Source organism: Ostrea edulis, chromosome 5 (genome assembly GCF_947568905.1).
Source record: "Ostrea edulis chromosome 5, xbOstEdul1.1, whole genome shotgun sequence".
Classification (NCBI taxonomy): Eukaryota; Metazoa; Mollusca; class Bivalvia; order Ostreida; family Ostreidae; genus Ostrea; species Ostrea edulis.
In genome coordinates this window covers 2,524,775-2,587,275 of record NC_079168.1, presented here as the reverse complement: position 1 = coordinate 2,587,275, position 62,501 = coordinate 2,524,775, and the positions used below count along the sequence as shown (strand labels likewise).

General features: G+C 36.5%; 2 protein-coding genes across 14 annotated transcripts in view; one reads left to right on the top strand and one right to left on the bottom strand.

The window, feature by feature from the left end:
* The first annotated feature begins 2,537 nt into the window (after window positions 1–2,537).
* Window positions 2,538–43,463, top strand: LOC125651001 (cartilage oligomeric matrix protein-like). 2 transcript variants are annotated; one of them, XM_048879601.2, is made up of 24 exons: window positions 2,538–2,796; window positions 3,080–3,247; window positions 11,039–11,253; window positions 11,756–12,038; window positions 12,443–12,528; window positions 13,550–13,631; window positions 13,853–14,020; window positions 17,950–18,428; window positions 18,593–18,733; window positions 18,850–18,927; window positions 22,823–22,972; window positions 24,537–24,641; window positions 25,135–25,242; window positions 25,320–25,488; window positions 26,548–26,666; window positions 27,942–27,994; window positions 31,952–32,037; window positions 32,399–32,494; window positions 36,790–36,968; window positions 37,077–37,125; window positions 37,231–37,502; window positions 40,017–40,114; window positions 40,206–40,345; window positions 42,396–43,463. In XM_048879601.2, exons 1-24 carry the CDS (start codon window positions 2,724–2,726, stop codon window positions 42,497–42,499), a joined length of 3,501 nt encoding a protein of 1,166 aa, XP_048735558.2. In that variant the 5' UTR covers window positions 2,538–2,723; the 3' UTR covers window positions 42,500–43,463. The 2 variants fall into 2 exon arrangements, with proteins under 2 accessions (XP_048735558.2, XP_056022997.1); XM_056167022.1 differs by lacking the exons at window positions 2,538–2,796; window positions 3,080–3,247; window positions 11,039–11,253 and having other exon boundaries at window positions 11,935–12,058.
* A 7,120-nt stretch (window positions 43,464–50,583) lies between these two features.
* Window positions 50,584–62,501, bottom strand: part of LOC125649641 (casein kinase I-like) — a 25,041-nt gene continuing 13,123 nt past the window's right edge. The window contains exons 4-12 of one of the 12 annotated variants that reach the window (XM_056167009.1): window positions 61,203–61,437; window positions 60,662–60,832; window positions 59,987–60,132; window positions 59,541–59,633; window positions 58,380–58,400; window positions 54,909–55,013; window positions 54,495–54,530; window positions 53,506–53,618; window positions 50,584–52,538 (exon numbers count right to left, since the gene is read on the bottom strand). In XM_056167009.1, coding sequence (XP_056022984.1) covers window positions 52,484–52,538; window positions 53,506–53,618; window positions 54,495–54,530; window positions 54,909–55,013; window positions 58,380–58,400; window positions 59,541–59,633; window positions 59,987–60,132; window positions 60,662–60,832; window positions 61,203–61,437 — 975 coding nt within the window. In that variant the 3' untranslated portion in view covers window positions 50,584–52,483. Of the gene's footprint in view, window positions 52,994–53,505; window positions 53,619–54,494; window positions 54,531–54,908; window positions 55,014–58,379; window positions 58,401–59,540; window positions 59,634–59,977; window positions 60,133–60,661; window positions 60,833–61,202; window positions 61,438–62,501 lie in introns of all 12 variants that reach the window. The other 11 variants (XM_056167010.1, XM_056167015.1, XM_056167014.1 and 8 more) reach the window with 11 other exon arrangements.

Here is a 62,501-nt window from a genome sequence, read left to right as displayed (position 1 = left end):
CCCTCCTCCTCTTTTCTTGACATTTGACATACTCATCGTGTTATTATCATATATAATGTTTGTTGTTTAGTACATGCAAAGATCGATTTTTTAGCTGGTCACTTATCATGATTGGGGAATACACCCACCCCCCTTGAGTTTACGATTTTGGGGTTTGGGCAGAATATTGCTTTTCTGCTAAAAAATTTCTACATATGTAATGGCACCTTTTTTTGTCCGTTTGCTCCCCACCCCTCAACTTTCAAAATCGACGCTTAACTGAGCCTGAACTCACTATATCTGATAATAATCATTAGTAACTAAGTGCTTGTCTACTGAAAGTTGCCCAGGTTAACGCAGAAAACGTGATCTCGTTGGGCATACTAAATATTAAAGCCACGACGGAATCGGAGACGAAATAATGGTTCCGATATTCCGTATTCAATTAATGCGATTATTAATTCAATTGATGCGCGCATCACGATCAATTATTGCACAAAATAATTGAATTTATCATCTTCAAATAATTAAAGACACATTCAAGTATTTGAGTTTATGTTGATTTGGCGTTCCATATTTTAAGAGGCATGGACACGATTTTTTGAACGATTGAAATTGACAGTTGGTTTTATAGAAACAAAGGTCTATGATAAAGAAGTGGGTTAGAACATTTTTTAACAGGATACACTTTGTATTTACAATATCCGGCTTTGTAAACACGGTATTTGTCTAGAGTGAGACGAACGCGCGCGCATTTTCTAGGGCTGTAAACACACGCTTATCATTAGGCAGGAAACCATGTGCGGAAGTAAGAACTCCAAAGACTTTTTAAAAAAGCATTCAACATGTTGACATAGATTAATGATAAAATCAATTAAAGGTGCACTTGTCAAATAAATAAAAAAAAAACAATTGAAATGTTTCATTCTAAAAGCTTTTTATCCGAAGCCATCAACTTTGGCGTCATATTGATAGATAAAAAAGTCACGTAACGTGTAAACATAAACAGGGCTTGTGCCTTGTTTAAAGAAATTTTAATTTTTTGAAAGTACACGGGAGCATGAATTGCCACGTTTTTCGCCAGCATATTTCATAAAGCGTTTTAGCACTTCCGGAAAAGTATGCTGGCGTGATACCTACATGCATTTTAAAAATTGGAATTTATCTTTTATATTTAGATTCTACTTTCATTTTTTCCCGGGATTTTCAGCACTTAAAATAGATGTACTATATTTATCAAAATTTATACACACATTGTTCAAATTCATGAGGAAATCGCCCATTATTAGTTGGTAAAGATATTGAAGGCAAAAACATTGGAAATGTAAATATTTGAGAATGAAAAACATAGATACCTAAGTTTTTATAAGGGGTGTATCTGTAGCTCTCTGATCTGTCCCAACATTTTCTCAGTTCTGCAACTAGGTTTTATCGCTAGGTTTTATACGTATCAAATGCTATCATATTATCAACGGATTATTCAAATTTTCCCCACCAAAATCGTGTCCATACTCCATTAAATAATTACTATCTGCGTACATGGCAAATGTTTATTTTTGAACTCAAACCCCAACTAAAATAACCAGCACTACTGTTACTAAAAAAAACTCTTTGTAAATTGGTAAACACACTCCGAAATTTGTTAAATTCAAAGATGTCAATGCCCCTGTATAGAAAATCGGAGGGCGCACTGTGTCCTGTCTATTCATCCGTCTGAGTGTCAGAAGCCTTTAGCTTATCAATAGCTTTAGAAGGATGAGAGACTAGCATTATTCATATGTGAATTCGCTGTGATAAGGCCTTTCTTTCGGTACCAAGATTTTGTGACCTTGACCTTGGAGTGTTGATTTGTCACCACTGGGGACATGGTGTTTCACAAATAAACCTTGAAATCCCTTCGCAAATCATGGCAATAGGGGATATATAGTACCGGGGCCGCTCGTGTGCGTGTAATGCTTAGCTTGTTGATTGACACTCTAGATACGGAGCACATGTTTGGCTTGATTGATTTGATACTTCATATGTGGCTTTGTCATCAAGAGGGAGAAAACTCTATGGATTTGAGGTCAAAAGTCTGATGTCAAGGTCACTACGGAACTCCATAGAAAAGGCTTGTAGGCACTCATTGCGAGGGGATTTGTCCCCGCCTTGCGGGGCTCTTCTTTTTATTTTGCCTTTATTTCCCTTTAAAGCTCAATTTAATTAAAGATCTATAGAATATGAAGATTGATGTGTAATGGTTATGAGAGTGAACATTCAGTATTAATTCAGTGCTCACGAAGAACACTGACTTGTAAAACCACAAGTTATTGAATTAGTGGGCGTGAGACATTCAAAAATAATTTTTTGATAAACATCTGTAAGTCATTATATGTTTTCTACAGAAGAGAACTAAGATACTGTACCATGTTACATTTAGTGTATTTTCTACATCTCAAAAAAAAAATTAAAACTCGTGATATTTTGAAAAATTACAACATATTATTGAGTTTTTCCACATCGTTCTTGTTTCCCATGTAGGAATGAAATGAACTCGGTACTAAATGTGTTGCTTAAGTTATTCAATGTACATCTGTTTTCAATCCTAGCAATATTCTTTTCTCAATACAGACTGCACGCCATGCTTTCGCACGCTGCTGTAGATTTTCCTCAGCAGCTGTCTTCATTCAAAGCTTTAATTTTCTCTCGACCTTTTTAATTTATAGTGACGAAGGAGACGCAGAATAAACCTTTTTATTGTAAAAATGAATCTAAAATTATTACATTTCCTTTTTGTACTTTTTGGATCATTTGAATTTTCTATGGAGCTTAAAAAAGGTACGTATATTTCTTTAATTTTTTTTTTGTTGGTTTTTTTTTTTTTTTTTTTTGTTTGTTTGTTGTTTTTTGTTTTAAGAAAATTATCGCTATAAAAGTGCAATGATATTTGTAGTTATAAAAACTTTCAATTACTTAATTAACTGTTGGAAACAAAATGTGTGATGTGAAATGTAACATTAGTTTTGTATATACGTGTGATGCTTAATTGATATGGATACAATATGATGTCGAATTTTGATTTTGAATATTTTCATAAAGGTTTAAATTTTTCTCTTTTCAGTGGAGCAAAACGCGATAAGTTCGGCGTTCCTAATGACGAACGACGTCTTTCTAACGGGGGAGCTGTTTGACGATAAGGAACGAAAGGGGGCGCTGGTTTTGTTTCGAGGGGAGGACGAGGTACAGGGAACAAAGTTCATAGTGTATCTGGAATTTACTTCTCATCAAGGTATGGTCGCCTCGTACCATCAATGTAACATTAACTCATAGTAATGCCACCTTAACTCATAAAGGGTATAGACTGACACGCTTCACGTCCTCAAGTTAGCGCTTCATGAAAAGTATCCGGACGTGAAGTGTCGCACTTCATACCCTCATGTATATTCATGAAAAGTATACGGACGTGAAGTGTCGCACTTCATACCCTCATGTATATTCATGAAAAGTATACGGACGTAACGTGTCACAGTTCATACCCTCATGTATATTCATGAAAAGTATACGGACGTGAAGTGTCGCACTTCATACCCTCATGTATATTCATGAAAAGTATACGGATGTGAAGTGTCACAGTTCATACCCTCATGTATATTCATGAAAAGTATACGGACGTGAATTGTCTCACTTCATACCCTCATGTATATTCATGAAAAGTATACGGACGTGAATTGTCTCACTTCATACCCTCATGCATATTCATGAAAAGTATACGGACGTGAAGTATCGCAGTTCATACCCTCATGCATATTCATGAAAAGTATACGGACGTGAAGTATCGCAGTTCATACCCTCATGTATATTCATGAAAAGTATACGGACGTGAATTGTCTCACATCATACCCTCATGTATATTCATGAAAAGTATACGGACGTGAATTGTCTCACTTCATACCCTCATGCATATTCATGAAAAGTATACGGACGTGAAGTATCGCAGTTCATACCCTCATGCATATTCATGAAAAGTATACGGACGTGAAGTATCGCAGTTCATACCCTCATGTATATTCATGAAAAGTATACGGACGTGAATTGTCTCACTTCATACCCTCATATATTTTCGGAAATGAAGTTCATTTCTCATATTTACATTCTACACTGTACAATATTTTTATTTCTGTCGGAATCACCAGTCATTAAACAAGACGTACTATATACATATATACATACGCGTGTATTGTTTACAACTGCAACGCATTCATAAGAAAATGGTTACCTCATTACAATTCGTAAATATATCAAATTTTAGGCAAAATCAATGGTAATTATTCAATGAAGAACAGCTCTTTATACCAATAAAAGGTGCATGGCAAATTCGGACAGCTCATGGTAATGTCGATCACCTCAGACACAAAACCCGACATACAGTTTCATGGTGGCGTCACCAAGCATAGGTCTAAGTTCGTGGTACTTATTTTCTCGCTCAGTGCCCTCGTCCGAAAATAAATATTTTCTTGACTATTTGATAATAAAACAAAACAGAAAAAGTGAATAGGTTGGTTGCATTCGTTACACGATCGCTTTTAATAAGCAAACATCAAATCAACAAAGCTGAAAAATAACTAATGAAAGCATATGAATTCAATACTGAAAATGGGCTGGGTGGGAGGGAGGGCTAAGGCACAGAAATACAAAAGCGACCTTTGTTGCTTGTAACGAACTTCGCACTACCCGAAAAATGACCAGTAGTAGTTTATATACTAAGCGCAAAAGTGCTCGTGCATGAGCTCAAAAACCCGCGAAATGTATTTACGGAAAATAACGAAAAATGACAAATGTAAAATGTAAAGAAATGAACTTCACCTACAGCTGGTAACGTCTCAATATGAGTGAAAACTTCTCGACGGGGCATAAAACAAAGAAACAACCAAACCAAAAAAAACTACAGTACTCGAGTAATCGCACAGCATGTTGTTTTACTTAACTGAGTAGTATTTGTAAACAGAATTCTTGTTGTGTGAACTAACTCAAAAATAAATGCTATATGATATTATTGAAGGTGCTGTTTATTTGTAACTTATTCTGTTATATGTAAATATCATTCCGCTGATGCTTCTGTGAAGTTTTGTTGTGTTATAGATATTTTAAATAAACAATTTTGCTTTCAGTCACGTGTCAACAAAACAGAAGCGCAGCATGATAACTGGTTATGCGTAACATTCATCTGTCTGTACACAAGAAAATATGTCGATTCGGCTGAAGCATTGTGATGAAACATAACACAGTAGATTTTGTGCGTACACGACATTAAATTCGTCCATATTCTACAGACTTGTATAAAGTTTCCAAAGAATTTACATGCGCTTACGAAATAAATTTCATTTTTAGCTCACCTGAGCTGAAAGTTCAAGTGAGCTTTTCTGATCACTTTTTGTCCGTCGTCTGTCTGTCTGTCCGTCTGTCTGTCTGTCTGTCCGTCTGTCTGTCCGTCCGTCTGTCTGTCTGTCTGTCTGTCTGTCTGTCTGTCTGTCTGTCCGTCTGTCTGTTAAACTTTTCACATTATCGACTTCTTCTCCAGAACCACTGGACCAATTTCAACCAAACATGGCCAAAAGCATCCTTGAGTAAAGGGCTTTCAAGTTTGTTCAAATGAAGGGCCATGTCCCTTTCAAAGGGGAGATAATCACAAAAATGCAAAAATAGGGTGGGGTCATTTAAAAATCTTCTTCTCAAGAACCACTGGGCCAGAAGAGCTGAAATTTACCTGAAAGCTTCCTGACATATTGCAGATTCAAGTTTGTTCAAATCATGGCCCCCGGGGGTAGGATGGGGCCACAAGGGGGATCAAAGTTTTGCACACAAATATATAGGGAAAAACTTTAAAAATCTTCTTCTCAAGAACCACTAAGCCAGAAACGCTGAGATTTACATGAAAGCTTCCTGACATAATGCAGATTCAAGTTTGTTCAAATCATGGGGCCCGGGGGTTGGATGGGGCCACAATAGGGGATCAAAGTTTTACATACAAATATATAGGAAAAATCTTTAAAAATCTTCTCAAGAACCACTGAGCCAGAAAAGCCGATTTTTACATGAACACTTTCTGACATAGAGCAGATTCAAGTTTGTTCAAATCTTGGCCCCCGGGGGTAGGATGGAGCCACAAGGGGGGATCAAAGTTTTACATACAAATATATAGGGGAAAACTTTAAAAATCTTCTTCTCAAGAACCACTAAGCCAGAAACGCTGAGATTTACATGAAAGCTTCCTGACATAATGCATATTCAAGTTTGTTCAAATCATGGGCTCCCAGGGTTGGATGGGGCCACAATAGGGGATCAAAGTTTTACATACAAATATTTGGAAAAATCTTCTCCTCAAGAACCACTGAGCCAGAAAAGCTGATTTTTACATGAAAACTTTCTGACACAGTGCAGATTCAAGTTTGTTCAAATCATGGCCCCCGGGGGTAGGATGGGGCCACAAGGGGGATCAAAGTTTTACATACAAATACATGTATATAGTTAAGATCTTTTTCTCAATAACCACTGAGTCAGAAAAGCTAGTATTTACAAGAAAACTTTCTGACATAGTGCAGATTCAAGTTTGTTCAAATCATGGCCCCTGGGGGTTAGGATGGGGCCACAATTTGGGGGGTCAAAGTTTTACATACAAATATAGGAAAAAGCTTTAAAAATCTTCTCAAGAACCATTGCGCCAAAGAAGTTGACATTTACATGAAAGCTTTCTGACATAGTGTAGATTCAAGTTTGCAAAGGGTAGTTTGGGCCATAATAGGGACTAAGGTTTTACATGCAAATATATATGGAAAGTCTTCAGATACATGTATGGGCCCAGGTGACTCATGTGAGCGATGTGGCCCATGGGCCTCATGTTAAAAATATATACCCGTATAAACTTGCAACGCTTCACGCCGTCAGGGTATATGTAAACTTGTGACCCTTCACGCCGTTAGGGTATATGTAAACTTGTGACCCTTCACGCCGTTAGGGTATATGTAAACTTGTGACCCTTCACGCCGTTAGGGTATATGTAAACTTGTGACCCTTCACGCCGTTAGGGTATATGTAAACTTGTGACCCTTCACGCCGTTAGGGTATATGTAAACTTGTGACGCTTCACGCCGTTAGGGTATATGTAAACTTGTGACGCTTCTCGCCGTTAGGGTATATGTAAACTTGTGACGCTTCACGCCGTTAGGGTATATGTAAACTTGTGACCCTTCACGCCGTTAGGGTATATGTAAACGTGTGACGCTTCACGTCGTTTGGGTATATGTAAACTTGTGACGCTTCACGTCGTTAGGGTACATGTAAACTTGTGACGTTTCACGACATTAGGGTATATGTAAACTTGTGACGCTTCACGCCTTTAGAGCTGCATGAAAACAATTCCGGTGTTAGGCGTTGCAGTTTGTGCCCCTAAGTATTTGTGAAACTAAAATCTGTTTTTTATATTTACATTCTACTTTCATCTCTGACGGAATTCCCAGCCGTTGAAATAGACGTATTATATCAAGATTCATATGCGCATCCTTCTAAGTGCAACGCATTCATGAGGAAATGGCTATCATTACAATTTACAAAAATATCAAAGACAAAAAACAAATGGAAATGTGAATATAATGACATGGTATTTTCTTCTGTTTTTCATTTTGATTGTACATGTGCTAACAACTTACTTCCAGTAGGCACTTTGATCAATCTGTGCATAATCCCGTGGGGATCCGGGTTAGAATAGGTCCTCAGTACCCCTTGCTTGTCGTAAGAGGCGACTAAATGGGGCGGTACTTCGGATGAGACTGCAAAAACCGTTCTTACAACAACAACAGGCCATCTTGCGATCCTTGTATTTATTCTAAATGAAGTAAAATATTCGTGCATAGCTCGCTATTTGATTGGGTGATAGTCTCCCGTTTGCTGTATTTCATAGGGCGATATCTCCTGATTGTTGTTTTTATTAGGGCGATACCTCCTGATGCTGTATTTGATAGGGCGATATTTCCTGATTGCAATATTTGATAGGGCAATATCTCCTGAATGCAGTATTTAATTGGGCGATATCTCCTGAATGCAATATTTGATAGGGCGATATCTCCTGATTGCAGTATTCAATTGGGCGATATCTCCTGATTGCAGTATTTGATAGGGCGATATCTCCTGATTGCTGTATTTGATAAGGCGATATCTCCTGATTGCAGTATTTGATAGGGCGATATTTTCGGAATGCAATATTTGATAGGGCGATATCTCCTGATTGCAGTATTTAATTGGGCAATATCTATTGATTGCTGTATTCGATAGGGCAATATCTCCTGATTGCAGTATTTGACAGGGCAATATCTCCTGATTACAGTATTTGATAGGGCAATATCTCCTAATTGCAGTATTTAATTGGGTGATATCTCCTGATTGCAGTATTTGATAGGGAAATATCTCCTGATTGCAGTATTTGATTGGGCGATATCTCACGATTGCTGTATTTGATAGGGTGATATTTCCTGATTGCTGTATTTGATAGGGTGATATATCCCGATGGCAGTATTTGATGTGGCGATGTCTCCTGAATACAATATTTGATAGGGCAATATCTCCTGGTTGCAGTATTTAATTGGGCGATACTCCTGATTGCAGTATTTGATAAGGCAATATCTCCTGATTGCAGTATTTGATAAGGCGATGTCTCCTGATTGCAGTATTGGATTTGGCGATATCTCCTAATTGCAATATTTGATTGGGTGATATCTCCTGATGCAGTATTTGATGTGGCGATATCTCCTGATTGCAATATTAGATTGGGTGATATCTCCTGATTGCAGTTTTTGATTCGGCGATGTCTCCTGATTGCAGTATTGGATTTGGCGATATCTCCTAATTGCAATATTTGATTGGGCGATATCTCACGATTGCTGTATTTCATTGGGCGATATCTCACGATTGCAGTATTTGATTTGGCGATATCTCACGATTGTTGTATTTGATTGGACGATATCTCCTGATTGCAGTATTTGATAGGGCGATATCTCCTGATTGCTGTATTTGATTGGGAGATATTTCCTGATTGTAGTATTTGATTTTCCCTATATATTTCTATGTAAAACTTTGATCCCCTATTGTGGCCCCAATCTACCCCCGGGGGCCATGATTTGAACAAACTTGAATTTGTACTATGCCAGGAAGCTTTCATATAAATTTCAGCTCTTCTGGCTCATTGGTTCTTGAGAAGAAGATTTTTAAAGATTTTCCCTATATATTTCTATGTAAAACTTTGATCCCCTATTGTGGCCCCAACCTACCCCCGGGCGCCATGATTTGAACAAACTTGAATCTACACTATGTCAGGAAGCTTTCATGAAAATTTCAGCTCCTCTGGCCCAGTGGTTCTTGAGAAAATTGTTTTTAGATGGCCCACCCTATTTTTGCATTTTTGTGATTATCTCCCCTTTGAAGGGGGTATGGCCCTTTATTTGAACAAACTTGAAAGCCCTTTACCCAAGAATGCTTTTAGCCAAGTTTGGTTATAATTGGCCCAGTGGTTCTTGAGAAGATGAAAATGTGAAAAGTTTACGACGACAGACAATGGACAAATTTTGATCAGAAAAATTCACTTGAGCCTTCGGCGCAGGTGAGCTAAAATGATAGAACGCTATATTTACCTACACTTGCCTTCGAGGTCAATATAACATTTGATTTCTCCATCTTCGGACAAAAATTGGTAATTTCCAAACTGATAAATCTATTCTCTCTTTCTTACTCACTCTATCTCTTTCTCTTTTTCTTTTGTCATTCAGTGAAGACTCAAGTCTCCACTTATTTTCAAACATATTGCATTATAATAGTCAAAAAGTGTGACTTCGATCAATAGAGTAACAATTGTTAATATATTGTAACATTGAGCCCGATCTAAAGACGATCGATCAGGTATATTTTGGTAAGTTCTAATTGTTTTAGTAGTCACCCTCAATGTTTAGTCACATGATAAATAAAATCTCGCATCTCTACTCAATGATAAAAAAAATCTCGCATCTTTAATCAGTGATAAAGAAAATTTCGCATCGCTAATCAATGATAAACAAAATCTCGCATCTTTAATCAATGATAAACAAAATCGTGTATCTCTACTCAATGATAAATAAAATCGCGCATCTCTACTCAATGATAAAAAAAATCTCGCATCTTTAATCAATGATAAACAAAATTTCGTACCTCTAATCAATGATAAACAAAATCTCGCATTTCTTATCACTGAAAAAACAAAATCTCGCATCTTTAATCAATGATAAACAAAATCTTGCACCTCTAATCAATGATAAACAAATTCTCGCATTTCTAATCACTGAAAAAACAAAATTTCGCATCTTTAATCAATGATAAACAAATTCTCGCATTTCTAATCAATGATAAACAAAATCTCGCATTTCTTATCACTGAAAAAACAAAATCTCGCATCTTTAATCAATGATAAACAAAATCTTGCACCTCTAATCAATGATAAACAAATTCTCGCATTTCTAATCACTGAAAAAACAAAATCTCGCATCTTTAATCAATGATAAACAAATTCTCGCATTTCTAATCAATGATAAACAAAATCTCGCATCTCTAATCAATGATAAACAAAATCTCGCATCTCTTATCAATGATAAGCAAAATCTCTCATCTCTAATCAATGATAAACAAAATCTCGCATCTCTTATCAATGATAAGCAAAATCTCGCATCTCTAATCAATAATAAACAAAAGCTCGCATCTCTAATAACTTTCAACTATGTGTTGTAGGTTAGGTGCATACAAAGATGGCAGACCAAGATCGCAACGAAGGCTCTAGTAGCCGGTTTTCGATGGTTTAAATAATCATAATATAGTAAAACAAGTATTGATATTTTCTCGGTCAATACGACGTCGTATTGACCGAGAAAATGTCAATAATGATATAGAATTAATAGCATATGCATGTATCGTACCAATTAAATTCATATATCTCTACTCACCAAAGCAATAACATATCTTTTTCTAGAATTGAAATCTTACAAATTCTTCATTTTCTTTTATCATGTAGTGATAATACACCTCAAATCACGTGATGGAAAAGAAGTTCAAATAACGTTTCCATGTCAACCTCAGCTGAAAGAAAAAGACATCCGAATTACTCTTCATTTCAAGGATCTTCTGAAATCTCCAAATAAAATCCTAATGTACATCAACTGTAAACTGGTGGGCAACGAGACGAGCTCTATTCCCATCAGGGAGGGGCTAGTGGGGTCCCAGCGACAAGTGAGTTGGAGAATCGGAGACATGGGCTCTTGTAGGGGCTAATGGATTTCTTTGAAATATATATGAAAGACATATGAATATATACCACACAGTCTCTCTCTCTCTCTCTCTCTCTCTCTCTCTCTCTCTCTCTCTCTCTCTCTCTCTCTCTCTGAATCTTACTTTAGATCAAGTACATTAAACTTCATAGAGTATTTTCGCAAGTACTTGACGTTATAAAAAACATATATTTAAAATCGCGTACGTACGCCATATATTTGTAGTAAGTTCTTGATTTCAATGCGTGTGATTTTTTTGGAACCCCATCGTCCGTGAGTCTTGTATACGCATGGCTGACATCAGAACCATGTGCAGCTAATGAAAATCTGCAGTAAATCTGTCAAAACTGCAAATAAAATATTCTATACGCGTTGAACATCAGTAGCTTACTAATTGATGCGAAGAATTAAAATGAACAAATTTGATTTTTTTTTTGTGATTTTTTTTTTTTTTTTATTCTCAGCAAATAAATCCGAGGTTCTGGTTTTACATCGGGAGAGATGTAATACCGGTTCTTCAGAATCAGGGATGCCCTGTGACCTTTCCAACACCAAAACCTTCCTCAAAAAATGTCCGCGAGACTATTGTACGGGTAGTTGTTCCGAAAGAAAAGGAAACCCTCGACAAAGACAGAACATCATCGAGGGATAAAACGGATCATGTCCCTCAGGAAAAAACTCCCAAGGAATCACTTCCGGAAAGTCGACACAGGTTAACACTTCCGGATTCTAAAGCCACGCCTATCGGTATAAAGCCACGCCTATCGGTATTAAATTGTCACATAATTGATATGTTATGATCCCATACACTTTGCCCTTCTACATGTATTATGCAAGGGTCTTAAAAGTGTTACAAATCCTCATGATTAACAGAAAATTCAGTTGTAGAAAATACCACAATATACAGAGAACAAGTTTTATTTTTGCAACAGCCTTTAGGACAATCATGTTGTTATACAGCCACAAAGGGAAACAACCCTTTGTAATACTATGATTATGATAACGTCTTGAAAATCTTCCTCATCCAGTTTCACATATCAAGCTTTAGGATGTTCTTTGTCATCATAAGTTTAGTGAATTGATTTTTTTTTCCACTCCATTTCGCTCACATTAAAACAAACTGAGATAGATTTTACCACGCTTTTGTACAGGTTCCGGAGAAGTACATCTCTTATCATCATCCTTAAGGACCCTCACGTTAGCTGTTAGACAACTGCAGAGAGAGATTACTATTCAGGTTGTGTTATTTTTACATGTACATATATATGCATTATATTGTAGATATGATAACAGGAAGTCAATTCTTTTCACTCGCTTTCCTTTTTTTTTTTTTTTAGAGAGGAAAGATTAGTAAGATGTGAAACTTAAGCAAAATACTATCAATATTTTTCATATCCGCACTTTCTAAAGACAGTTGGGATATATTGTTGTTACCCTGGTCCGTCGGTCTGTCTGTCACACTTTCTTCTTCCTCAAACTCTTCTTTTGTTTTAAGAAGTAACGAATCTTTTGAAATACGATAGGTAGTGTCCTGTAGATATGTTATAAGGTTCTGGAATTCTTAGTTTTACCCTAGGACAAAAGAGAGGTCAAAAATGATGTTTTACTACAAAATCCTGGTTCCCAGAACTCCTCTTACATTCTAGGCAGTAGCCAAATAATCTAGTGGAAGATGATTGGTGGTGTCCTGTAGATGAGCAATAAGGTTTAGAAATTTTCATTTTCACCCTGAGGGTCATTTGAGGGATGGAAAACGACGTTTTTCTATAGAAAACCTGGTTCTTACATTTTCTTTTTCGCTATGAGGGGCAAAAGGGGGGGTGGAAAACGATGAACAAGCTGGTGCTCACTGCATTGTGGTATGAGCAACAAGAATGCATTTGCTTTAAAAGTTGGAATCTCAACCATTTTAAAGATATCTGAACAATCATCAACTGATGGGGGTTAGGATGACTCGGGGACATTTGCCTAACATAATACTCAACGCATCTTGAAATATGCAGCAAGATAGGGAATGTTATAGTAAATATTGTGGCTTTTTTTTCCCCTAATAATGTGTTTTTGAGATAGATAGATGGATAATGGATGGATGAGTGGATGGATGGATGGAGAGAGAGAGAGAGAGAGAGAGAGAGAGAGAGAGAGAGAGAGAGAGAGAGAGAGAATTTTTTTTTAAATGGAGCTACGAATTACTAAACTAATTTCTCATGTAGAGTGATACTAGTAATTGATAACGAATAAAACATTTTCATAATCAGGGTCAAGAGACTCGATACCTCCGGGATATTCTGAGCCGCTGTGACATGTGTAGGGCGAGCTCTCGTCAACCCACGGACTCGTGTAAGAGGCCTTAATGCAATAATGGACGTTTATAGGTTAAAGTATATGCATGTATATAAGACAATAGTGAACCCTTTGCTTGGGATAATGCATGTTATTTTTCAATGATAATGACATCTCTCTTGTCTTTTAGATATTCAGTAATTGCAGATTTGTTTTTCTTTAAATGAGAATTTTTTTACAATGATCGGCATGTTGCTCTAGTATATCGTTCCCTGCAGATCGTCCAGATAGAACTGTGGCCTGCCAAGAGAAGCCATGTTTTAAGGGAGTGTCTTGTACGGATACGTCACGTGGTTACCGGTGTGGGAGGTGCCCAGCAGGCTATGTAGGAGATGGAATTCAATGTGTTCCTAAAGTCACATGCGAACACCAGCCATGCTATCCAGGCAATGTGAATTTAAATTCTTTCTTAAAACTGCCTCCAAGCTTTGTTTCTTTTCATTGTTAGCAGAATCACACCGATGATTATTTTCACTGTATATTACGCTATTTAAAAAAAAAATCATTAAAAATCAGTTTGCTAAATTGATGCTCATAACGCATGCGGAAGTCTTGTAAGTCAGCTGATTCGTCTGCTGAAACCGGAAGAGGAACACCCTATGCACACACTGTTTACCCGCAAACTAGACTACCCACAATTCCACGTGTTTTTCAGCCTGAGTAACCTCGGCTACACGTGCCAATATCGAAAACAATTAATTATTTCTATAAATCACACAAACGTTATTAATCGGTGGAACAAAGATTAAGAGAAAAGAATGGGGGATGAAAAAAAAATATTCTTTAAAAATTTATGGAACTACATACATGTACCATTGACTAAGTTCGGTTCATTTTGATTTGACAATTACTGTTGTGGTACCTTAACAACGAGTAGTTATGATAATACCATATTTATATAGCACCCTTTTCCCCTTTTCATACACTATGTACGCTCAAAGGTGCTGGGTTTTATTTTTCTATCTCTATCATTAGAGAGTTTCTCTAAAGTAATTTTTGCATGGTGTTTTTCACATGTATAGAATTTTCAATCGGTATTACTAATTATTAGTCCCCTACCGGCGGAATCGAAGGGGACGTAAGGTTTGCACTCCCTCTGTCTGTCTGTCAGTGAAAAAAAATCAGTTTTCCAAAAAAATTTGTCATACTTGCAGATATTCATTTGATATTTGCTATTGCTTTATCATGGCGAGTTACGGATTAAGTTCGAATTTTGTTCCGATCAATTGATTATCTACTGAGTTGTGACCCTTGGACTTTGAAAATTAATGTAAATACCTGTACTCAGTTTTCCGTCATACTTGCAGATTTGGTACATTGCTTTACTATAACAAGTTACGAATCAAGTTCGTATTTTGTTTTGGTCCATTGACTTTGAAAATTCATTAAATACTCAGTTCTCCGTACTTTTTTCGCCAAACTTGCATTTTTGGTACGCAAAAAGTTGATATTTGGTACATTGCTTTACCATGAAAAGTTACAGGTCAAGTTAGAATTTTGTTCCTGTTCATTTCACTGGTTGAGGTAGCTCAGTGCTAGAGCATTCACTTCGTAACCGGGAGTTCGTGAGTTCGAGCCCCACTCATGCCATGGCACTGCCGCGGTGGCCGAGAGGTTAGAGCGTTCGCCCCGCATGTGGAAGGCCGGGGGTTCGAATCCCGCCCGCGACAGACCTAAGTCGTTAAAACAAGTAGTGACAGTTTCATCGCCAAACGCTCGGCATCAGATGTGAATGTCACGGGTCCTCGAAGATGACTTTAAAAACGGATGTCCCGTGTCACAGTAGGTGTGGCACGCTAAAGAACCCTCACTGCTCAATGGCCGTAAGCGCCGAGCATAGGCCTAAATTTGAAGCCCTTCACCGGTCTTGGTGACGTCTCCATATGAGTGAAAAATTCTCGAGCGAGATGTTAAGCAATATACAATCAATCAATCGTGCCATAACCACATCAAACCTGAAACATAAACATACGAGGGCTGTTCGATATGTAATGTGTATTGTGTACGATATCTCAAAAGAATTCGACTCAGATAGTGAAATGAACATTACATCCCTTCAAAGTATTCTCCGCGGTTTGAAATACATAATTTCAATCTCTGAATCCATTTCTGAAATACGTCACTGTACGCTGATTTAGGTAGACCTCTGAGGCACTGACTGATGACTGAGCCAAGGGCTTGACGGGACTTGTAACGACGACCAGATAAGAACTTTTCAAGTTTTGGAAAAAGGAAAAATCGCATGGGGCTAGATCTGGAGAGTATGGTGAGTGTGACAAGACGGTAACCTCCGACCGTCGTTTATGATAATATTTCTTGAACTTTTTTAGTATAACATCTCGGTAATACCGACCTGTAACATTTTGCCCTTCGGCTATACCATCACATGAGAAGAATATGCAATAAAGAACCTTCTTTGTGCTTATGGTTCATTTGGCAACTACAGGCCTTCTGCCGTGTTTAGTTAGCCATATTTTGTTTCCAATTTTTCTTACTGGTTCGAAATAGTGAACCCATGTTTCCTCACCAGTAACAATGTTTGCAAATTGTCTTTGATTGAATTTGGGAAACATTTTGAGCAACTGCTTAGCGGTTTTTACTCGTACCCGTTTTTGGTCATCTGTCAATATATGCGGTATCCATCTGACAGAAATCTTTCGTACTTTCAAAATACGCTTCAAAATGAAATGCACCCGCGATAGCGATATGCCAACAGCTTTGGCAGTATCACGAATCGTGTATCTGCCATCACTTTCAATTATTTCCCTGACTTTTGAGACATTTTCCTTGCCTGTTACAGTCACATATCGGCCAGATTTTACTTCATCTTTGACGGACTCTGTGCCAGTCAGAAATTTCTTTCTCCACGAACGAACTGTCTCGTAAGATACATTATCAGACCCTTAAACTTCCCCCAATTCAGTAAAAATCTGCATTACCGAATGACCGAGTTTTGTGCGAACTTTTATATAAGCTTTAATTTCTTCAATATTCTCAACCCGTTTCCCAACCATTTTTACAACAGTGGTCAACGACTGGATCTATTGAAATGGCTATAAGTTTAAAACTATGTGGAGTTGAAGGCTTGTGTTTATACTGTTGGAAAGGTATTGAATTGAGCTATTCAAGAGTATCATCATCCACGATATCGTGCAAAGCGCTATCGCGCTGTGGTACAATACACATTACATATCGAACAGCCCTCGTATAGGCAGTGATTCAATGCTCTTGTTCCAAACGCTCGGCATTTAGAAGTGAGAATCACGGGTTATCGGATATGACCTACATGTAACAACGGAGGTCCCGGGTCGCGGCAGGCGTTGGCAAGTTAAAGAACACTTCACTAAACGATCAAGTATAGGTCTAAATGTGGTACTTCACTTACAGCTGGTGACGTCTCAATAGGAGTGGAAAATTCTCAAAGTGACGTAAAACAAACGACCAAGCTTTCTATTTTGCTGAGTTATGGCTTTTGGACTTAGGAAATATTTTGAATTTTTCCCACATAAAAATTAAATGACACCCTAGCGCAAACATCCGTGCATCAAAGGACCCCATTGGAAATAAGCTTTCGAGCTTTCATGGGTTATCCTGGATATTTACATGTATGTATGTGCACTAGCATTTGTATGTATATACTGAATAACCTTTTTTTAAAAATACAATCTATTCTCCTAGAGGATTTTTTTCTGCCGGTAGGGGACTATGTATTGCGATGCAATGTTCTAAGAATACCTGTTCTATTTAGAATTGTTGTATATGGTGTTCTTGCATCGCTACTTATTGCAGTTGTGAGACACGTGCAAGATAATTGTGAAAGAGAGATAACTCTAGTTCTTGTAATTCGAAATACAACGTTTTCACCCAAAATAGAGTAAAAAACCTGCCAATGATTTACTGATATTTCACAATACTATTACCTGATGCTGTTCTCTTAGGTTCAAAAATATTTTTAATAGATTAGTTGGAAGTTCGTTTTTTTTAATTTTTTTAATTTTTTTATTTTTATTTTTTTTTTTTGGTTTTTTTTTTTGTTTTTTGTTTTTTTGTTAAAATACCCTAAACTAATTTGATTTCTTCCCCCATGACGTTCGTTTTCCACATCTTAGCAAGATAAGGTATACTAATTAAATATAGATATGTCGGGTACTTTGTCCATGGTCTTTATTTTGCCAGACATAACCCAGTCGTATATTAGCACATATCAATATAAACTTTATTGTATTGTAGTTGAATTGGCGGAACAATGCTGGTGCTAAAACAATCTAAAATGAATTTTCCACAAGAATGAATATGATGTGATATTTATTGACAGGTGTCACGTGCACGGAGACAGAGATGGGAGTCCAGTGTGGCCAGTGTCCAGTTGGCGTGACCGGTGATGAGTCGCTGGGCGGATGTCAACCTAGCGGACGAATTGGTTGTGATTCCAATCCCTGTTTTCCTGGTGCCACCTGCACAGATACAACGTACGGGCACGAGTGCGGGGATTGTCCGAACGGAATGGAGGGAAACGGAACCGCCGACGGATGTGTACCATCTCCCGAACGCTGCGAAAACTTTCCGTGCTTTGATGGAGTCCGATGCATAGACACCGATGACGGATATCAGTGCGGCGCATGCCCACAAAGCATGACCGGAAATGGAACAAAGCTTGGCTGCCATCCTATCGGTTGTGACACTGATCCTTGTTTTCCTAATGTGGAATGCGAGGATTCATCGACCGGATTTAAATGTGCGGCATGTCCGGACGGCTACAAAGGGAACGGAACACACTGCACGGACATTGATGAGGTACGGTTCTGGTATATTTGTCTGACATTTCCAGATGCAAAATAGAATATACTTTAGTTGTAAAATTTTAGAGATATATTTTTGATCGATGAATGTTTAGATTTGATAGATAATATTTGAGAGCAAAGAAATTCGAACACTCTTTGATCATTTTATTCATACAGTGTAGAGTTCACAACCCGTGCAGCATCATGACAGAATGCATAAACTTGAATCCTGGATTCAGGTGTTCGAACTGCCCTCTCGGATACGCAGGAAATGACGTGTCAGGTGTCGGCATCGAAGGCTTAGAGTCCCTAAAACAAGTATGACTGATACACGACTGCTTCCATAAACTACAAAATTTTACTAACATCGAAGCTACAATATTCCAAAGATACATAACTGTCATAATTTTAGAACAAAACACAAAATTTTTCAGACCTGTGAAGACATCAACGAATGCGAGGACGGAAAGAATGGAGGCTGTGTGGACTATTCTCATTGTACCAATACACCGGTATGTTTATACCAATACACCGGTATGTTTATACCAATACACCGGTATGTTTATACCAATACACCACTATGTTTATACAATACACAGGTATGTTTATATCAATACAGCACTATATTTATACCAATACAACGGTATTTTTCTATCAATACACAGGTATATTTATATCAATGCACTGGTATGTTTAAATCAATTCACCGGTATGTTTATATCAATACACCGGTATGTTTATATCAATACATAGATATGTTTATATCAATACATAGATATGTTTATATCAATACATAGGTATGTTTATATCAATACACCGGTATGTTTATACGTATACACCGGTAGGTTTATACCAATACACAGGTATGTTTGTATAAATTCACTGGTAAGTTTATATCAATACATAGATATGTTTATATCAATACATAGATATGTTTATATCAATACACAGGTATGTTTGTATCAATACATAGATATGTTTATATCAATACATAGGTATGTTTATATCAATACATAGATATGTTTACATCAATACAATGGCATGTTTATATCAATACATAGGTATATTCATATCAATACATAGATATGTTTATATCAAATACATAGGTATGTTTATATCAATACAGCACTATATTTATACCAATACACCGGTATTTTTCTATCAATACACAGGTATATTTATATCAATGCACTGATATGTTTAAATCAATTCACCGGTATGTTTATATCAATACACCGGTATGTTTATATCAATACATAGATATGTTTATATCAATACATAGGTATGTTTATATCAATACATAGGTATGTTTATATCAATACACCGGTATGTTTATATCAATACATAGATATGTTTATATCAATACATAGATATGTTTATATCAATACATAGGTATGTTTATATCAATACATAGATATGTTTATATCAATACATAGGTATGTTTATATCAATACAGCACTATATTTATACCAATACACCGGTATTTTTCTATCAATACACAGGTATGTTTATATCAATACATAGGTATGTTTATATCAATACATAGGTATGTTTATATCAATACATATCAATACATAGGTATGTTTATATCAATACATAGATATGTGTATATCAATACATAGATATGTTTATATCAATACATAGATATGTTTATATCAATACATAGGTATGTTTATATCAATACATAGGTATGTTTATATCAATACATAGATATGTTTATATCAATACATAGATATGTTTATATCAATACATAGGTATGTTTATATCAATACATAGATATGTTGATATCAATACACCGGTATGTTTATATCAATACATAGATATGTTTATATCAATACACCGGTATGTTTATATCAATACATAGGTATGTTTATATCAATACATTGACATGTTTATATTAATACATTGATATGTTTATATCAGTACATAGATATGTTTGTATTTTATGTTGATATCAATACAGTGGTATATTCAGAGAGTGATTTGGTATGTTTAACACCTCTGTACTAGTATGTTTATACTAATAATCCGATATGTTTAATGTCATTACAATATGTGAAACTATTGAATATTGTTCCTGGCAAGATAAAAGTTGCTAACATAATGAAAAACGTAGAGCTTATTTTGTGTTAAAAGTATAGGAAATATCGCATCTAGTATTATTGCAAATCTGTATATGACACTGGAAACCAATTCACCTATTCTATCCACTAAAGGGATCCTTCATGTGTGCTGAATGTTATTTTATCCACTAAAGGGATCGTATATAAGTGGAGAATGTTTCTTTCCACTAAAGAGATTGTTTATGTCTGGGAAATGTTTTTATTCACTAAAAGGGTCGTTTATTTGTTGAGAATGTTTTGATTCATTGATCTATTTTATCCACTAGAGATCGTTTGTATGTGGGGAGTGTTTTGATGACTATTCTATCCACTACAGGGATCGTTTGTTTGTGGGGAGTGTTTTGATGACTATTCTATCCACTACATGGATCGTTTGTTTGTGGGGAGTGTTTTGATGATTATTTATCCACTACAGGGATCGTTTGTTTGTGGGGAGTGTTTAATGACTATTTATCCACTACAGGGATCGTTTGTTTGTGGGGAGTGTTTTGATGACTATTCTATCCACTACAGGGATCGTTTGTTTGTGGGGAGTGTTTAATGACTATTTATCCACTACAGGGATCGTTTGTTTGTGGGGAGTGTTTAATGACTATTTATCCACTACAGGGATCGTTTGTTTGTGGGGAGTGTTTTAATTACTATTCTATCCACTACAGGGATCGTTTGTTTGTGGGGAGTGTTTAATGACTATTTTATTCACTACAGGGATCGTTTGTTTGTGGGGAGTGTTTAATGACTATCTATCCACTACAGGGATCGTTTGTATGTGGGGAGTGTTTTGATGACTATTTTATCCACTACAGGGATCCTTTATTTGTGGGTAGTGTTTTGATGACTATTCTATTCACTACAGGGATCGTTTATTTGTGGGAAGTGTTTGGTGACTATTTATCCATTACAGGAATCCTTTATTTGTGGGGAGTGTTTGGTGACTATTTATCCACTACAGGGATTCTTTATTTGTGGGGAATGTTTTGGTGACTATTCTGTCCACTACAGGGATCCTTTATTTGTGGGGAGTGTTTGGTGACTATTTATCCACTACAGGGATCGTTTGTTTGTGGGGAGTGTTTTGGTGACTATTTATCCACTACAGGGATCGTTTGTTTGTGGGGAGTGTTTTGTTGACTATTATATCCACTATAGGGATCGTTTGTTTGTGGGGAGTGTTTTGATGATTATTTATCCACTACAGGGATCGTTTGTTTGTGGGGATTGTTTTGATGACTATTCTATCCACTACAGGGATTGTTTGTTTGTGGGGAGTGTTTTGGTGACTATTTATTCACTACAGGGATCGTTTGTTTGTGGGGAGTGTTTAATGACTATCTATCCACTACAGGGATCGTTTGTATGTGGGGAGTGTTTTGATGACTATTTTATCCACTACAGGGATCCTTTATTTGTGGGTAGTGTTTTGATGACTATTCTATTCACTACAGGGATCGTTTATTTGTGGGAAGTGTTTGGTGACTATTTATCCATTACAGGAATCCTTTATTTGTGGGGAGTGTTTGGTGACTATTTATCCATTACAGGAATCCTTTATTTGTGGGGAGTGTTTGGTGACTATTTATCCACTACAGGGATTCTTTATTTGTGGGGAATGTTTTGGTGACTATTCTGTCCACTACAGGGATCCTTTATTTGTGGGGAGTGTTTGGTGACTATTTATCCACTACAGGGATCGTTTGTTTGTGGGGAGTGTTTTGGTGACTATTTATCCACTACAGGGATCGTTTGTTTGTGGGGAGTGTTTTGGTGACTATTATATCCACTATAGGGATCGTTTGTTTGTGGGGAGTGTTTTGATGATTATTTATCCACTACAGGGATCGTTTGTTTGTGGGGATTGTTTTGATGACTATTCTATCCACTACAGGGATTGTTTGTTTGTGGAGAGTGTTTTGATGACTGTTTATCCACTACAAGGATCGTGTTTTTTTGTGGGGATTGTTTTGATGACTATTCTATCCATTACAGGGATCGTTTGTTTGTGGGGAGTGTTTTGATGACTATTATATCCACTATAGGGATTGTTTGTTTGTGGGGACTGTTTAATGACTATTTATCCTCTACAGCGATCCTTTATTTGTGGGGAGTGTTTTGATGACTATTCTGTCCACTACAGGGATCCTTTATTTGTGGGGAGAGTTTTGATGACTATTCTATCCACTACAGCGATCCTTTATTTGTGGGGAGTGTTTTGATGACTATTCTATCCACTACAGGGATCTTTTATTTATGGGGAGTGTTTTGATGACTATTCTGTCCACTACAGGGATCCTTTATTTGTGGGGAGTGTTTTGATGACTTTACCGGGAACCAAACAGTGGGGTGTGAGGAGATAAAGACTTTATGTCCAGACGGAGTGTCGGAATGTCACAAACACGCACTCTGTATCATCGGGGTATCCGGGTACGACTGTCAGGTGAGTTAGAATAATAAGTAGTCTTAAAATAGTACGACTGTCAGGTGAGTTAGTGATGATTAGTAGTCTTAAAATAGTACGACTGTCAGGTGAGTTAGTAATAATTAGTAGTCTTAAAATAGTACGACTGTCAGGTGAGTTAGTAATAATTAGTAGTCTTAAAATAGTACGACTGTCAGGTGAGTTAGTGATAATTAGTAGTCTTAAAATAGTACGACTGTCAGGTGAGTTAGTAATAATTAGTAGTCTTAAAATAGTACGACTGTCAGGTGAGTTAGTAATAATTAGTAGTCTTAAAATAGTACGACTGTCAGGTGAGTTAGTGATAATTAGTAGTCTTAAAATAGTACGACTGTCAGGTGAGTTAGTAATAATTAGTAGTCTTAAAATAGTACGACTGTCAGGTGAGTTAGAATAATTAGTAGTCTTAAAATAGTACGACTGTCAGGTGAGTTAGTAATAATTAGTAGTCTTAAAATAGTACGACTGTCAGGTGAGTTAGTGATAATTAGTAGTCTTAAAATAGTACGACTGTCGGGTGAGTTAGTAATAATTAGTAGTCTTAAAATAGTACGACTGTCGGGTGAGTTAGTAATAATTAGTAGTCTTAAAATAGTACGACTGTCGGGTGAGTTAGTAATAAGTAGTAGTCTTAAAATAGTACGACTGTCGGGTGAGTTAGTAATAATTAGTAGTCTTAAAATAGTACGACTGTCGGGTGAGTTAGAATAATTAGTAGTCTTAAAATAGTACGACTGTCGGGTGAGTTAGTAATAATTAGTAGTCTTAAAATAGTACGACTGTCAGGTGAGTTAGTGATAATTAGTAGTCTTAAAATAGTACGACTGTCAGGTGAGTTAGTGATAATTAGTAGTCTTAAAATAGTACGACTGTCAGGTGAGTTAGTGATAATTAGTAGTCTTAAAATAGTACGACTGTCAGGTGAGTTAGTAATAATTAGTAGTCTTAAAATAGTACGACTGTCAGGTGAGTTAGTGATAATTAGTAGTCTTAAAATAGTACGACTGTCAGGTGAGTTAGTGATAATTAGTAGTCTTAAAATAGTACGACTGTCAGGTGAGTTAGTAATAATTAGTAGTCTTAAAATAGTACGACTGTCAGGTGAGTTAGTAATAATTAGTAGTCTTAAAATAGTACGACTGTCAGGTGAGTTAGTGATAATTAGTAGTCTTAAAATAGTACGACTGTCAGGTGAGTTAGTGATAATTAGTAGTCTTAAAATAGTACGACTGTCAGGTGAGTTAGTAATAATTAGTAGTCTTAAAATAGTACGACTGTCAGGTGAGTTAGTGATAATTAGTAGTCTTAAAATAGTACGACTGTCAGGTGAGTTAGTGATAATTAGTAGTCTTAAAATAGTACGACTGTCAGGTGAGTTAGTGATAATTAGTAGTCTTAAAATAGTACGACTGTCAGGTGAGTTAGTAATAATTACTAGTCTTAAAATACATATCACAATGTTCCATATCATATTCCAAGATTTCCTCTATCTTACTGTTCTTCGGATGTTCAATTTCTCTTTTAAACTTTTTGAAATTTACAGTGTAGAATTGGATACGCTGGCAACGGGAATTATTGTGCCAAAGATAACGATCTGGATGGTATGCCGAATATTGAACTTCGTTGTAAAGATTTCAGGTGTTCCAGGGTAAGTAACTGACGAAGAAGTGATTTCTACTCGAACTTATATTAGAAAGAAAGGCTGGTGATTGTGATAGCCTGGTTCCCTGTTCCAGCTACATGTATGCTCCGCGTCGCAAGGGTCAGGTGAACTTCCATCGATCCAGGGCAGAATCGCTCTGAATCTTCTGCGCATGCGTATTCAAAATTTGAAAAATGTTCATATTCATTCTGACTGCATAGTTTTGTGCATAGAATGTTTCACTCTTCGAGCAAAATATACACACCACAACGAATACTTTTTCCGTAAACTGCTTTCCAAATTATTTAGTTCACTACTTGAAAACTTCTATACTATCGAAAACTCCAACATCTTCAAATGAAACTATTCCAGAATGCTAGACTGCTGCGCGAGTATTAACCAATCGGAACACATGATCGATTGTAATTCACCTGGCTCTACTGTCTTTAGTCAGGGAACCAGGCTAGAGATTTCATTTAATACTGAGTCTTTTTTTAAGGATAATTGCCGAGATGTTCCAAATAGCGGCCAGGAGGATGTGGACCTGGATGGGATCGGGGACGCCTGCGACGAAGACATCGATGATGACGGAATCGTTAATAATCCAGTAAATGAAGAAAAAATTAAATCTATTTCGATGTGTATAATTGTTGGTTCACTAATGACATATACGTCATATTTTAGGACAATTGTCCCTATGTAGCGAATATTAACCAAGAGGATTCTGACGTGGGTGAGAAGGACAAACTAGGAGATGCGTGCGATAATTGTCCGAGCGTCCCTAACACTGAGCAAGTGGACACGGACAAAGATGGACTTGGCGATGCATGTGATCCAGACATCGATAATGACGGTTAGTGGATTCTAATTCAATTAAGAAATCAATTTCAATTTAGAAAATACACTTGAGAGTATGAATTGCGACGCTTCACTCTGACAAAGGGGCCTCCGTGGCCTAGTGGTTAGAGCACCGCGCTCAAAATCACACGACCTCTCACCTCTGTCGGCGCGGGTTCGAATCCCGTAAGTGATAAAGTTTCTCAGTTTATTTTCGGAAGGTCGGTGGTCTCTTCCCAGGTACATTGTATCTGGGTTCTTTCTTCCACCAATAAAAATTGGGCACCACCAGATAACTAAAAAATTGTTGAGTGTGGTGTAAAACATCAATCAATCAATCAATCACGCTGACATACTTCATACTTAGCGCTAATGGTTCAGGAAATGAAATGCCTGCTGAAAGGTGAAGATAACGAACAGTGATCAATCTCAGAAATCCCATAAGCAAAACATAATGGATAGTTGGGTAAACACGGACCCCTGGACACACCAGAGGTGGAATCAGACAAACACGGACCCCTGGACACACCAGAGGTGCATGAAGCGTTGCAGTTCATACCCTGAAATCTTTTTTAAAATGAAATTGATTTCTTGTATTTACTTCTACTTTTACACCTGTCGGAATTTCCAGCCATTAAAATAGAAGTACATGTATCACATCAATCAAGAATCGGAGCGCTATCTTCACAACTGCAACGCATTCATGAGTTATAACAATTTGTGGAAATATCAAAAGCAGAAATATATACAACATTGAATATGTCAAGCTTAATGAAATTAGAATGAAGCTTTTCGATAAGAGTTGGGACAGGTAAGGTAACAGGGAGTGGGGGGAGGGAGATGGGTGAAAGGAGGAAAGAAAACGAAGGGAGACGAAATACAGGGGAAGTAAGAAGGGAGAAATGGAGAGGAGAAAAAGATTATTCCTCTATTAACCCTAACCCTTGGTTAAACAGTAGATACGTGCAATACCGTATAGAAAATCATTTAAAACATTTCGCACAGAACACACTTAGAACAACTATAACTCGCAGTTTTTTTATCTCCTATTATGTATATGTGAAGATTTCTGTAGGACTTTTGAACGAGAATGACAATTGTCCTAGAGTGGTCAACCCAGGCCAAGAAGATGGGGACGATGACGGCGTGGGCGATCTGTGTGACAACTGTCCGTTCTTGGCCAACAAAGTACAGGTAACATATTAGTAATATTACAGTACAGTACAGGTAAATATTAGTGATATCACAACAAAGTACAGGTAACATATTAGTATTATTACAGTACAGTACAGGTAAATATTAGTGATATCACAACAAAGTACAGGTAACATATTAGTAATATTACAGTACAGTACAGGTAAATATTAGTGATATCACAACAAAGTACAGGTAATATATTAGTAATATTACAGTACAGTACAGGTAATATATTAGTATTATTACAGTACAGTACAGGTAAATATTAGTGATATCACAACAAAGTACAGGTAACATATTAGTATTATTACAGTACAGTACAGGTAAATATTAGTGATATCACAACAAAGTACAGGTAACATATTAGTAATATTACAGTACAGTACAGGTAAATATTAGTGATATCACAACAAAGTACAGGTAATATATTAGTAATATTACAGTACAGTACAGGTAATATATTAGTATTATTACAGTACAGTACAGGTAAATATTAGTGATATCACAACAAAGTACAGGTAACATATTAGTAATATTACAGTACAGTACAGGTAAATATTAGTGATATCACAACAAAGTACAGGTAACATATTAGTAATATTACAGTACAGTACAGGTAAATATTAGTGATATCACAACAAAGTACAGGTAATATATTAGTAATATCACAACAAAGTACAGGTAACATATTAGTAATATCACAACAAAGCACAGGTAACATATTAGTAATATTACAGTACAGTACAGGTAAATATTAGTGATATCACAACAAAGTACAGGTAATATATTAGTATTATTACAGTACAGTACAGGTAAATATTAGTGATATCACAACAAAGTACAGGTAACATATTAGTAATATTACAGTACAGTACAGGTAAATATTAGTGATATCACAACAAAGTACAGGTAACATATTAGTATTATTACAGTACAGTACAGGTAAATATTAGTGATATCACAACAAAGTACAGGTAACATATTAGTAATATTACAGTACAGTACAGGTAAATATTAGTGATATCACAACAAAGTACAGGTAACATATTAGTAATATCACAACAAAGTACAGGTAATATATTAGTAATATTACAGTACAGTACAGGTAAATATTAGTGATATCACAACAAAGTACAGGTAACATATCCTTATCACAACAAAGTACAGGTAACATATTAGTAATATTACATTGTCCATACAGATTGTACATACATTTTAAAACAGTGTTAACATGAAAACAAAACTGAACCCGTGGCTCTCATTTGTTTGCAGAACGATTCCGATCATGATTTTATTGGCGATCTCTGCGACACAAACGAAGACGAGTAAGTTTCTAAAGCATATGTTATATTGTTAATTATTTTCTGTTTCATGTTATTCTAGTACAGCTGTAGTGTTGTCAAACGTGCTTATAGGACAGTGCTAGGAACAATATAGTACACTGCTAGGAACAATATAGCGCACTGCTAGGAACAATATAGCGCACTGCTAGGAACAATATAGCACAGTACTAGGAACAATATAGTACACTACTAGGAACAATATAGCACAGTACTAGGAACAATATAGCACAGTGCTAGGAACAATATAGCACAGTGCTAGGAACAATATAGCGCACTGCAAGGAACAATACAGCACACTGCTAGGAACAATATAGCACAGTACTAGGAACAATATAGCACACTGTTAGGAACAATATAGCGCACTGCTAGGAACAATATAGTGCACTGTTAGGAACAATATAGCACAGTACTAGGAATAATATAGCGTACTGCTAGGAACAATATAGCGCACTGTTAGGAACAATATAGCGCACTGTTAGGAACAATATAGCGCACTGTTAGGAACAATATAGCGCACAGTACTAGGAACAATATAGCGCAGTACTAGGAACAATATAGTACACTGCTAGGAACAATATAGTGTACTGCTAGGAACAATATAGCGCACTGCTAGGAACAATATAGCGCACTGCTAGGAACAATATAGCACAGTGCTAGGAACAATATAGCACAGTGCTAGGAACAATATAGCTCACTGCTAGGAACAATATAGCACACTGCTAGGAACAATATAGCACACTGCTAGGAACAATATAGCACACTGCTAGGAACAATATAGCACACTGCTAGGAACAATATAGCACAGTGCTAGGAACAATATAGCTCACTGCTAGGAACAATATAGTACACTGCTAGGAACAATATAGCACAGTACTAGGAACAATATAGCGCACTGCTAGGAACAATATAGCTCACTGCTAGGAACAATATAGTACACTGCTAGGAACAATATAGCTCACTGCTAGGAACAATATAGCGCACTGCAAGGAACAATATAGCACAGTACTAGGAACAATATAGCGCACTGCTAGGAACAATATAGCGCACTGCAAGGAACAATATAGCACAGTGCTAGGAACAATATAGCTCACTGCTAGGAACAATATAGTACACTGCTAGGAACAATATAGCACAGTGCTAGGAACAATATAGCACACTGCTAGGAACAATATAGCACAGTGCTAGGAACAATATAGCACAGTGCTAGGAACAATATAGCGCACTGCTAGGAACAATATAGCACAGTGCTAGGAACAATATAGCTCACTGCTAGGAACAATATAGCACACTGCTAGAAACAATATAGTGCAGTGCTAGGAACAATATAGTGCACTGCTAGGAACAATATAGCACACTGCTAGGAACAATATAGCACACTGCTAGGAACAATATAGTACACTGCTAGAAACAATATAGTGTAGTGCTAGGAACAATATAGTGCACTGCTAGGAACAATATAGCACACTGCTAGGAACAATATAGCACACTGCTAGGAACAATATAGTGCACTGCTAGGAACAATATAGTGCACTGCTAGGAACAATATAGTGCACTGCTAGGAACAATATAGTACACTGCTAGAACAATATACCACACTGCTAGAACAATATAGTACACTGCTAGGAACAATATAGTGCACTGTTAGGAACAATATAGCACAGTACTAGGAACAATATAGTACACTGCTAGGAACAATATAGTGCACTGTTAGGAACAATATAGTACACTACTAGGAACAATATAGCACAGTGCTAGGAACAATATAGTACAGTACTAGGAACAATATAGCGCACTGCTAGGAACAATATAGTACAGTACTAGGAACAATATAGCACACTGTTAGGAACAATATAGCACAGTACTAGGAACAATATAGTACACTGCTAGGAACAATATAGTACACTGCTAGGAACAATATAGTACACTGCAAGGAACAATATAGCACACTGCTAGGAACAATATAGCACAGTACTAGAAACAATATAGCGCACTGCTAGGAACAATATAGCACAGTACTAGGAACAATATAGTACACTGCTAGGAACAATATAGTGCACTGCTAGGAACAATATAGCACAGTACTAGGAACAATATAGTACACTGCTAGGAACAATATAGCACAGTACTAGGAACAATATAGCACAGTACTAGGAACAATATAGTACACTACTAGGAACAATATAGCACAGTACTAGGAACAATATAGCACAGTACTAGGAACAATATAGTGCACTGCTAGGAACAATATAGTACACTGCTAGAACAATATACCACACTGCTAGAACAATATAGTACACTGCTAGGAACAATATAGTGCACTGCTAGAAACAATATAGCACAGTACTAGGAACAATATAGTGCACTGCTAGGAACAATATAGTACACTGCTAGGAACAATATAGTGCACTGCTAGGAACAATATAGCACAGTACTAGGAACAATATAGTGCACTGCTAGGAACAATATAGCACAGTACTAGGAACAATATAGCACACTGCTAGGAACAATATAGCACAGTACTAGGAACAATATAGCGCACTGCTAGGAACAATATAGCACAATACTAGGAACAATATAGCACACTGCTAGGAACAATATAGCGCACTGCTAGGAACAAACAATTTTGATTTGTTGTAAAGGTAGTTTGTTATATCCAGTAAGTTCATGATAGGTTTCAAACTACAGGGAATGAAAATAAAATTACTTCGCGGGAATTCATTATAAGCGTGTTTGGTGTAATCGTGTCTTACTGTACAGTGAACAGAATCACTCTATGTATTTTCCTATCCCCATGCAGGGACAATGACTGTAAGCGTGAATTCATTATAAATGCATTCTGTGTAACAGTGTTTTACTGTAAGTGTGAATTCATTATAAGTCTTCTCGGTGTAGCCGTGTTTTACTGTAAGCGTGAATTCATTATAAATCTTCTCGGTGTAACAGTGTTCTACTGTAAGCGTGAATTCATTATAAATCTTCTCAGTGTAACAGTGTTTTACTGTAAGCGTGAATTCAATATAAATCTTCTCGGTGTAACAGTGTTTTACTGTAAGCGTGAATTCAATATAAATCTTCTCGGTGTAACAGTGTTTTACTGTAAGCGTGAATTCATTATAAATCTTCTCGGTGTAACCGTGTTTTACTGTAAGTGTGAATTCATTATAAATCTTCTCGGTGTAACCGTGTTTTACTGTAAGCGTGAATTCATTATAAATCTTCTCGGTGTAACCGTGTTTTACTGTAAGCGTGAATTCATTATAAATCTTCTCGGTGTAACCGTGTTTTACTGTAAGCGTGAATTCATTATAAATCTTCTCGGTGTAACCGTGTTTTACTGTAAGTGTGAATTCGTTATAAATCTCGGTGTAACCGTGTTTTACTGTAAGCGTGAATTCATTATAAATCTTCTTGGTGTAACCGTGTTTTACTGTAAGCGTGAATTCATTATAAATCTTCTTGGTGTAACCGTGTTTTACTGTAAGTGTGAATTCGTTATAAATCTCGGTGTAACCGTGTTTTACTGTAAGCGTGAATTCATTATAAATCTTCTTGGTGTAACCGTGTTTTACTGTAAGTGTGAATTCGTTATAAATCTCGGTGTAACCGTGTTTTACTGTAAGCGTGAATTCATTATAAATCTTCTTGGTGTAACCGTGTTTTACTGTAAGCGTGAATTCATTATAAATCTTCTTGGTGTAACCGTGTTTTACTGTAAGCGTGAATTCATTATAAATCTTCTTGGTGTAACCGTGTTTTACTGTAAGCGTGAATTCATTATAAATCTTCTCGGTGTAACCGTGTTTTACTGTAAGTGTGAATTCGTTATAAATCTCGGTGTAACCGTGTTTTACTGTAAGTGTGAATTCGTTATAAATCTCGGTGTAACCGTGTTTTACTGTACAATGAACAGAATCACTATATGTATTTTTCTATCCCCAGGGACAATGACGGTATCCAGGACAACTATGACAACTGCGAATACATTCCTAATGCTGACCAGTTAGACACAGATAATGACAATATCGGTTTGTCTTTCTTTAGGTGGTACAATGTATTAAGTTTAATTTTAGTGAGATGTATTAGGAAAAGAGAGGTTCAAATGATATCTAAAGGAAGTGGATTCAACCCATCTTCCTAGTCGAGCGTAAAAATGATTCTCCTTAAAAATATCATTCTGTAAAGAAATTATAGCAATCAATATAATGGTTATCACCCTTATTAGGGAAACATCGTACCTTAGTTAAGTATAGATTTTATGTCTATAGTATGATTTCATACTCAGTAGTTTTAAAACATCTCAAGATCCTGTCCTAAAGAAAATCAAACATTTTGCTTAATTGTGATATCGAAATTTATTGAAAGTCTTGACGTCGTTTCATTGCACAGGAAATGTTTGTGATGATGATGATGACGATGATGGGGTGAATGACGATGATGATAACTGTCCTCTGGTATCAAACTCAGACCAAACTGACACGGACGGTAAGACAATAATAATTAATCTACGTAACTCTTGTTCTATAAATAATGATTAAATTATCAGGGAAGTCTTGTTCTATAAATAATGATTTTATCAGGGAAGTCTTGTTCTATAAATAATGATTTTATCAGGGAAGTCTTGTTGATTGAACTACGTATCTCTTGTTCTATAAATAATAATTGAACTACGTAAGTCTTCTTCTATAAATAATTATTAAACTATACGTAACTCTTGTTCTATAAATAATTGAATTATCAGGGAAGTGTTATTCTATAAATAATAATTGAACTACGTAAGTTTTGTTCTACAAATAATAATTAAACTAATCCCGTGGGGATCCGGGTTAGAATATGTCCTCAGTACCCCCTTGCTTGTTGTAAGAGGCGACTAAATGGGGCGGTCCTTCGGATGAGACCGCAAAAACCGATGTCCCGTGTCACAGCAGGTGTGGCAAGATAAAGATCCCTCCCTGCTCAAAGACCATAAGCGCCGAACATAGGCTTAAATTTTGCAGTCCTTCACCGGCAGTGATGACGTCTCCATATGAGTGAAATATTCTCGAGAGGGATGTAAAATAATATTCAATCAATAATTAAACTACGTTAGTCTTGTTTTATGAATAATACATGTAATTAAACAATCAGGGAAGCCTTGTTGTATACATAATAATTTAACTACCAAGGTAAGTATTGTTCCATCAATGATAATTAAACTATCGAGGAATTCTTGTACTATAAATAATAATTAGACTATCGAGGTCCGCATTGTTCCATAGATAACAATCAAACTATAAGGTAAGCCTTATTCTATAAATGATAATTAAACTTTCGGGGTAAGTCTAGTTCTATAAATGATAATTAAACTATCGGGTAAGTCTTGTTCTATAAATGATAATTAAACTATCGGGTAAGTCTTGTTCCATAAATAAAATTAAACTATCAGGTAAGCCTTATTCTATAAATAGTAATTAAACTATCAGGTAAGCCTTATTCTATAAATAGTAATTAAACTTTCGGGGTAAGTCTTGTTCCATAGATAACAATCAAACTATCAGGTAAGCCTTATTCTATAAATAAAATTAAACTATCAGGTAAGCCTTATTCTATAAATAGTAATTAAACTTTCGGGGTAAGTCTTGTTCCATAGATAACAATCAAACTATCAGGTAAGCCTTATTCTATAAATAGTAATTAAACTTTCGGGGTAAGTCTTTTTCCATAAATGATAATAAAACTATCGGTTAAGTCCTCTTCTATAAATGATAATTAAACTATCGATTAAGTATTGTTCTATAAATAATAATCAAACTATTAGATAAGCCTTATTCTATAAATCAAAGTACTGAAAGTACTCATGGGAGTTGAACATTGTGGAAATTCAGTTAGAACAGATAGCACTGGAAGGGTAGGGGGATAAATGACTGAATATTATCATGATTTTAGATACAAATCAACTGTTGTTGTTTTTCAAAGCGTTACAACAGCAAACATGGATAATGGAAGGCCCATAGGCCACAACGCTCCTCGAGTAACTGAAGTCGTGTTGTTGTTTTCTAGAATTTCACCCCTTTATATTCTCATGAAAAATGTGACCACATATTATGGCCCAAACATTCAAATCAATATGGTTAGCAATGCCTTGCAGTTATGAAGAAGTTTTTTCCCCTGTTTATATACATTAAAGTTTAATCCTAGTTGTAGCTAATTCTAAGGATTCATTACTTGAAAAGGTAGTCCAATATGCTAAACTGTCACCTGAGTATACTACAGTCCTGTAGAGGATCAATGGAATGGTAAATAATTGTTTAATAACTCAAAATAAATGAAATGCAAAAAAATTAAAAATCGTCCGGCATCGGAGATGCACAAGCCGAGTTGCGCAAGGAATGGGCATAGAGGGAACCGGCAGAAAAGTTTGCAAGAATTATCAAGCAGGGAGCAAAATTTTGCGTACATAAATTTCAGCCGACTTAAATCCTTTGTGACCTTGACCTTTAACCCTTGACCAAAATCAATAGGTTTCTTTGTCTCATCAAGGGCGATAATCCATCTAAGTTTAATTGAGATCCTATAATTTGTTAAAAAATTATAGTGCAGAAAACAAAATTTTCTCCAAATTTCAGTCTATTTATAGCCAGTGACCTTGACCTTTGACCTAGTGACCCCAGAATCGATAGGCTTCCTGGTCTTACTGAGGGTGACAATCCATCTAAGTTTGATTGAGATCGTATGATTCGTTCAAGAGGTATGGTGCGGAAAACAAAATTTTCTCCAAATTTCAGTCTATTTATAGCCACTGTGACCTTGACCTTTGACCTAGTGACCCCAGAATCGATAGGCTTCCTCATCTTACTGAGGGTGACAATCCATCTAAGTTTGAATGAGATCCTATAATTTGCTCAAGAGCTATGTGCGGAAATGAAACGTTGATGCGTGCCCGCCTGCCCGCCCAAAGGCACTTCATCAGATCATAAGCCGAGTTCGACTTCATCGCAACTCCGCTAAAAATGAAACACTAGTCAAATAATGTTATTTATTGCCAAGGTATTTGGGATATTATACTGTGGCTCAAACAGGGGGTGAATGAACCTGACAGTATGGGAAGCATATAGTGGAATCAGACTTGTGATGCTGGAAATCTATAGTGATTAATAAACTATACATGTACAAGATCCATAACTATTTTTTTTCAGTTTTTGAGGGAGAATCCTCATGTCTCTTTCATCTGTAGACAAATAAACTGTAGACAAATAAACAATGTGTTTTGACCAGAGCAATTTCCAATCCTTTTTGCAGCATAAATTCAACATTGTGGCAACTGGGTTAAACTTTGATAGTGAAGTAATACATGGCAGCACCTTATCCCATGCTCTTAAAATTTCTGTTTGACACACACTCATGACATCCACTCAAACATTACAGAGTGCAGCAAAATCCCATTGTAATAGGGGATTCAAAATGGATAACTGGTACAAAATATGGTACATACTATTCGAAAAGGATAATGAATTTGACATATTGATGTTTTGGAAAAGGAAATTCTGACATCGGAGCTCTAAGCGTTTTCAAACATTGTCATTTGATAAAAGTGTTCTACATTTTTAAAAATAGAGATTAATATGTCTTTACATACATAGGTGAGAAAGTTTCCATTATTCCTAGCCGAGACATACCATGTATGCGCAAAAAATTCATAAACAAATATCAAAATACTCACGTAGAAAATGTGGACCTTACCGTCATCAAGCGCAGCGAAACACTCCATTTCGAGATTTTCGCCGACGAAAGCTCGGTAACAGTAATGAATAAGGTACACTCATTTTGTATCTATTTTGTGACTTTCTTTATTAAAAGGAACAGTTCTCTAATGTGTAACGTGCAATTACTACGTAATTCAATAACTTGAAGCATGAAGCAGTTTCACTTTGCAACCGGATATAAGAAATTTTATTTCGTATTCCGATCCCGATCGAAAGTTGTTGACTGGGAATGACGTGTTTTAATTCAATATACATGTAACATCAAGCATTTTTTTTTTATATCACATTAAAAAAACCCAAATATATACACATACACAATGTTGTAGAGTTATTTCTTGTAAATTTTCCGAGGTTTCGCACCATATTCGATATTTCGCGCCACGGTGTCAATAGGTCTTGTGTGCAGTTGTCGTTCGTTTCCCTATCAATGTTTATAGGTGACGCTGCGCTACAAACGACAATTTTCAACCTTATCTTTTATTTTTCTATGTATATCAGTATCAATTTGATCGAAATCTTGTATTCAAATTGATTTGAATACAATATCATTGCATTTACTTACATGTCAATTATCAATATTAGATTAATTCAGAAAAGTTACATGGATTATTTAATGGCGGATGTTTATAAAAGTTTATGTTGATTTACCTAGGAGTAAATCAGCTGACACAGAACCCCCGCTGACGACCACTATACAAATCAATACAAATTACTGCGCAGAAAAGTGCGTGATGACCCAGGGAGATTGAACATAGTTCAACTCCCAATAATAATTAAACTATCGGGTAAGTCATGGTCTATAAATGATAATTAAACTATCGGGTAAGTCTTGTTCCATAAATAAAATTAAACTATCAGGTGAGCCTTATTCTATAAATAATAATTAAACTATCGGGTAAGTCTTGTTCTATAAATAATAATTAAACTATCGGGTAAGTCATGGTCTATAAATGATAATTAAACTATCAGGTAAGTATTGTTCTATAACGGACGTTAACTTCCGGCTTGTACTTTATTTAATTTCGTGTCTCTTTACAGGTGATGGCTATGGTGATGCGTGTGTAGATGACATGGACGGTGACGGATATCTGGACGCGGAGGACGTTTGTCCGGAACATAAAGATATCCATTCCACGGACTTCCGGTCATTCCAGACGATCCTGTTGGATCCGGTTGGCGATTCCCAGATAGACCCAGAGTGGCTTATTCTAAATCAGGTATATAAATCCAGTACAACTGTATCTATTTCATTAATCCGAGAACAGTGAAGTTACTTGTGTGTTGGTACTAAATGGTCACGTAATCAAGAAAGACTCGTTTTGTAGGGAGCAGAGATTGTTCAGACGAAGAACAGCGACCCCGGGTTAGCCATCAGTTAGTATTTCAGTCTGGTATATTAAAGCATACTGTAGTACGGATATAACCACCCTTATTAGTAACAGTGAAATGTTTTCATATCATATCTGCACTTATCTTCAGGCAATACTTCTTTCGCTGGTGTAGACTTCAGTGGCACGTTCTTTGTGAATACAGAAGTGGATGATGACTATGCCGGATTTATATTCAGTTTTCAAGACAGTTCTAAATTTTATTGTATCATGTGGAAGAAGTCTGCGCAGACGTACTGGCATCCTACTCCATTTCGCGCCGTTGCAGAACCGGGTATTCAACTGAAGCTAGTAAATTCCAAAACCGGACCCGGCGAATACCTTAGGAATGCTTTATGGCACACAGGCGATACGAAAGACGAAGTATGATTGTTGAATTATTAGTATCACGTTATAGGGAAGTAGGATATACTAGTAAAGCATTGATTTTCAAACATCATATTCACTTAAAAATCAAATACTACTCTTGTGTACATTTCTAAAAAGGTATCAATAAAACAGCAATTTTCTGTGTCTGCAAAGGCAGGCGTGTGAGGTTTAAATACATGTAATAGATGCAAGGTGAAGATAACGAACAGTGATCAATCTCACAACTCCTATAAGCAATACAAAATAGATAGTTGGGCAAACACGGACCCCTGGACACACCAGAGGTGGGATCAGGTGCCTAGGAGGAGTAAGCATCCCCTGTTGACCGGTCACACCCGCCGTGAGCCCCATAACCTGATCAGGCAAACGGACTTATCCGCAGTCAAAATCAGTGTGCCAAGAACGGCTTAACAATCGGTATGAAACACGTCAGACAGCATTTGACCCAATGCGAGGTTGTATTGACGAACTAGATCGTTATAACGACCATAGAATTTGCGAAATGCTGACTTCAATCGAGACTGTTGAAATCCCTGTACCATCAACTTGTTTGTCAGTAGCTTACCTCGATTTAAAAACTGACTATACCCAGAACAAGCTCTTGCATATCTAATAAGTTGAGATATATAAACACCATATGCAGGTGATAATGGAATATTGCTACATAAATATGGGAAGTTGACGATGGAGAAGCTGAAATCATCCCGTTTGTCATACAGTTGAGTTGTCAGTTACGAATAGATAAATCTGTTTACAAGACTTTCGACCATATATATTCTTTGTCTTTGTTTGTAAGGCTCATTATTACAACTGTATTTTAAACGAACTTGGCATTAATTTCACGTTTGGTAATCGTACTTATACTCCAACTGCCCTTTCAAAAGAAGAAATTCTTCAAAAACCATGATTCAATTTTAGACACATTTAATATTCCAGTCAATGGGTCGAATGAATATGAGTTACCGTACCTATACTGAATTTCAAAACTACATAAAAACCCTTACAAACAAAGATACATTGCTGGATCGAGTAAGTGTTCTACCAAGCCCCTAGCTTTGCTCCTCATGAAAATATTAACAGCTGTGAAGGAGAAACTTCAAACTTACTGTACGACTACCAGAAGTGGTGTTAATCAAATGTGGATTCTAAAAAATTCTAAAGAACTTTTAGTAAACTTGAAATCGCAAAACTTTTTCCAAATCAATAACATCAAAACCTATGACTTTTCAACACTTTACACGACCATTCCTCACGATAAATTAAAGACTAGACTTTTTGACATCATAGACAGTTGCTTCTTCAACAAAAATGGAAAAAGGAAATGTTCATATCTAGTGATCAGTCATCCAAAAATTACTTTGTTAAACACCACTCTGATTCCACGCACAAGTACTCTGAAGTTGAAATAAAAAATATGCTAGAATTCCTCATTGACAAATCTTCGTGGTCTTTGGTGATCAGGTCTTCCAACAGTCTGTTGGAATTTCCATGGGTACGAATTGTGCTCCTTTGTTAGCTGACCTGTTTCTATATTCATATGAAGCAGGATTTATTCAAAACTTCTACGCGAAAAGAAAAAATATCTTGCTGTGGCCTTCAATTCGACATTTAGATATATCGACGACGTATCATCTATTAACAATAATAATTTTGATTCATATGTCGATTCGATATATCCCTGTGAGCTCAAAATAAAAGACACCACAGAGTCGTTCACTTCTGCTTCATACTTAGATATTTTATTGAAAGTAGACATTAACGGCAAACTAACAAATCAACTGTATGACAAACGGAATGATTTCAGCTTCTCCATCGTCAACCTCCCATATTTATGTAGCAATATTCCATTATCACCTGCATATAGTGTTTATATCTTTCAACTGATTCAATACGCAAGAGCTTGTTCTGCGTGTGGTCAGTTTTGTTGATGGTACAGGGGTTTCAACAGTTTCGATTGAAGTCAGCATTTCGAAAATTCTATGGTCGTTATAATGATCTTGTTCGTCAATACAACGTATCATTGGGTCAAATGCTGTCTGGCATGTTTCATACCGATTGTTAGACCGTTCTTGGCAAACTGATTTTGACTACGGATAACTCCGTTTACCTGATTAAGATATAGGGCTCACGGCGGGTGTGATCGATCGACAGGGGATGATTACTCCTCCTAGGCACCTGATCCCACCTCTGGTGTGTCCAGGGGTCTGTGTTTGCCCAACTATCTATTTTGTATTGTTTATGGGATTTATGAAATTGATCACTGTTCGTTATCTTCTCCGTTCTTTGAAAGTGAGGATTCATCCGATTGTCTGGTTCATTTCTTTTTTACGAAAGAAAACCGGAAGAGATGATTAGTTGACTAGGATAGGCTTAGCCACTCAAGTCACGTGACGTTAGACATTTGTCCAGAGTGAGACATGACAAGCGAATGACCCAGTTTGTGGCTAGCGAAGTTTGAGGATAAACATTTTCTTGATAATAGCGTATATTGACATTTGTTTTGACTAGGTCCAGCTTCTCTGGAAGGATCCCCGTAATGCTGGATGGAAGGAGAAGACAGCATATCGTTTGGAGCTGATTCACAGACCCTCTATGGGTCTCATCAGGTGTGCTGGACGATCAAAATATCCGTAGTATCCAGAACTCGCATTTCACATTCATTTCTTCAAAAGTTCAACTGTTTCTCTTTGTATTTAGGATTCTGTTATTTGAAGAAACCAGTTTAATGGCGGACTCCGGAAACGTATACGACGCCACTCTTCGTGGCGGGAAATTGGGCGTGTTTAGCTTCTCCCAAGAAGGCGTCATCTGGTCTGATCTGGTTTATCGGTGCAACGGTGAGTGCCCCATAATTAATGACACTCGCTAAACACAAACTTTTTTTTCCAAAATGAAGAGTAAATTTATGTTTTTATAAGTAAAATTAATACAGTTTACTGTTTGGAATGTCATTTAATCCCATGATTTCTCAATTAAGTCCAACAATTTACATAGAGTTATATAGCAATCTAATTAAAATCAGATCCTAGGATACGCTCACAATCGCTACTTACGCAGAGTATACGGCGCGGATCTAAGAAGTCTGATTTTAATTAGATTGAGTGATATAGGGAGGGGTGATATATTTCAACTTTTGTATTTATTACAACCAAACTAAGCCAAAATATATATACAACAACCCATGCATCCATTTTTTAACAGACGAACAAATTTCAGCTGGATAAGATGAATTGTTTCCTTGTCTTTCGTCCCATTTGAAACCTCGTCACTCACATTGATACGCCAGCAGCTGTAGGCGGAGTAACATAATTGTAGACCTATGATTGGTGATCAAGGTCGTATAATTGGGGACTCTATCGTGCCAACAACTGATGTGAAACGGAATATCAGAGTTTAAGATCCCATCCGAAAGACCTGCGGCTCCTATTTATAAATGCCGAGCGTTTGGCGAAGGGGTAGTCACTAATTTATACGCAGTTAGGTATGGGGAATATACGAGCGAGGCTCGATCTCACAACCTCCTGCTCATGAAGCATTTTTTTCTCTGTAACTAATTGGCTACTTTTGCAGTTTGAAAATCATTCTTTGTCAAACTGATAGCCAGTCGTTCATGCTCATAAGGTTTCTAAACATTTTGACCTCAGTTAAATCCAAGTTCTGATTCGAGCAAATGAAGTTAATTAAAGGGCGCTGTCATGATACACCGCCATGACTAACTTTAGCTAACTTCCGGCGAAGAAAGTAACGTGCATGTATACGCATTTCGTTTTATAGGTTGATTTACGCCCCCTTTTCACTCATATACGAAGTCACCAACTATAGGTGAAGTGCCAAATATTTAAACCAGTGCACGGTGCTGATGTTTAAACCAGTGCACGGTGCTGATGTTTAAACCAGTGCACGGTGCTGATGTTTAAACCAGTGCACGGTGCTGATGTTTAAACCAGTGCACGGTGCTGATGTTTAAACCAGTGCACGGTGCTGATGTTTAAACCAGTGCACGGTGCTGATGTTTAAACCAGTGCACGGTGCTGATGTTTAAACCAGTGCACGGTGCTGATGTTTAAACCAGTGCACGGTGCTGATGTTTAAACCAGTGCACGGTGCTGATGTTTAAACCAGTGCACGGTGCTGATGTTTAAACCAGTGCACGGTGCTGATGTTTAAACCAGTGCACGGTGCTGATGGCCGTAGCAATGGGAGTTATTTATCGCAATGACTAGCGTTGCTTGGTGAAGGAACAATTTATATACGTAAATATGTCTGACGCGGATCCAGGATGGAGAATTGAAACAAGGACCGAACGTTTACGAAACGACCACCCTGACCACTAGGCTATCGCTGTCGTTATGGTGAAATTATCCAGATCGACCGACCGAAGCTTTCGCCGATTATCATACATCACCACGTGACTTCGACACTAGTACACGTACAAATCAAATGAATCACGGTGGCTCAGAAGTTAAAGCCGGGGGGTCGTGGGTTCAAATCCTGCCCGTGATTTGGCTGCGTCAAAATATAGTTAGTGGCTGCTCTTTTGCCAAAAAGAACCGCCATTTCTACGGCCATGAGCGCCATTATAGGTCAAACTTTGTGGCCCTTCGCCAACAGCTGGTGACGTCTCTCTGAGTGAAAAATCCTCGAATGGGACGTAAAATCAACAAAGAAAATCAAGTTGATGAAATAAATTAAAAACGAATTTAATCTTATATTTAATTTATACATGCATATACTGGTGTAGAGTTTTCTTAATTACCAAAGATGGAAAGTTGAGAAGAGCTTTGGATGATCTTAAGATACTCCCTAAAATACCCGTTTATATGCATGTAAGTTTCATACTTATATGGGCATTTTATTATGGTTCTATACTGTCTTCGTACTTTGTAGATTATGTACCCAGGGGTTTGCTGAGGGAGGGGGCGGAGCCTCTAGAACCGATGGAAGGATTTCTGGAGGATTCTGGGATTTTCCCGTCTCTTAGGAGAAGATAACACGCGGTCTTCGATCTGTTCACACACGTTCCTGTCTCAAAACCGACTGAGTTGAGAATAAGAGACATATCTGTATTTCATTAAACAGAAGATTTACATTGGGTTATTTTTGCTATCTCTTATATGTTTGTATATTTCCTCTGATTGGTGACTCTGGCGATGAAATATGGTTTGATTCTGTAGACATGCTATCAGAGGTTTATAACAATATGTCCTTGTCTTTAAGTACTTGTGATTCATGTCTTTATAGTTTTGGTTTTTTTTCAAATTGGTTATCATTCAAGAGACTGGAGTGTCGAAGACTCTATTAACCGCCATTTCGTTGAAAAACTATTGAAAATATATCTGAAAACAAGACTTAAACAACACCATTAAGACTACTATGTCTCCTCGGACCAATACCAGATCTTGGTCATTAGATGCTTGCACCCTTAATAACATGACCGATGCTCTATCTGTAATGTTGTCGAATAGTGTGTACATAAAGTTCGCCAGTAACAGCCTGACCTGGAGGTTATAAAACTTTTTGAGTGCGTTTTCATACTCAAACTCAAATTCCGTGCTCTAAATCATACTCATACGTCAAAGTTATATAACTTTCATAGAATCATTCACATACTCAAATGGACATGTACATCCGAGTATGCTTTGGAGCTTGCGCAGAGTTGTACTCGTAACCTTAAAAGTCTGAAGATTTCCAATACCGGTGCTTGATTCCAGCATCAATTTCCGACTAGAGGACGTACTCAGTTTGAGAACGGTACTCAGCAGAGCTCATAATACGGAGCACAGAGTACGACTTTGAGTACGGTAAAAGTTTTATAACCTCCAGGCCAGGCTTGTCTCTGTGTTAAACATTGAGGTTTCTTGTAACAAACTTTTATATCATTTACTTTGAATTTAAAACATGATGCATTTGAATATTTTATGTATTATAAGTTTTGAATAAAGTACCCAGAATGTATTTTTATGATTAACTTCTTTTGCAGCCGTGACTGACTTTATACATATGCACAAAGGAATTTTGATATAGATGCAGGGTTGTGTTCAAGATCGTAGCGGCTACATAGAGCTAGATAGTGCTATGAAATTGAACACCTCGGCGAGCCCTTTTAATTCGTACAGCACGTTCAATAGACCTAGATATCTAGACTAACAGCTAGGCTAAACGCTACAATTTTGAACGAAACCTAGGTCTATTGTACGCACTGTAAGAATGGACGCTTGTTATCCCTGCGTAGGGCTAGCCTAGCTGTTCGTTCAATTGTAGAGCACTACGTAGCCGCTACGATCTTGAAAGCAGTACATACTACATTTTTCTGTAATTCGAATTGTATCTCATGTAAACGAAAATGGCTGTGCCGGGAATTGCATAGATGTCTTATGTTAAAGGGTTGACAACTTATGTTAAAAGGTTGACAACTTATGTTAAAGAGTAGACAACTTATGTTAAAGGGTAGACAAATTCTAAATAACTCTTCAACTATTCTGAAAAGCCTATTTTTCTCAAACACCGCACCATAAAACAAGAGGCTCATGGACCACATAACTCACCTGAATCACCTTGGCCCTGCAATTGTTCAGCTGTTGTGATTTTAAAAAGATTTTTTTATCCTTTATTTTCATGAAAAATATTCATCCCACATTGTAGCCTCAACCTAGCCTTAAAGGATCACAACATCACTGACAATAAATTCACATAACACAGAAATGCACACTAATATGATCTTGCTGTTCTGGATAAGACCAAGGTCATAGATCATGGTATGTTACCTTGCCATCAGAACTATTTATATATAATAAGATATGAAAACTCTATCTATCCCGTGGGGATCCGGGTTAGAATAGGTCCTCAGTACCCTCTTGCTTGTCGTAGATGGCGACTAAATGGGGCGGTCCTTCGGATGAGACCGCAAAAACCGAGGTCCCATGTCACAGCAGGTGTGGCACGATAAAGATCCCTCCCTGCTCAAAGGCCGTAAGCGCCGAGCATAGGCAGCCCTTCACCGGCAGTGGTGACGTCTCCATATGAGTGAAATATTCTCGAGAGGGACGTTAAACAATATTCAATCAATCTATCTATCTATCTTAAATAGTTGGGAGATATTGAATAGGTCATATTTTTATTAAAAGGTCAAATTTCCAGGTCATGGTCACAAGATATCGCACACCATTGCATCACATGAAAGGTCTTTTCGTAGAGAATGTATATACAAAATATGAAAGCCCTAGCTTAAATAGTTCTAGAGATAGTTTTAAAGATTTTCCTATACATCAGCATATAACACTTTGATCCCCATATTGTGGCCCCACCCTACCCCTGGGGACTATGAATTGCACAAATTTGGATCTACTCTATATCAGGAAGGTTTCATGTAAATTTCCACTTTTCTGGCCCTGTGGCTTTTGAAAAGAAGATTTTTAATGATTTTCCCTATATACTCGTATGTAAAACTTTGATCCCCATATTGTGGCCCCACCCTACCCCTGGGGACTATGAATTGCACAAATTTGTATCTACTCTATATCAGGAAGGTTTCATGTAAATTTCCACTTTTCTGGCCCTGTGGCTTTTGAAAAGAAGATTTTTAATGATTTTCCCCATATACTCGTATGTAAAACTTTGATCCCCATATTGTGGCCCCACCCTACCCTCGGGGACTATGTATTGCACAAATTTGGATGCACTTTCACGTGAATTTCCACTTTTCTGGCCCTGTGGCTTTAGAATGAAGATTTTCCCTATATACTCGTATGTAAAACTTTGATCCCCTATTGCGGCCCCTACCTACCCTCGGGGGCCATGAATTTTACAAACTTCAATTTGCATTATATCAGGAAGCTTTCATGTAAATTTGTACTTTCCCGGCCCAGTGGTTCTTGAGAAGATTTTTAAATAACCCCACCCTATTTTTGCATTTTCGTGATTAACTCCCCTTTGAAGGAGGCATGACCCTTCATTTGAAGAAACTTGAATCCTCTTCACCCAATGATGACATGGTATGTACTAAGTTTGGTTGAAATTGGCCCAGTGGTTCTTGAGAAGATGAAAATGTGAAAAGTTTACGGACAGACGACAGACAAATGGTGATCAGAATAGTTCACTTGAGCTTTCAGCTCAGGTAAGATAAAGAGCTAGAAATAAATAAAACACACCTACAATGTTTACAGCCATTGCTGTGACGTAAACTACTCGATGCGAGTTTTACACGAGTAAGGTTAGTAGGTCATTTGTGACGTTTTAGTGTTATATTTGATACTCGAGTTAACTCGGTCTAGGGTTTGCCAATAGAAGTACATGTAGGTCTATATATGAAATGAAAGGATGATTTTGGTCTCTTATTTTAGTGAGACGTTTTAGATAGTCTTCTGGTGTTAACATGACGTGTAGAAATATGGATTGCCCGCGATCGAAAACCAGCATATTTCGATCATGTCAAAATTAACTGAAAAATTGATATTTGAACTGTATCGTTGTTTTAGGGGGAACGAGGCGCTATTAACAAACATTTAGCAATATATAAATGTACTCGATTTTAGCACCTTTGCTACATGTAGCCAACGGTCTCAGATACATTTTTCTCCTCCGGAAACACTTGATCAAATAGTTCACTTTTTTTCCCCTCTTGGTGATCACTTTCCTGGATTTTCCAGTGTGTAAGCATCTTTATAAACGCTCGTAAAGTAAACTAAGAAATTATGTTTCGCAAAGAGGAGAAACAGACTGTTTGTCCGTTTTTTGTTGTTGTTATTTTTTTGGTTTTACCTACTGAGTTCGCTATGAGCTTTTAGTTTTATATATTGTTCTATTAGCTGCATAAAAATACAAGCTATGCCTGTCCATTTCTCTGAGGAGAATACTCGAACATGTTTTTTGTTATGCGTAATTGGCGTTCGGGATAGCCAAGAATTGTACTCCTCATGCGAAGAATGGTGGTCTCGAACGCACTCTGTTAGCCTACACCCCGTTCACAAAATGTAGCATACACCCCATTCATTCTTCGTCGATATCTTTGAATACGATTGGTTTTATTCACTGACAGTATATGCATAAACTCACACAGATAACACGTAAGTATTGGTCATATTTATAGAAAGGTGACGATAAAACGAAGCGTTGTCATAGACACACAGTTGTGCCAAACATGCCCCAATCGTCGAAATTGTGTTAAAGTGTTTGGTAGAACTTGAAAATGTACAGTGGATATATTTGTTTCCATATATTCCTGAATTAATGCTTTTTTCCGTAACCATATGCTTTTCTGCGAAATATATCCCTAAAATGCTAAATTGAGATATTATGCAAAAACAAACCTCAACCATCTATATTTCCGTTTCGGTAGCCTACACCCCGGTCACAACATAGCCTCCACCCCGGTCACAACATAGTATAGCCTACACCCCGGTCACAACATAGCCCCCACCCCGGTCACAACAAAGCCCACACGCCGGCCACAACATAGCCTACACCCCGCATGTTGGGGTTTTCTCGGTGTAAAATATCCAAGCTAGATCTATCTTAATCCATCACTCCAAATGAGAGTATTTACAAAAGATGACTTGCTGCAATTCTAGAACCCATTTTACAAAAGATCTTATGACTAAGACCACTTTCTGATATTTCAAACGTATTTCCATTTCAGGGTATACTTTGTGAAAATACGATTTTACTTACATAATGTACTTATCATCTGCTTTTCTGTAAATATGCCTTGAATTCACACTTTCAATTAAATGCAGCATTGAATGTATTGTAACAAGAGGCCCAAAGTGCTACATCCCTCACCCGAGTTACCTTGGCCCATATTTCAAGATTTTCCTTATATATTCGCATGTAAAACTTTGATCCCTATTGTGGCCCCAACCTACTTCCCGGGGCCATGATAGTCTGCACTATGTCAGGCATCTTCGCTAGCCAAGGGTTTACGATCCGATCCGCTTCTCTACAAACCCTTGGCAGATTTAGTGCGATTTTCGTAGCCTCAACTTTCAGCATATGATTGGACACAGGGAAAGTCCACTGCTCAATCAGAAAACGTGGTACGTTTGATCACGCGCAAAACAAAGGAATTTAAACACCTACAACTGTCACTCGGCCGTGTATCAAATACATATTCAAACCAATGATGCCACGTGCGCAGTTCAGACTCGTATCTGCGTAAAGAAGTGCATTTTATTTACTACAGTACCGTACCACAAGTTTACAGCGAATTACAAAAGACCGGTTGAGTTTTCAATTGCCTGCTGGATTGATAAACAGACTCTACAATTTGGTCAGCAAAGTATCACATTTGGTCTGAATTTAGGTCAAAAAGTTACTCAGGTATGACAAAGAATTGACAACTTTTTTTTCTCAGTCTGAGTGACAACCCCATAAATAAGATAATTTAACACTTCAGTTTTACTGATTATTTCAGGAAAAATAATTTCTCTAATTGTATAAGTTATAATTTCTTTGTTAAAATATCTCTCCATCTTATTTTTTTCATGGTTACAAGCTGAATAGGTGTTGTAAAATTCCCAAAGGTAGATGTACACTAACCAACCCTAAAAACTATAAATAGAATAAAAAGACTGAACTTAGATGGTTATCTATAATAACAAGAATTCTATTGGTCAGAAACAGTAACAATAGAAGAGTTTTCTGGAAGTTTTCTTTGTGTGATATGAATGGAGTGACCTCAAATATAGATTGACAAACAGATGAATGGTACATGTACATGTGGACACTGTGAGATGTCCAATGAAATATTTTTAAAAGTGAAATTGATAAGAGTTTAGTAAAGTTCAATTTAATCAATAAAAAAATTGTATTTGAGAGAGAGAGAGAGAGAGAGAGAGAGAGAGAGAGAGAGAGAGAGAGAGAGAGAGAGAGAGAGAGAATGCACCCTTTTCTTTACTTAAAGTAATCAGAAGTATTTTTGAAAGAAAAATTATTATCAAATTTGATTTTATTCCAAATTTATTGATTTAAAAACACTTGAAATAATGTTTCAAATTAGAGAGAGAGAGAGAGAAAGAGAGAGAGTGTGTGTGTACCTTTAATTAAACATGTTAAAGTAATCAAATGTATATCTGAGAGAGAAATATATTCAATTTGATTTAATTGATGTTCACTTTGAAATAAAAAATCCTAGGGAAATAGCTGCAAAAGACACTGAAATCAACTCAGATTTACCTGTAAAAGCAATCTACGCTTGAGTAACTTTGTGACCTAAATTCAGACCAAATGTGATTCTTGGCTGACCAAATTGTAAAGTCTATTGATCAATCCAGCAGGGAATTGAAAACTCAACCGGTCTTTTGTAATTCGCTGTAATATTAAACATCTCTTGTAATTTAGGCAGTTGCGTCAGAGCTATTTTCCTCGATTTGGAATTCACCTTACACACGTGGGTTTATTTTAAGACGTAGACTCAACGACTACATATATTTCATGGGTTCACACGTTTATTTTTCTAAATAATATTCTCACTGATTTCTTTTTCAAGTATGCAATTAAGAGATAGTTAAATTTATTATTAATATTTTGAATGATTTGCATACCACATTGTGTTATTCTCGGAGTACAGCCATTCCTAAACAACTTTTAAACAGTAGATGAAACACGCATTTTCATTGGATAAGCATGATGTAATCCAAACAGGGTTGTTTTCTCAATCCGCTAGAGGGCGCCACTCAAAACTAAGAAAATCGCACTACATATGCCTAGGGTTTGTAGAGAAACGGAGCGGATTGGCTAGCGAAGATGTATGTCAGGAAGCTTTCATCTAAATGTAAAATTAATTGGCCCAATGGTTCTTGAGAAGATTTCCCCCCCCCCCACCCTATATGTTTGTAAAACTTTGATCCCCTATTGGGGCCTTATCCTACCCCCTGGGGCAATAATTTTAAAACTTGAATATGCACTATGCCAGGAAGCTTTCATGTACATCTGTACTTTCCTGGCCCAGTGGTTTTTAAAAAATTTTCCATATTTATTCGAATGTAAAACTTTGACCCCCTTTTCTGGCCCCTACCTACCCCCAGGGGTCATGGTTCTAACAAACTTGAATCTGCACTATGATACGAAGTTTACCAAGTAAATTTCCGCTCTTCTGGTCCAGGGGTTCTAGAGATTTTTAAATGACCCCACCCTATTTTGTGATTATCTTCTCTTTGTAGGGGGCATGACCTTTCATTTAAAAAACTTGAATCCCCTTCACCCAGTAATGCTTTATGCCGAGTTTGGTTGAAATTGGCCCAGTGGCTCTGGAGATTATTAAAAGTTGTCAATGTATACTCGCTTGTATATTCACTATTATCTTCCTTTGGAAAAGGATGTGGCCCTTCATTTCAACAAACTTGATTTTTTTTTTACTCTAGGATGCTTTGTGCCAAGTTTGGTTGAAATTGGCCCAGTGGTTCTGGAGAAAAAGAATTTTAAAAGTTCTTGATCATCTTTGCAAGAAGCGGAGTGGATCGTAAACCCTTGGCTAGCGAAGATGGTTCTTGGTGTATTTTTACTATTATTTCCCCTTAGAGAATGGCATGGCCCTTTATTTGAACAAACATGAATCCCCTTCACCCAAGGATGTTCTGTGTTAAGTTTGGTTAAAATTGGCCCAGTGGTTCTGGAGATTTTTAAAAGTTAGGTAATTTCACTATTTTGCTATTATCTCTCCTTGGAGAAGGTCATCGCCCCTAACAAAGTTGAATCCCCTTGCCCCAAGGATGCTTTGTGTCAAGTTTGGTTGAAATTGGCCCAGTGGTTCTGGAGAAAAAGTCAAAAATGTGAAACTTTTTAGACAGACGGACAACAGATGATCAGAAAAGCTCACTTGAGCTTTCACCTCAGGCGAGCTAAAAAGTACTTTTGGTCTGATGTTGCAAGACCTTTTGTAAAATGGGCCCCTGTAGCTCCATGGTAGGCTATCTGACTAAAGTGCAGACCTACATATTTATAATATAGGTCTATACTCCAGTCAGATTGCACAGTAGGAAAAATTGGGACTTAAAGACAAGTCTGACATCACAATGATTTGATGGCCAAACTTTACGACTGAGGAGCTACACAGCTAGGTTGCATACAAATAGTAAATCAATTATCAATAGATTTGAAATTTATTTCTGATAGTACATTAATTATTTTTTTTTATCAGACAATGGTGTAGATCACTCGTTCCCTCAACACATATGATTATACCTGCTTTAAATATTATGGATACTGATTAAAAAAAACAATATCACACACACAGACACATTTTCTGAGATCTTGCATTCTGAACTTGAAGCTTAGCTTGTCCACAGTTACATATATATGATGTAAAAAAAAAATTGTTTTGTGCAAAAAACACATCGTAATTACTGCTCAGAGTTGAAAAAGTATACCGTTGTTGCAATACAACGGATATAAGTTGTCTTGATTTAACCTAGAGACCAAACAACCTTGACACTGAGAAAATGCTCTCACACGAAAATGGCATCAAAGTATTTCTTCAACTGAAACTTAGAATTTCAGTAAAAATACAGAAATATCTGTGATTTATGGGAGAATTCATCATTTGTGAAAACTCATTTCTTGCACACTGTGTATGTGAAAGCCCACTGTGATAATATATATACTTCATTCTTTTCATATCAATAAACCCACTTTTACCCCAAGCTTGAATGTTCTTGTTAAGCTTTACTTTCACACTGCTTTTACCCCGAACTTTAATGTTCTTGTTGAGCTTTATTTTCGACACAAAACTTGACCATCATATTTACAGAGAATTGTGTGTTGACCTTAAACTTTACAATCAGACGCATGTGTTAACCTTTACTTCTGACCTAGAAAAATCTACAATCAGATTCACAAAGGGCTCCCATTTGTTATTTGGAATGATGAAATTAACGTCCTTACATGAGGACTCAAAAACCATTTGTCAGTTTCTGTTGATCAGACTTTTTCATTGTAACTAGCAAAAACAAGCTTATACATACTTTCATAATTACAAATATTATAATCTGGCTGAACAAGGTGTTAATACTAGAATTCATTTGTCAAATTATAGAAAAACAATTCTATGTATGTACAATACATCTAACAATGCATAAAATACACATTCTGCCATTTTCTGAGGGAATTTTTTTTTAAACTTCTCCACAAAACGATATAAAAACAGAGATGAAACAAATAACTGTTTGTTCCATCTTAGAATACAGTTCTGCTTCTTGGCACTAAGAAAATCATTGTTTACAAGCACTCTCTGTATTGTCCCATTAGTCAGTGCAGTAGGACTAACAAATACAGCATTTTCTCTCTACTTTCATTTTTAAAATCTCTGAAAAATGTAGTCTGGCAAGACAGGTATATAAAAATGCTTGTCAGATTTTGAAGAGATATGAAAAACTCAGAGAAAACAAATGGCACATTATACGAATGACAATCATGCAAACAAGTAATTTCATCCACACGCAAATCACCCTTTATAGAAACAATAACCTCGTTCAAGTTAACGATAACTTGCTAGTTAAACACATCTTCCGGTATGAAATACATGTAACTTGTATGTCTAATATTTTTCACTATTTAGGTACCTCAAAGTCACACATTTGTTATGAGTAGACAACAGAGCAAAGTAAGAGACGATTAACACCTGATTAACACTCAAGAATCTTGTTTCATCAATCAGGGAAAATATTTTGAAATTACCATTAAAATATTTGAAAAAAAGTATACAACGTAAAAAAACAAAACCAAAAAAAAACATCAATTTTAGGGAAAACCTGATAAGAAAACCCTTGACTACTCTCTCCGTTTGCTGGCACACATAACTTGCACTCATTGAATGGTCTAAAAATGCTGTACGTCTTTGGTTTTTACTCAAAAGACTGATTGACAACACCTTCAGTCGAGGTTTGTATTAGTCGAGGGTGATACACATGATCTTTTCTGACGTCAGCCTGTATGATTGGCTGTAGAGGGATATAATGAACATCGTCTCCTCCTGACATTGCTTGTCATTTCCGTCTCTTGCTTTTCCGTGGCCTTTTTCTTCGGGTGAAACAGCAGCACCTGCGAAAAGCACGAGAGGATTTGTGCAGGCAGATATTACATGAATACATCCACTACAGGGTTTTGCGGCCGAATTCTCTCGACCAGTCTCAAGACTTCCGCACCATATACACAGAGTTCAGTGGAATTATTATAAATAACAAGAGTACTGTAAAACGTCAACACAAATAACAAGACAGAACAAATTCTGGCGTTCACATCCGAAGTTCACATTAAAATCTCCATACAGTTCCTTTTCAGCTGGTTTAAAACGCACTCACTCACAGAACAAGTGTCACAGTCCACAAGAGTTTTTATTGCAGTATTAAAATGAGAAATACACCAGAAAATGGCAACATATAAAAGTTGTAACTCTTAAAAGACTAATAAAATTTCCTTGAAAATAATTGGCTGTAGTATGGATGTTTTGTTAACGTGTTGTCTTCTTTTTCTTGCGTCGACGGAAAAAACAGCATCTGAAAGCAACAAAGAGTCAAGCCTGCTAGCAGCGTAATCATGAACTCCCACACAAAAACAAACAACAAATATTGTTGATAATCCATATATATATATTGAAAACATCTACCAATATGTAGACAAGGTTATTTAAATTTTAACACAGCAAGGTGTCCTTTTGGGTCAATTCACTACCTAGCCGACACATACAAACAAATCAGTCCAGAAATTCACTTTACTTACATTTTATCAAATTAAGGGTCCCTTCTACAAACACACCAAGCCCTACTGCCATAATATTCCAACAGCTCTTAAAAAACTCGTATTCTATACCAACTACTATCCATATCGGGATCACTACAACTATGCACACACAATTCTTTCTCTTTCATCTTATGGTTAAATTACATAAATTACAGATTTACAAAAGATTTCTGTTCCAATACTATTTTTTAAGATTTGTGCTTTATAGAAGCAGGGCATTGCCTTGATATGCTGTAACCGTGACCCATTGTGACCTTGACCTACTTACTTTGTTTCACTGTTGTCCTCTTCCTGCCTGTCTTTACTAAGCTGCAGAGTGGAGTGCTGGCCCATATCGTTATTATCCTCCGTGTTCACGTCACCATTGTTGGAATTCAGCACCTAGAGGTGAATTTAAAAACTCGTCATTCCTAGGAACAAAAACTCGTCATTCCTAGGAACAAAAACTCGTCATTCCTAGGAACAAAACCTCATCATTCCTAGGAACAAAACCTAATCATTCCTGGGCCAAAAGCTTGATATTGTATTAAATCCAACATTTTCTACATTCACTAGCCATAGCACAAGCAATCATTTACTGTAGCTGATCATAAAATGCGAAATATTTTGATATATATATTTTGTTTAATGACTTGTTCTGGATAGATAAATAAGGTTCAAATACAATCAGACATTTACTACAACTAAAAATAAGTTTCTTCAATATAAAGTAATGAAAAATTTGAACCAAAATGATGAACTCGAAGCATTTATTTACTGAATATTTTCTTAACTAACTATTAAATGACTTAAGATTCCCTAATGATTAGATAAGTAACCATGCTATTCAGTTCAGTATTCACTTTCAAACGTCATTCACACTCACAGTAGTTGCATATGAAATAATCAGCCAATCTAAAGCGAGTTCTAAAATTAAAATGCTAAAGCAATCATTGAATACCACAGAAATGAAAACATTTACAAAACAGGGATGAAAAATATATAGACAAAATGATAATCTGTTGATATTAGGCAGAGATTTGAAGTTCACATGAGTGAAGAGAGCATGATACAAAGAGTTCCTGACAGATGATATCTGTAACAGATTCTGCTCTATCAAGCAAATTTGGAAAATTCAACTTTGAATATTGAGACATCATTTCACCAAGATAGGAAAAAAATATCAGCAAGATATGCACCGACTGGACAGGTCGCAGTCACAGAATGTTGCATAGCAAAGTAATAAGCTACAGGGGGAGTAATGGACAAGATATATACCGTGTAGTTGGGAGACAAAAGCGCAGAGTGATATGGCTGCATAACAAAAAATTTCAAAATCTGTCATAAAACATTATTGAGCAAAATAAAATCACTTAAACACATAAATACAAAATACCTGCAGATAATATATTGCAGACTGATTATTCAAAATAAAATGCTGGACATCCATACATTGATACTGTCATACTTTTAACAAATGAAAATGTACATATATACAGTGAACAATCTCAAAAGCCTTACGAAATAAAGTCAGAAATGAAATACATCAAGCCCAAATTCTCCAAGCTTATCAACAGGGTACCCAGGCATGAAATGCATAATAGCATCATAACAACCCGACAAAACAAATTATACCCGAAATGGGATTTGAAAAACCACTACAAATGGCGGGTAATGGAGAGATAACATTACCTGAACTGAGCCCCCATGTCTATCGGGTGCGAGGTTGGCACCCAGATAGTTACTGGTGTGTCGGGAACTTTCGCCCCAGGCTAGTCCCCTTTGATTTGCACCGGGCTGAAACGGCAAATCAGTGAATATATGCTAAATGTCACCTTTACAATTTTTAAAATGAAGACTCAGCATTGGTAGAATTCTCTATCATGCCAGGCAGTCTGACAATTAAAGGTGGCCTACATATTCAAAGTAACCATCTTCAAATTTCGGAAAACATTTTGCTTAATTCTCAATTAGGACATCCTACATTTAGAGTACTGTGCGACAGCTCCAGTACCAATTCTTATGAGAAATCTGCTTTTTTAAAACACTATGAGCCTTGATAATGGAGTGTGAAGAGAGTTTAATCTCTCAAGATGACATCTGCCATGATTTGAGCAGACAATCAGCTGCTGTACATGGGAGAGAATCCTGTTGCTAAACCATTGGAAGTTCTTTGTGTCTGTAATGGTATTCAGTATTACACATAAGCATGGTGTACAGGTTTAGGCATGGGACTTTCTGCACATGAAACCTACCTGTTAGAGATATAATTAAACAATGACAACAACTTCATGAGAATGACACATGACATCAGATTCTAACAGGTTAATCGACTAGCATGTTACAAAATACACAAATGTAGCTTCTTCAATGTTTTCTTTCAGGGTATCTTGTCTGAATTCCTTCTCTCTTTATTCATAATTATATTCATTAATTAAAACAAACTACAGATATGAGTAGTTGGGTCTAATTCAGACCCTTAAATGTAAAAAAAAAAATCATAAAATTTTAAATAATTTTTTTTAAAAAATCAAACTTCATTTCCTGTGATACAAAGCATTATAATATCTACATTCAGCTGCAATCGGTTTTAGAATGCTAACATAATTGCAAGTGGTTATTTTTTAATTTCAATAACACGAAATTTCAAGAACAGCATTAATTTTACTACCGGTTTTACATGTATCTAGTTACATATCAATCTTCATGAAGTTGCTCTATATTTGCAGGAATGAAAATGAAACAAAAATGTGCACTTTACATCAAAATTTCCAAAAATCTAGGAAAGTCATACACATCTTAATGAGGCTCATTACACTAAAATATTATTTAATGTCTCGTTTTATTAATAAGCACATGAATTCATTATTGTAGAAGTAACAAAAGCTCTGAATTATTTTGTATGATCTTTTGGTAATTTTTTCTGAAATGATAAAAAGGTATTTTGTTTGCAAATAAGATATTCTAGGGTCTAAATTTGCTGTGATTTGGTGCATGATATCAATATCTAATCAATCATGCCTACAAGACTCAGATAGACATTCTAATTTTCTAAATAAAAAATTAAAAATGATGTTTGTTAATATTTTTTTTAAATCTATGTACAAAATGTTTTTTAAAAAACCATGTCAGTTAGAAGAGACATAATTGGAAAGAGATGTTTTAAAATAATTGATAGCCAGTATCACTTTTTTGATGGTGAAATCTTTCTTCATTTGAGGGGCTTTAACAAGCCAAGCCAGTAAATAAAATTTTGGTGTAATGAGCTACTTTAAAATCATCAATATCAAATTTGTTCATGTACTCAAAACATGCAGTTTCAGAAACATCAAAACGACCGATATCGAATACCGAGTTACAGGCAGTTCAGGAATTCAGATAAGATTTCCCCCAGTAAGAAGATGCAGCTCACAATGAACAACACATAGACAAGCAACACATTCACACGAGCATGAAAATGGACACTTCGAAAATTCTCCATCTCTTCAATCTACATGTATTTCTAGCCAGCATGCATACCAAGTTTCATGAAATGCAGACAAAACTTCAACATTTTGATTAAAACACATATACAAACATATTTGAAAGGGCAAAGTTGATTGAAATTTACAATATTCCATAAAGAATAAAGACTACCAATACACAACAGTAAAGATGTTCCAGATGTTAAGTCATCTGATTACTAGTGAAAATCCCCTTAGTTTTGCTCTTATATTCTTGTACATTATCATTCCAGATAAAAAGTTTGTAACTTATGGAACACACATTCACATAGAACAGTACATACAGGATACGCGTGGCTAATGTGGATGATAATTCCCTGTGCTGAATGATGTCTCAATATCTTAGTCCCATTCGTAAAAGTAATTCAAGTATGAAAGTTGGAATGCTACTGAAGTATATTATGCATGAGATAAATTTCACACAGATATATGAACTTGTTGCCCAGTCATACAGTATCTAGCATCTTAATTTGATATGGAATAAACACTACTGCTGAAACTTTACAGCACATGCACTCCACATTATACAATCATCAAACACTTCCACTGGACTCTATCAATTTTATCAAATAATAAACATTCCGAAGAATGAGGAGTTGCTTTGTTTTGTATCCAAATCTAAAAGTTTTAAAACTGGAAATGAAATGTTTTACAGTAAGCACACCTCATCCAGTATCAAATGCCAAAATATCTTTATTTTTCAAATCCACTAAAATCTTTCATAATTCAGCATTTACATTTGTACAAGTCCAAGGTAAAAAAGTTGTTTGATGTTAACATGCAAAAATACTGATAAAACATGCAGACACTACAGCACATTCAAATACTAAAGGAGCAGGGTTATGAGCTGAAACGAATTTCTCTCCATGCTGCATAATACATGTATAAATACGCAGATAAATAGCACAAAATACACATTTCCTTCTCCATAATGACGCTATGAAATGTTACAGTATAAAACCCATTTTTTGTCCAATTTGTCAATACCCAACACCTATTCAGAGTACAGATAGGTAATTCCAAATCCAACACGTCCATTTTTATCAGAACCATATAACCCCCAGGAAATCATGATCAGCTAAAATATCTCGTACAAAATAGCATACAAAGTTCGGGTATTTTAGAGTCTGGAGCTTGATGAAGAATGTTTGAACTAACTCGATGTGAATAAAATGTAAACATCAGACTATTATTACTCTTAACAAATTCCTCTAATCTACCACTATTTCTGTCTATTGTCTCTGATTAAATACAAATGAACAAAGCATTTAGAAGAAATAAGTAGTCTTTTGAAGAGATTACGGGGGAACTACAACAAATAGACTGTGTTTATAGTTGACATTCAGCATGCGGGACAAAGCTCAATCATTTCAAATTACATTTATAAATTTCTATGGTAGAACCGTTTTCTAAAATTCTCTATAATTTCTAATCTTATTGCTTGGTACACGTTATAACTTCTACAGTGTTGTGAATTTGTACATTCTACGATTAAAATTCCTACAAATTCCTCAGTTTTGGGGGCAATTTCATTTTCAGCATGCATTGTACCAATGCCAAAATGTCTTGTTAAAATACATCTTAGGTTTGTTATCAAGTTAATGGAAGAAAGGGGGATAATTCTACTCCAGGACGAGTGGGCATGGTGAGTTCCTCTTACCTCATGGGGCCTTTGTTTACTCTGGAAAAAAAAATCATCAGTTACAGCCCCTTGTACAAAATCTTCCTTAACCTAGTCAGCAACACTTCTAAAATCATTGTGCATTCAGGCCCCGTCCTATCAGATACATGTAGATATCTAACAAATTAAACAAAAGATTTTGGATTCTGAAATATGAAATACTTTTTCAAATTTTCAAACTTCTTTCATATTCAAACACCCCTCCATCCAAACTCATATAAGCCTATCATTAACTTTAAAATGATTCCTTTCCTTTGACCTGGCAAATCTAAAATCTTTCCCTTCACTTGACCTGGCAAATCTAAAATCTTTCCCTTCACTTGACCTGACAAATCTTAAAATCTTTCCCTTCACTTGACCTGACAAATCTTAAAATCTTTCCCTTCACTTGACCTGACAAACTAGGAATTCGCCTCAGCTCTTGAATGAAAACATGCATGAAGAGAAGAAGCAGAGAAGGTGCTAACTCAACAGGAAGCTGGCGTAACACTGCCATGACAAGGACAGAGTAGACAAACAGGTGAAGTATCATGTATACTGAGGACATTCATTGAAACTCAACACTATTTTACATCTGTATCAGTTCTGTGTATTGCCTAGGTCATCACGTAAAACAGCTTCTGATGTCCAGTAATAATGCATTCAGATAGAGATTTATAAGTATTAAGCACAACTGTGACCAATACTTCAATCAATCATTACAGGTTCCAGACATTTCCTGTCTTTTTGTGTGTGTATAAAATACCCACTGCTGAATAACCATAAACGTAACTGCAATGTCGTACCCTGCACTCCAGGATTTTACTGGACAGGATGCTCATGTTTTGTCCCAATCAAAAAAGGCTTACACTTATTAAGTACACAAAAACATAGGGAAATGCAAGATGTCTTTTATCTGTCTGTACCAGATAGTCTTGAGTTTCAAATTACATGTACCTCAGATAAATCAATCTAAATCACAATGCCCCATCCCCCAATATCTTCACCCAGAGCCTTTCTTCACCATAATGAGGAGTCATCAAGAGTTAAAAGATTGCAATCAATCAGTGAGCATGCAAAAAAAAATAATTCAGTCACATGACACACAGATATTGCCAGCACTAATCAGTGCAACCTAATGTATGGGGGAGGGGGGGTTACCTTCTTCGGTTGAGGGTGATGCCTGCCTGGTGCTCCCTCGTTCGTTTTGGAGGGTCCTATTGGGTCCTGTGAAGGAATGGGTACTGGTGTGGACTAGTAAAATTGGTTTAATAGAATTAATCATATGATAAATGATGTGGATATTGAACAATAATTAGTGCTTAAAACTATGATAATAGACTCAAATGGCATCTTTAGCAACAAATCATAAAACTTTATAATTTACACCAATGTAATTTAATATCTACGATTTTTCATAAAAACTGATTAACAAACAAAAGATTATTCTATTTTTCATTCTCTTCATCTTCAAATATATTAATTTACTATAATTCATTGAATCCAAGATTATTAGACTAATATGTACAACCCTTAAATGCAAACTAGTGTAAATAACAAGCTCCCAGAATACTTTGCTGAGTGATGTGAAGTTTTACCTTACTCACCTGCCGGCCAACCCAGTCAAAGTTCCAGTCGCACTCGTAACTCTTCTGGTACATGAGATCTGTGAACAGTCGCCTTAGGTAGTCGTAGTCAGGCGTCTCAAAGAAGTCCAGTCGCCGTACATATCGTAAATACTGAGCAAATTCCTCTGTAAAACAAATCAACGATTCATCAGATTAAGCGCGTCAGACACACATTTAGGCAGCTCAGAGAAAACATGTCATTGTGTCAGGAACGAGATTTCAGATTACGAACGTCAGACACATGTGTAGGCAACTCGGTGAAAACATGTCATTGTGTCAGGAACAAGATTTTCAGATTACATGCGTCAGACACATGTGTAGGCAACTCAGAGAAAACATGCCATTGTGTCAGGAACAAGATTTTCAGATTACATGCGTCAGACACATGTGTAGGCAACTCAGAGAAAACATGTCATTGTGTCAGGAACAAGATTTTCAGATTACATGCGTCAGACACATGTGTAGGCAATTCAGAGAAAACATGCCATTGTGTCAGGAACAACATTTTCTACATTGATCTACAGTCTACTCTTACACTTGATTCTTTTTTTAATTTTAGGTAACTATAACTATGAAAGATCATTTCTGAAGTTACCCGACAAACACTACTCAAGTACATCCTATTCATGGTGCCAAAAATACAGCATGATTTACCTGGGAAATTTTCACACAAGACTTCAATTGGGGTTGCTCGCTTCGTATCCCCGATTTTTTGGTAGCGTTCCTTCAAGGTATCCGCCTTGAGACCCTGCCATGGTAAGCTCCCTCGTAAGAAATACATGAACATGTGACCAAGGGCCTCAAGGTCATCCCTTCGACTTTGTTCTGCAAAAGTTAGTTTTTACTTTGAAAAACAAACACAGACTGAGAAATCATTCATGGTGTTGACCCCATTAACTATTCGAAAAGTTGAAAAGAATAAAATTAAACCATATCAACAGTTGCATAAAAATCATTCCATCTAACGATTCCTTATAATAAAAACACTCAAGATTTATGACTAACAATAATGTTACACAATTCAAAATACATAAGTATTAATATTCTTCACACAACCACCAGATGTCATCGAAATTTGGCAAACTGCATCGTCTTCACAAAACTTTTCATACACTTGAATCTTTGTTTCGGGATTCTATTACTGAGTTTTACAATGTACAACTACACCCAGCCTTCACAGAAGCGTAATACGTACCTTTTCCTAAATGTGTATTTATGCTCATGTACCTCGCGGTACCCGTTAGACTCTTATGTTCCCGGTACGGTATGTGCTTGTGTGTTTCACTGTCAATATACTCTTTGGCTAAACCAAAGTCTATAATATGTATGATATGTTGTTTGTTAGTTGACTGCCTCCCTATTAGGAAATTCTCCGGTTTCACGTCCCTGTAGATCAAGTGTTTTGAATGCACAAATTCCATCCTCGAAATCTACAAAGAACAATTCAATATTGATTTTCTTATCTACAAGAAAAAGCCTTACCAATCTGCAATGGTCATGCATACATGTATTTCGTGTTAGTTTATTACACTATATATCAGAGTACCCGAAATACGTCGGGCCGTCAGACATTTCCGGTAAAAAATGAATCGCTCCGGTAAAAGTTTGTATAGTTCCTGACCAAATGTCTGGTATTGTTTTTGTTTTGTTTATAGAATTTCCGGTATTATACTACTTCAGTTTTTCCAAATAAACCTGTATACACAGGTAAATCAGGGTAGATATATATGAATTTCAGTCGATACAAAATTTTCAGTCTTCGAAAATTAAGCGGTAGGCCAGCGCCGATAACCGTGGTTAATAAAATCGGGATCGGGCAACCAAGCATCATTGACGCGCATGCCCTGTAAGCCAGTAATATATTTCCAGTGGGGATTATGATCCCCTACTAAAATATAAAGAATGTGCAATTCCTGGTAGGAAATCAGTGAAACAACCCGTTCTTACAGAGAAAGTTGCCGCTAAGAAGTGTGGGGAAACAAAGCAACAAAGAAAATGTTAGCGTGCTTGGCAAGAGAACCGACCCTGATTTGAATACAATGATAGTCTCATATTTTGCATCTGGTACAGAAAGAAAAACACTGCAAATTGTAAGTTCGTGTCCGGCTCGGATAATTATAGAATTGAATCTGTAAGAGAACACGAAAACAGTAAATGGTGTAACCACTTTGCGCCGAAGTAATAACGAGTGACCGCCTCAGACGTTCAGAATATGTGACTGAGCTAGTGAATAACCCTTGTTTTTACTTTTATTATGATGAGAGTGATTTTGAAGAACTAGAGGAATCAGAATTGGAAGTTGAAAGAGAGCTGAACTTATTTTGTTATACTAATTAAAAATGTTTAAACTTGAAATTTCGAATCATGTTGAATCATTCTTACACAGCATTTGGGCTAGTAAAATCTTATTTGGGCTACCAAATGGTGTACTCTCATTCTTGTAGTCAGAAAGGTTAAGTGCAAAGACTGAATTTTGCACATTAGAAAATTTGGT

Excerpts from the sequence above, each read along its gene's own strand:
- LOC125651001 (XM_048879601.2), top strand. The coding sequence starts at position 2,724 with ATGAATCTAAAATTATTACATTTCCTTTTTGTACTTTTTGGATCATTT. Across the intron at positions 3,248-11,038 it reads GGAATTTACTTCTCATCAAG|TGATAATACACCTCAAATCA; the intron begins GTATGGTCGCCT and ends TTTATCATGTAG. Across the intron at positions 32,038-32,398 it reads CACAGATAATGACAATATCG|GAAATGTTTGTGATGATGAT; the intron begins GTTTGTCTTTCT and ends TTCATTGCACAG.